The sequence below is a fragment of the Cygnus olor genome, chromosome Z (genome assembly GCF_009769625.2).
Source record: "Cygnus olor isolate bCygOlo1 chromosome Z, bCygOlo1.pri.v2, whole genome shotgun sequence".
Classification (NCBI taxonomy): Eukaryota; Metazoa; Chordata; class Aves; order Anseriformes; family Anatidae; genus Cygnus; species Cygnus olor.
Window position 1 is genome coordinate 66,672,621 of NC_049198.1, and position 72,089 is coordinate 66,744,709.

General features: G+C 40.7%; 1 long non-coding RNA gene across 1 annotated transcript; it reads left to right on the top strand.

Annotated features, from left to right (window-relative positions):
- The first annotated feature begins 22,923 nt into the window (after window positions 1-22,923).
- On the top strand, window positions 22,924-50,579 carry LOC121061639. Its single transcript, XR_005815191.1, has 3 exons — window positions 22,924-22,983; window positions 29,541-29,571; window positions 50,511-50,579. It is a non-coding gene; the product is annotated as an uncharacterized LOC121061639 (long non-coding RNA).
- The last annotated feature ends 21,510 nt before the right edge of the window (window positions 50,580-72,089 follow it).

Below are 72,089 nucleotides of genomic sequence, written 5' to 3' on the forward strand. Positions count from 1 at the left end.
ATTGGAGAGAAACAATAGATGACAAGAAAAGTACTGAGGTGGGGAGGCTCATACTTGAAATAGGAAAGGGAAGTACACTGTAGCCTGTTCTTCTGTATGTGCAAGGAACACTTCAAATATCAGATTGGGAACTTGCCAGACAGAGGAGGAATTGGATGTGCCTGGAGAAGTGTTTAGAAATCACAGATATGGTGATCACTGATGAATACCAGTGCCTTGGAAAATAAGCAAATTATAAATCAGAAGCCACAAGGACCTTTTATTCCTTCACCTAAGCTGAATTTTACATATCAACACAAGCTTACAAAAAGTTAAGTGTGTGATAGGCAAGAGATAGTAATTTCAAAATTCTCTAAACCATGAAGGCTTTAATGCTCCAGCTGAGATTGTTACCAGTGTTGGAAGCACAATTCTTGCATGAGAAAACAGGGTTGGATACCTGTCTAGCTACTATTTGGACTGGTTTTGAATAAAAATTAATACATACTTAGAACAATTATATAAGCTAGAAAGTGAAGGAAAGGAAAATACATTTAAAAGCAAACATTTTATTTTTTGAGAAGTTGAAAAACCCCACTCTACTCTCTGGGACCTTGTGATTCTTTCTGTTAGGAAAGATCCAAAGCTGGGTGAAGTTGACAGAAATACTCCTCATAACTTAGTTTATAGGACTCCAATGGGTAATATTTAACGCATGTCAGCACCGTACACAGTGGTAAGTTGACTCCTGTTTTTGGAGCAGCTAAAGTAAAACTGAAGGAAAAAGAAGATGTGTTTTTCTGGAAAAGCAGGAAACTAGTATTCTATGACTGGACATATCATGAAAGCATATGGATTGTACTTGTCTGCAAAATCTAAGACACATTGCTACTGACTTCATAAGGCTACCAAAATCTTTCTCCTAAACCTTCTGGCAAAGTGAACTCAGTATTACTTTTTCCAGTTACTTCAGCTAGATTTAGATTAAGCCCTGACTTTTAGTGATTTCCTGGAATTATCTTGTTTTATAAATACCAACTCCTCCCCCACCACCTTTGTTTTTAAGAAGAAAAGAGGGAGCACATTTTCTGCTGCTCAGACACAAAGCCCACTAGAATCAATGTGATTTTAGGTTTTCGGAAGTATATATCACGGAAATAGGTGTATGAACCATAAGTATGGTGGTTTATTTATTTATTTATTTGTTTGTTTGTTTGTTATATATTATTTATTTATTTATTTACTTTTTATTTATTTAGTACAGCTAAGAAACTTTTCCATCTCCTTGTTGACATTCACTTTCCTCCTGACTAAGGATCTTTAAAGAGCACCGTTGTTGTTTATCTGTAATGCCAAAGATGACATCAGGAATAAAATTTTAACAAGAGGCTTATATCCAAGCAACAGTAACTTGCAGATGTCAGGAGTTAGTCAGTAGCTTTATTTAGCTTTTACATATCTATTTGCAAGATGAACGCTAGCATGAATTAGTATTAGATATTCTGTTGTAGAAGATACAAATTTCATCTAAGAAAATTTTACCTTTATTCTTCTCTCACATCACAATACAAGAAAAATATTTTTATTCATTGAATACAAGATATAATATTTTAATTGTCTTTGTTTGAATGAAATCTGGAACTGTTGAGTTTTAAATTTTAAGAGGAGGATAGTAAATTTTATTATTGAAGCTTGCCTGGAAAAACTCTACACCATATTATATTCAGAAACTACTATTAGTCATACAATATTAATATTTTTACAGTGTTTAGATTTATCTTCACAAAGTTAGAAAATCAGTTGACACGGAGTGAACCACTAAAAAGGGAGTATCGCATAGTTGTAGGAATGACCTCCACAAAAGCACATGGCTTGGAAGATGACATTTTGTAGATGGCCAGTATGGTGTAGAGTCACCAGATTAGTGTTGAGAACAGGGCTTACACAGGTGATGAATCCTCTGGAGATGGTTGGTACAGAGGTGAGTTTCATTTCAGAGTGCAGAGAACTATAATTTGGTACAGAAATATCTGTTTGGAGTTGCAAGTTTCAGAGCTTTCCTGTACTCATCATGCATGCTTACTTGGGAACAGAATCATAGGATGTGGCTATTAGCAGATAGCAGAGCCAGTATCACAACACCACAGACATGACGTGCAGATCAGCAGGAATCTGGGAGTTCTCCTGTCCATCCCCCTGCCCCAATCAGGATCATTGATGGGGTCAGACCAGGTTGCTCAGAGCTTTATCTCATGGGCAAAGAAAACCCTTCAAAAGGAGGGAGACAGAACCACTTCCCTGTGCCTCATCCACTCTGCATGGCCATCCTCATGGCGGGAAAGCTTTCCCTTCTCTTCATTCTCTCTAGTCCTGCTCTGCTTACCACCCGTGAGGGTAGTGGCCCTTCTCCCCAGAGCTGCTCCCAGACCCATCAGCATTACTGCTGGGACTATGCCTGCACAGGTTGTTCCTGCTCCAAGGACCTGTGGGATCCCGTTACTTCTTCCTTCTCTGGTCACAGTTCCTCTTCAGTGTCTCTGCCCTTGCGTATATCAACTGGTCTCTCCACAGCGTGGGACTACCTACAAACCTGATGAGTGTGTGCATTGTTACCTCCCCAGGTCACTGATGAGAGGATCCTGCAGATGACTACTTGTTCCCAGCCATCATGCAAAGCATAAGCTATCAACCACCACCTTCTGTGTCCAACTATCCAACTTGTTTTTTCACCCATCTGGTTGTACATCTCTCCAGATGCACTCCACCCCTCCATACTATCCCAAGTTAGAAGAATATCCTGGGAGACAGTGTCAAAAACTGTGCTAAAGTCAAGGTACAGGACACCCACAGTTCTCTTGTCCACAAATCCAGTCATTTCACCATAGAAGACAACCATCTGGGACTGGCATGACTCATCCATGGTCAGTCCATGCTGCCTATTCCCTTCCACATTCTTCTCACTCATGCACCAGAGCTGTGCTTCAGGAGGACTCTTCCCATGATTTGCCCATCTGCTGAAAGGAGTCTAACCAGTCTGTAATTCTCCAGACCCACCCTAGTAAGCTATTATTATTATTATTTTATTTATTTTTTTTAATTTTTTTTTTTTTTTGTGATTGGTATAACTTTTGTCTTTCTCTAGTCTTCAGGAACCTCCCCTGATCACCAGATCACCACAACCTTCCAGTAATGCTAGAGAACAACCTTGTGAATACACCATCCAGTTCCTTCAACTCTCTCAGCTGCAACATGTTGGGTCCTGTTCCCCTTGACTTGAACCAGTACTGAAATTCTGTGATGTTTTCTGCTGTTCTGTCCCACTTGCATGGTGTGAATTCGCTTTCCTTGCTTTTCTCTTGCTCTGCCAGGTGCTGCCAGCCTGTGCAAGAAGTCCTCTATGTGCTTCTGCAGTGCTGTACTGCTTTTGCTAGGGCAAGACTGCAGCACATGGTGACCTCTTCTGCAAAGGTGGGATAGCACTGCCAGCTTCAGAGCTTGAATGATGGAGCTGTCTGTTATCGTAATGGCTTTCAGGGTCTTCTGGATTTTAAATTATTGGTAATGACATCACGTTAACTTCTAGTTTAATATCTTTTGAAATTCGTGCTCAGAACAGTATGAAATAAATAACTTGATCATATAAAGTTTTCTCATTCCACTCAGACAGGAAGTAAAGGGTATTTAATACATGGCTACTTTCTGTCCATATACATATATTTTTCAATCATGTTTTTCATTCAACATTAGTCTATTCAAATGTTTATATTAAAATAAAAGTAGAATTAGGATGGATAGACCTCCCTTTAGTCATCAAGAATTGATCCAATGACTAATGTGAATGTTTATGTAGTATTTGAATTTGCTTCCTTGGGATTCTATGCCACGTTGTCAGAAAAAATGCAACCTAAAACAAATTAGGAAGTCAATGTAATTTCAGAATTAATAATTACAACTTGATTTGATAATTAAAACACAACCAGTGAAGAAAAAGAACTGTATCATGTGGCCACTTAAAACCATTTAAATTGCAGCATATAATATTCTGATCAAATAGCCTGCAAATGAGTAATAAACAAAGAATTTTCTCTGAAATTATTTGGTGAATAATTTTGAATTACTGATGCATTCAGAGATAACTGCAATAAGAGAAAGGAGGTTAACCTGACCAAATAAATTATCCCTTACAATTTATTTACTCACCTCTAATTAAAAGCAATAAACCTATTTCATGAATATTTAATCTCAGCAAAGATTGTACCAGTTCATTTATAGTATTTTGGAAAGGCTTACATCAAGAAAACACATGATCCAGTAGTTCTGATTATTTTTTCTTAAAGCATTAATATTATAGAACAAAATAGACTATCTTTACTATCTGGTTCTTACAATGAATTCTGGGAATACATTTGTATATATGAAGTGGGTTTATGCAGTAATGTCAAGTTGCAATAGCAGTATTGCAGGAGGATGTGAAAAACATGAATATAACTTGTTTAGTTCCTAATATGAGATGAAGCAGAGCACAAGTTCTATAAAGGAAGTCCAGGGACACTGGTTTGAGAGTTCCTTTATAGCTGTGTTTTAGATGGTGGAAAACTAATCAAAGTTTGCTTACTATTATAGCTAATAAGTAGCTGAACTGAAGAGCTATTGTGAACAATCTTGACAATTCTCAAGGAAGATAAACAGCTCAATGTCTGGCTTTGCTGCTTTTGACATATTTCTAACATTTCACTGTGTTTCCGGTACCACTGACTAAATGCAAGTCAGTCTCTTTCATGAAATCTAACAGCTCTATGCCCTTTTCTGCTCCAGAATTCAAAAAATGATTCTACAGTCACCATCCAGTCTGTTCTGCTTATAGATGAACCTATTGCACATCGTAACGAGGTTTAATTTAGCATAATAACCTGCCAGACTGAATAATATTCATGTTATTTTGACCCTGCTTTTCAGCAATGAAATTAAATATTGGCCAGACTAAGGATGCAGATAAACAAAATCAAGCAAAAAGTAAGTAAACTTTAAGAAAAATAATTGTAAGTTTTTTTGTTTGTTTGTTTGTTTGTTTGTATACTGAAAGTTACTGCTCTGTGGACAGGAAGACATCAGAAGCCTTGGCCAAGAAAATTAATTAAATTATTGCTGCAGTGTTCTAGACCTGAGCTTCAGTAATAACATAAGAAAGCTGCAGAACTGATGCTGGAGTGGTGAAGGTGAAGAAAAACTAAAACCCAATGGTAAGACACTTGGAAAGTGGTCTCTGGTTCTGGAGGGATGCTACAAAGCACTAGAAAGGACATGGGAGAGGTATGCAGCAGACCTACAGGGGAAGGCTCTGTGCACACCGTACATGTGCTTTGGAGTGTCGTAAATGCCATGTGCTGTCCCAGAAGGACTCATTAGTGGCCACTCAAGGCAAAAAGTATGTCTTGCTTCCTGCACAAGATGTGTTTAATGGCACTGAAATTGTTCGGTTAATTAAGAACTCTTCATGGCAGGAAGGCTGATGTTCCTCCTAATTTTCCTTGTAACATAGCAAATTATTGACTTTTGTTCACATTTAGAAATGAAGATCTCATTTGTACCTAGAGAAGAGTAAATGACATCCTGATAGTACTCCCTCCATTTTATACAATGGACTATGTTCTTATCTCACTTTGGTATAAATCTGCTCTAGTTTCATCGAATTAATGGATTTTTCCTATACTTACACCAGAGTAATTAATGTAACCCTGTCAGAGAAAAGGCCAGAGGCCAGCTATGATAATATTCATGTAGTTTCTCTAGGTATAATGAAACAGTATAGTGGGCGCTTTTGAAGAAGGTTTATTCTGATTTCCCCTGTGGCAATAAGAGATGGAAATTTATCCATATTCTATTTTCCTGTTGTAATGTAAACACAATGAACTCCCATTAAATGTTCTCCAGTTAGAAATAAATAAGTACAAAATCTCCATATAATAAGTAAGTACAAGATTTCTGTAGTGACAGAAAATGTTCTTCCACCTTCACACTCCACCCATTCACCTCTTGCCCTTTTCCTTTCCAGAACCCTGCATGGTTGTGACACTTTGATGCTGGCTACTGTGGGAGATATATCTGACAGCATTATTGACAGGCCTGGCTGCAAGTACTGAAGATGCCAGGATGTTTTCAGAACTGGTGAAACACGCTTCATTGGACAAAGGGGCTTCACTGAAGCTAGAATTCCAGGCTGTCCTGCTCCCCTGGCATAGGTGAGTAGGATCCAAAACGTGTCATCATCAGTCCAGGGTAATCCTTCAGTGCTGGAAGAAGATCGGTTCTTGTTCTGAACTCTGTAGATTTGTGACAACTGGCAAAATTGTATGCAGAAAATGAAGGGGAATTCCTCATCATTCCCAGCTGTTCTGTGTATCTGTACATTTGGAACTGGTTTTCTGTAACTTCTTCAGTCTTATATTAATGAATTTTTCAGAGTCCCTAAGAAGTGATTTCTGAAACTTACAGTCATGGTTATTTAGGAGAAATCTAGCTTTCTTTGAATGTGCTTGACAAAACTGCTGAGTGCTCTTCAGATTGTTAAAGATAGTAGCTCAATACAAAGAAAAATGGGCAAATATGAAAACCAAAGCAATGTCTATTCACTTACATATGAAATTCCAGGAAGAGTCTTCTTGTTGGCTTTTTCAAAATACAGAATACCAGTCTGGCTGACATGGCTTAAAGGTTAGATCTTGTCATTATCTGTATTTCCTTTTATGAATTAATTTTAAAAGCATATTTTCTTATTCCAGTAGTTGTTAAAGGACTCTCTTGGACCAAAATTGAGCCTGGATTTTCTACAGATCTACTTTTTTTTTTTTTTTTTTTTATAGGTATTTTAGTTTTGAGTATGTAGAAAGATCACTTGTATTTTATTATCACATGCAGGAAGCTGAGCCCTCAGTATTGACAATCTTAAATACAAACAGAACTCTTTTATAAAGCAAGGACATTCACAGGACTGCAATAAAAGAAAATGCTCTCTTCATTTCTATTCTTCTAAACAGTCCAGCAACTACAGCTTACACATGACCTAGTCAGTGCAGAAAAGAAAACTGTTAAGAGTGACCAGGCTATACTGTCAGGAAAACAGGCTTTTGTAGTGACATTTTGGTTTTATTTTCTTTAAATCAGAGAAAGAGCTGAAGTACGACTGCTCAACTAAACTATAGTTCTTCTACACATAATGTTTCTTGAGACACTGAACAGATAAATGAGACTCATATAAGGCAAATCAAACAGAATAGCTGTAATAGGCCTCAATATGGTTTCTTCTGTTCATAGTTACCAAATAACTTCCTGATGCAAGTTAAGATGGAGGAGAATAGCAAAAAAAAAACCACAACTAGAACTTGTTTAGAACTTGTCATGATCACCCTAAGGAGAGTAACTTTTCAGCTTTCCAGGCCCTTTGTGTGTACTGACATCAAAACTGTTTGTCATCTTCTTGTAAAATCTGAAGTTTACACACACACGTGCCCCCTCCCCCAAAAAAGAAAACCCACAACATGACTTTGTCTATTTTTCTCATTCTCAGAAAGTCACCTAATGTTAATTGGAGTAAGTAAGTTTATTGATTACAACCATGGGTACTGTATTTAATATTTACACAATACCCTGAATATGGGAGATACTATGGGGATATAATTTAAAAAGTGAAATAATGACGTTTAATTCCCATAGTTTAAATACCAGCAGAGGGATCACAGCAAAAGGAAAGTTACTGTGGCATATTAAATAATGAGCAAATGAATCATTTTCCCCTTCACAAGCAGATTCAAATCAAACTTTTGAAATACATATTGTTCATAATATGCTTAATTAGTGTAATTAATATTGCAATTGATTTAAGTTCTTTGTTATTCACCTCTCTCCTAGGCAAAACTATGACAAAGATGAGGCAGTAGTATACATGCTTGACTGTGAGCCTGTATAGATAGAGATGTCTGCACTTTGTGGGCACTGTGAAGCTGCCAGTAATCTCCAGCTTCCTCAGTAGTGGAGACCTCTGCAGCTCACCTGGAGCCATGCCAGTCCCCCAGGGCTGCAGTGACCATGCTGTCCCCTTGCAGTTGCTTTTCTGAGTCTTCAGACAGTGGTGGATAACCCCAGGGAGCTGGTGTCCCACAAGTGACCTGGCCTGAGCCGAGACCTAGGACCTACACTTGCATTTTCCATGAGGAAAATTTCAAGTCTGAGGGTAGGCTTATAAACTGTGCCATTCCCAGACGTGCCCTGAGATTAGTCCTGGTGTTTGTTTCAACCTGTGTTGATAAATGCTGCTGGTTTAGTCTCCATATAATATACCAGGGAGTGAGTTTAGAGTGTGTCAGTTCACAAAGGATATGCTTGCTTTCTGCAGCCTTTTCTACAGACCGATAACTCATGCTAATGGAGGTCCTTCTTCTAATTCCAGAGATGATTTGCTTATTTCCTTTGTTTGTCCTGGGCAAAAGGGAAGCTATCAGTAAGACAACACATCACCCACCTGTGCTAGGAAAATCCCATAGCCTTCTCGCTTGAGGCCTGAGAAGCTGTATCTCAGTTCTGCTTATGGACTACTGGACACTTTGAAGAAATCGCTTTGTCCTTCTGAAAAACTACAGTGCTAATGCTTTCTTCGATTATTATCTTGGTGCTTGGTGAGTACAGATAAAACATTTTGTAAGAGTTGGGAGGGTACCGTTCTAGTAAAATATTTCCATAATTACTTTAATTTTACTGGAAAATACTTGAGAAAAGGCATTAAAGTGGAAACAGAAGAGTTAATACTAGGAAAATATTTGTTTCCTTTTCTTACTTTTGTAATAGAGGGTGCTTTTTATGTTGCAGCTTATTAGACTGCAACATAGCTCTGGCTGTATCTTCTCCTGAGGTGTCTCTTGATAAAGAATACAAAATCTATTTTACATATTTGTTTATCACATAAGAACATATATAAAGTTGGATCTTCATTTGATCATATATGATTTCACAATGACAGAACATTCTTTTCTCTTCTGTGATAAATTAATTTAATTAATACAGCCTGGCAACAAGAGGCATCAAAGTATTCCATCTTCTGCCCTCCTCTCACAATGAATATTTAGTCATTGAAAAAATCCTGAAGCAAGTAAGTACATTTGCTTTCGTACAAAAGGCTGAAGCCTCCATTTCCACGCCCTTAGACCTGACCTAAAAATGCAAAGTTAGGCAATGAAGTCTCTCTCTTTCATCAAGGATGCTATTTTCTGCCTCTTCAACTGGAACATGCCATTATCATCTTAAGTGTTTAGAAAATTAATTGCTGCTATCTTCAATTAATATCCACGTAGAAAGGGATGAGTAAGAATTTTCTTATTTTTCTTATAAATGAAAATCTACTATATTTTGACAGAAGAAGTCACTGGGACCTTCTGGTTTTGCCTACAGTGATCACAGTGCAGCTAGCTGAGGTAACAACAACATCTAAAGCAGAACTCTGTAAGTTCAAAACCCAGTAAAGGAGCCAGATAAGTAAATATTTCAACAGTTACCCTCTACTGAGCCCCTCTTAGCTGCAGTCACACTCTGATCTACAAGTGCAGGAAATGGGACATTCCCACAATGTAACATTTAGGACTACCAACCCAAACCCATCAAAATATATTATCCTTTAACTGAGGGTTGCAAACATTTAAGCTGACATATATTATCAACTCTTCTTGAAAAGAGTAAAATATAACAAATAAAAATGAAAACCAATAAAATCTTAAACCATCCATTGTATGATAATGACAAAATATTTGCTTCAAGCTCTTACATAGACGTTAAAATCAGCAATGGACCAGAAACATTCTAAAGCAGTCATACATATCTGTTAACTGCACACAGTTAAAAATAACCAGATTTCCAAAGACTTAATAAAATACTGTGTTGAAAATATTTTTATTTCTTTAAGCTTTAAATTATAATAATTTTGAAAGAAATCTTTGTGGTGCTTTCACATTGCAAGGTAACTTAGCTCCACTATGCCACTCTCTCATTGCTGCTCCTCAACAGAACAGGAGAAAATATGATGAAAAAAACCTCGTAGGTTAAGATAAGGACAGGGAGATCACACAGCAATTACTGTCATTGGCAAAACAGACTCAGCATAAGGCAAATTAATGTAAATTATTACTTACTAATAACAGACTAGAGTAGTGAGAAACAAAGCAAACTACAAACACCTTCCATCCATCCACCCTCTTCTACCTCCTTCTCCCTAGCAGTGCAGGGGAATGGGGAATGAGGGCTGAGGTCAGTCCCTGACGCTTTGTCTCTGCCGCTCCTTCTTGGTCCCTCTCTGCCCCTGCTCCATGTGGGGTCGCCATCCTTCCCGAACTGAGCCTGCAGGGGCTGCCCACAGGCAGCAGCTCTTCAAGAACTGCTTCCACATGGCTCCGTACGGGGTCCATCCATCAGGAGCAAACTGCTCACTGCTCCAGTACGGGTCCCCCACGGGTGGCAGCTCCCCCTAGACCCCCTGTTCCTGCGTGGGTTCCTCTCCATGGGCTGCAGCTCCGGCCCGGGGCCTGCTCCTGCGGGGGCTCTCCATGGGCCACAGCCTCCTCCAGGCCACATTCACCTCCTCCATTGGGGGCTCCTCCACAGGCTGCAGCATGGAGATCTGCTCTATGTGGGCCCCAAAAGTGGCTGTGTAAGCCCCGTACAACTCTATACCTGGGTATTTGCATATGGCTGCAGTTTTCAAAATGTATTTATATTTTCTGCTTGGTTCTATTTTGGCAAATCTTCATTCATTTTCTGAATTATCTTAAAAGGATTTGTATTTGGTGTAAAAGCTTTATACAAGAATCTGGGCATCAAGCCTGAGATATCGTCAGGGGCCACTCTTTTTCTCCCATCTCTCATAGACATTTTAGACTCTAAGTGCAACTGTAAATTGGAAGTGACTTTAATATATATTTTACACAAAGTTGTAGCAGATCCTGTGCCAAATGAAACACCACATCCTGCCAACATTTAAGTACATCCAGCCAATTGCTGAAGTTAAGCTTGTTTCCCCAGGCCTTTGCACCACTGTGGCCAAAGTCTTGTTTGAACTTTTTTTTTTTTTTTTTTTTTTATCTTTGGATTTATCTATCTTATCTTTTTATCTTTGGAGTTATCTATAATTCTACATACACTTTGTTTCACTCTCAACCTTTGTTGAAGCACAACCTCATCTGCGAATCTCTACCTATTTTGTTTGGTTTATTTCTGAATTGCATAAGCAGAAGAGCCCTATCTTCATTCACTGAAGATAAATGCCAAAAACCTAGCATGAAATGACCAGGGTAAATACTGTCTACTTGCTGCATAGAGATAAATGAAAAAAGTAACTTCATGAAGTTTTCCCGTACATGTTTAAGCCCTTCATATGAAACAAAGTACCTTACTGTCTCTTCCAAAACTAGTCAGTAAGATCTTTTTAAAATGCTGTATGCCTACCACTTTGACCTTTGATTCCATCACTATTCCACTAAAATTTATGTAATTAAAACAAACACACAACACAACTTGGTCTACTAACACAAGCAATTTTGTCATTTCCATGGCAACAGGAGGAGAAAAGGAGAAATAAACCCAAGAGAAACAAGAAGGATGAAGGGGAAGGAGGAAAAGAATGAGGAGATGAGGAGAGTGAGGGAGAGGGAATTAGATAACTCCATTATGACTTACTTTATAAAGTTGTAGCATGAAAAACACACACTTTTTTTTTTTTTTTTAGACAACAATTCACAGCATCCCTTAATGATGTTAATTAAGTCTTTTCATACTTTATCTAGTCAATCAACAAATATCTCTGTTCTCAAATCCATGTATTTTTGCAATAATTCCTCATTTTTCCAGCAATTCATCTCTCATGTCCAAGAATCAACTCAACCGTACTCTGGAAAATGTAGACCAGGAAGAGGTAAAGATGTTGAATGGGAATGGAATAGATGCTATACAAAAATCCATGGAGGTATGTGGAACAGATCTTATATTCTGTTTTTGCTTTTCTTAGTAGATGTGTGTAGCAGCTGCATGCTTCATTCACCAATTCACTCATAAAACCTCTCCATTAACCTCGCACAGATTATAACAGAGATGATTTGACTCTGTAGCTTGACTACAGAAGCATTAGGAAGAAACTCAGCACATAAAAATATTTAATAAGCACTTTCTCTGTTTGCAAAAATTAGTTTTTCTACTGTAATTTATCAGGTTTCATTGCTCAAATATTTTTTAATAGAAGCAAGCAATGCTTTCTAAAATAATTTATACATAATGTTTGTTAGCCCAAGACTAACAATACTCACTTTGCAAGGGACATATTGCAAATGCATTACTTAAGGAACAAACAGTACTGGTGGTTATTAGAAGATTCAAAATATGTGTTTGGGACTCGGTGGGTCAGGTTGGCAGTTGGACATGATGATCTTGAAGGTCTTTTCCAACATAAATGGCTCTATGATTCCATGATTCTATTCTTTTCTTTGTCATGATTCTCTCTGTTACCCCTCTTAATATCAGTAGAATACAAAATAGCTGTTCTTGCATGTGGGTATTCTTGACTGTAGTTGATTAAAAAAACCCCACAACTTTCCTGATGAATATAAGGCAAGCTATTTGAAGTTTAAGGCATGCAATGAACACTGTAATAGCCTCATTAGATTGGACTAGCAATGCTTCAATGACCAATACAGAAACCAGACAAAACAGTTCTGAGAGGAATTAAGAAAAAGAGTAGTGACTATTATAAGATAAGTGAAATCTTGCAATCCTGAGTAGTTCAACACAGTACCCAAGTCTCTGAAGTCAAAAATATTTTGACTAGTCTTGAGTTATATTGCCCAAGGTGTGGGCAGTTCTGCTAATGGTACCAAAAGATAAAGAAGGAAAAAAACACAACAACATAGAAATAAAAAAAGAGTAATATCATACATGTGGCAAAAAGGAGTTGATTATGTGTTTGTTCCCTCTTCACCCCTGACTTCTGGGCCTGACAAATGCAGCCCCATGACTTGTGAAAACATTGCATTAGACTAGTCATTCCTTAAGGAAAACTAGACCTTTTATCACTAGATAGAAGCACAAATGGTGAAGCAGAGACTTTCAGCTGGGAAATCAAAAGCAATCACTGCTTCATTTCAGTCATTCTCTGGTACTTTCACTGTTTGTTGTTGTTGTTGTTGTCATTTGTTGTTGTTGTTTGTTTAAAATCTGTATGGGTTTTCTTTTTAACTTTAATTTTATTTATATTTATATTTTACTTTTAGACTAAATTATCCCACCCTCACACCATTTTAGATAAGGAAGATTTTTTTAGATAAGCACGGGATTTGATATAATTGATATAAATTACCCTTTTCCCCCACCAAAACGAAGAAACAAAGAAACAAAACAAAATAAAACAAAACAAAAAAACACCAAAAACATTATTTACAAATATAATTCAAACACAGGATGATCTAAGTGAGGTCTATCTTGTAATATGAGGCCTATGAATGTGCACAAGGTTTTGTTTTTTGCACGGAAAGAAATCAAGGAACTGAAACTTATGTCTCTATTTGGTATGTCAGAAAGGGAAGAAATCAACACAAAAAAAAGTATGAACTTTTTTTTTTTTTTTTTGGAACTGAGTATGCATATTCAGATATCCATACCAGACACATAGAAATATTACAAATCTTACTGCAACAATAATCTGTGCATGAAGAGTACTGATATCCCTTTGGAGTTTCGTATTAAAATTTCATTGTGTTCCTTTATTTCAATGGTTCCTTTAATTCCCGCCTGGTAAATTCCTTCTCCTTCTTAGGTAGGTTTTCAGTCCTGCAAGACATCACCTCTGTTGCTGGCATAACAAGAGAGCTTTGCAATGTGGCTAAGCACAAACTCTTAAAAATGAAACATAAAGATGATAGCAAAGGGCATAGTCCCAGACATTCTTGCTGGTTTCAGTAATTAGAATTAAGGAAAAGACGAACACAGGAGAGAACATTAGAAAGTAACAGAAGCTTAGGTCAGTAAAAAAGCACATTAAAAACATTAAAACATTAAAAGCACAAGACAGCTGTCAAGTTGGCACATAAGATTAGAAGATAAAGTCCACAAAGGCTGTTAACACGTTTTAAAGAAAAGGAGGGAGAGAATGGAATGTCAAAATTCCCAGGATAGATGCCATTTTCATTGCAGATGAGATCACAGAGGGGAGGAGCAAGTCATGATGAGCCTGAAATGGTATAGTGAAAACATTTCCTCTGTCAAGATGATGCAAACATCTTATAGTTAGATTCAATCTTTACGACAAAAGATACCCATGATTTTATCAGTTCATTAAAGAGGAAGAAATAGAACAGACTACTAAGACCTATCAAAACATGCACCATAATTCTGCCTCCTCCCTCCCCCCCCCCGAAAAAAAAACACCCCACAACCACATTTCCCTTTGAATACGCTTGTGCAGTACTCCTATTTGGATGCTGAAAAGCATAGGTTATCAATAAACCTGTGACACTTAAAAACATAAAGTTTAAAACATAAAACCAAAAAATCAAAATCATGTTTAAAATCAAAGAAAAAAAATCAGAATTCCTCTATCGCCACACTTGTGTATGTATAGCTTTAGGCATCTAGAAGGAATTCAATCCATTCTTCATTTAGAAGTTGACATCTGTTTGGCTGTGACCGTATGTGCCATAATTTCATAAATGTCAACATATACCTACCAGTGCATTGAAATAAAATGCTAAACACAGTCATGGCTCACATCAGGAAAACAAACAAACAAACAAACAAAAAAAACACTATTTTTAGTTTGTTTATGAAAAATAAAAGGAGAAAGAGAAAAAATAAAAAGAAATTGGAAAAGAGAAAGGAAAAGAAAAAAAAAGAAAAGAAAAGAGAGAGAGAGAAAGGAAAGAGATTGCATTAGGTTTACATGGCAAAGTTATGGTAGTGAGGGGGTTGTAGCCTCTGTGAGCAGAGCCCAGCAGCTGCCCCATGTCAGAGCAGAGCCACATCCAGCTGCGCTGCTGGCCAGAGCAGAGCCATGAGCTACGCTGGGTGAGCCTCTGGGAGAGCAGAGTTAAGGAAGGGAAAGAAGTGCTGGGCAACAGCAACTGGGAGAGGGGGGTGAGAGCCAGCCCTGCAGCCCCCAAGGGCAGCGCAGCAGGAGGGCAGGAGGTGCTCCAGGCACCCAACAGCAGTTCCCCTGCGGCCTGTGGAGAGGCCCCTGTGGAGCAGGCTGTCACCCTGCAGCCCATGGGTCCCACATGGAGCAGATCTCCATGCTGCAGCCCGTGGAGGAGCCCCCAATGGAGGAGGTGAATGTGGCATGGAGGAGGCTGCAGCCCATGGAGAGCCCCCGCAGGGAGCAGGCCCCGGGCCGGAGCTGCAGCCTGTGGAGAGGAGCCCACGCAGGAGCAGGGGGTCTGGGGGGAGCTGCCACCCGTGGGGGACCCATACTGGAGCAGTGAGCAGTTTGCTCCTGATGGATGGACCCCGTGGTACGGAGCCATGTGGGAGCAGTTCTTGAAGAGCTGCTGCCTGTGGGCAGCCCCCGCAGGCTCAGTTCGGGAAGGACGGCATCCCGTGGGAGGGACCCCACGTGGAGCAGGGGCAGAGAGTGACCGTGAAGGAGCAGCGGAGACGAAGCATTGGGGACTGACCGCAGCCCCTATTCCCTGTTCCCCTGCACTGCTTGGGGGGAGGAGGTAGAAGAGGATGGATGGGGGGAAGGTGTTTGTAGTTTGCTTTTAGTTTCTCACTTCTCGTGTCTGCTAGTGATAGGCAATAAATTATATTAATTTCCCTTATGCTGAGTCTGTTTTGCCCATGATGGAAATTTGGGTGTAATCTTCCTGTCCTTTCTTCCCTTAAGAGTTTGTTTTGTTTTGTTTTGTTTTTCATGATATATTTTTTCTCCCTGTTCTGTTGAGCAGCAGAAGTTAAAGAACGTTGTGTTGTATCTTAGCTAAACTCAGTTAGCCATCAAGAAAGGATGGGCATACTCTGAAAATACAATGAATGAAAAAAATTATGTCCTATTCAAGAAGCTGACATAAGGTTATTTCACTGTTCTTAGATCTGGAAATATAGATATTGCACTGAGCAGATGACATTGCATTACTGTGTAATACTGGCTAAATGAAAATGAGATTAAACCAATAAGCACTATATCCCTTTCAAATTGTTGTTATGTATCTTCCTTTTGAAGAATGATGGTGTGCTAATCACACACAATGTTCTCAAACACTTTCACCATCTGAAGCACATATATGTGGGAGAACCTTCTATTTTTCCTCAGAAGGAGATTGACACTGGAATATTAATTGGCTTTATTAAAACTATGTATCATTTTCTGAATTATTTCTCTCTGGTTCAAGTCTTCATATTTTGAATATTCCAGTGCAGCAATCTTAAAAATGCAACATATTTCACTAGGCTATGCATGTCAGGCTCCAGCCTCTGAGACCAGCCGTCTTTAGGCTCTGTAATGCTGTTTTCCTGAGTTTAGCTTCTTCATGAAATGTTTCCATTCAACCATCTAGAATCTGTTCCAGAAACTCTTTCCTTCATTTACCTGTGGACCAGTAAATTACTGCCTATTTCAATCTTCATTGTTTCAGCCTCTTCCAGTTTGAGTTTCATTTTGAAACTGTATTTCAAGAGAACATTTGGGTATAAATTAATGAATTATGAGCAGTATTTGAGATGTGCATACTAGTCATCTGTTCCTGTTGAGCTTGCATAAATATCCAGCTTCGTCTTTCAAATGCATCGCCTATCCACTGTCTTCAACAGAGCTCTGCAAAAATCTAATGCCCTCACGAACATTTTATTTTATTTTATTTTATTTTATTTTATTTTATTTTATTTTATTTTATTTTATTTTATTTTATGATTTTATTTTTTGTGGCTTCCTTGTTTTTATTTGGATGGGAAAATTTCTGTGCGCACATAAGGGCTTGATTTCTTAAAAGCCTGTCTGAAAAGTATGAAATGATATTATCAGTTAAACACTCCTATTGGATTCAACTGAAGCTGAGTTGGACCAAAGCAGCACACCTTAGCAACATAACAATTCATGTGTTTCGTTGTCATGTGTTCTTTGGCACTGCTGAGCATTCCATCCCCTAATTTCTGTGGTATTTAATTTAGAATTAATATACATTATTGTTGTGGTTTAGCCCGGCTGGCAGTCAAACACCACACAGCCGTTCGCTCACCCTCCCCCCTCCCTCTCCGGGATGGGGGAGAGAAACGGGAAAGTGAAGTCTGTGAGTTGAGATAAAGACAGTTTATTAAGACAGGGAAAAGAATAACAACAACAATAATAATAATAATAATAGTATTAATAGTAATAATGTGTACGAAATAAGTGATGCACAATGCAATTGCTCACCACCCGTTGACCGATGCCCAGCCTATCCCCGAGCAGCCGGCCCCCCCCTCCACCCCGGCTAGCCACCCCTATATATTGTTCAGCATGACGTCAGATGGTATGGAATACCCCTTTGGCCAGTTTGGGTCAGCTGTCCTGGGTCAGTCCCCTCCCAGCTCCTGCTGCATCCCTAGCCTGCTCGCTAGCAGGACAGAGAGAGGCTGAAAAGTCCTTGGCTTGGTGTAAGCACTGCTCTACAACAATTAAAACATCAGCATGTTATCAGCGCTCTTCTCATTCTAATCCAAAACATAGCACCCTGCCAGCTACTAGAAGGAAAATTAACTCTGTCCTAACTGAAACCAGGACAATTATTATCGCGTATCTTTCTGCTGGTATCATAGGAAAAAATATTTCAGAATCTCATAAGCTTTGTCCTGGTAGACTTGACTTCGTCTTGTTTTTAGTTCAAGTAATATCTCTCCTTTCTACTCCTTCCACACACAAAACTTTTTCAGGTAGGTTGAAAGAAAATGTAACTAGAGAGTTCCAGAATGTGCCCTAGTTATTCAACAAAGAATGAGACTCAGGTGTACTATTGAACATAATACACTCCAAACAGTGAGTCCAACCCATAGAAACCTGATCAGAAAGAAACACCTAAACTGTGCCTCTAGGGAGGCACTGCATACACAATTCCTTTTTATTTTTCACATAGAATTTTCAGTAGGAGGAAGTGCTTTGTTGTTGTTGTTATCTTTAATTGAAGAAGGGAAAATTAAAACATCGCGCCCCTCCCCCCTAGTCTTACTCAGAAGCTGTGGTATGGTGTGTCTCCACTTGCATCAGATAAGAGTATGAGGAACTCAGACTACACCTTCCCTAAGGTATCACTATGACATTGTAAAATTGATGCTGGGGGGAAGGCTGATCCGGCTTTTTTTTTTTTTTTTAAATCTGATCAAAATATGTTTCAATGAGAGCTGAAAAAAAAATCCACAGGAAGGAAGCACCGTTTTGGAAATAATATGTTTAAAAATGCATAATAATTCATAATTTGTATTGCAAGCAAATGGCAAGGGATGGCAGAAAACAATAACAACAACAACAACATTCCTTGCCTATTAACAGAATTGTTCCTTTCATTGCTAATGCATTGTGTATGTCATATAAGAGGTGTTCATTCTAGTCCTGATGAAACATTTTCCTGTATTGTACGCTTATTTCTCTCACTCTGATAATATATCATAAAATAGTCCCCAGCTTGTGATAGCATTTAATCCTCACAGATTACCAGCTGGCCAACCAATATGCTTTCTGTGAGTACAGTTTTGGACTAGTCATATCTCCTCCTTTCTCCCTTTCTTTATTTAGTGCTCCTTTCAGGTTATTATTAGTGCTCATCATTTAGATGTTTTCTATATATATGTTTAGTTTTAGTCCTGGTGATAGTGCTTCCTTCCCTCAACTCCCCTTGCATCTTCTGTTTTTAACTTCAATACATACATTTTGTCTCTTGCTAGGCCTATAACGCTGATTGCAGGAGGGGGCTAATCTTCATTGGCAATCTAGGTTGCAGTGTGTTTTAAATATTGATATACTGTAGTTAAACATTCCCTTGGCATTTGTTGTCTCATTTACAGATCTGAAAAGACAGAATTTATGGCCAGAATTGTATTTAGTTTCCATTTTATTTTTCTCTTGTACTTAATTGATTTAAATGAGGAAGTAAAAAGGTTAAATTCTGGCTCTCCAGTGTTAGTACCCTCCACTATGGGTCCAAGGTGGCCCGATGACCTACTGCATGTAATTTCCTAGTTGTAGAATATACAGAAATGTGTGAGGATTTTTGTGTTTGAAGAAAGAACTTTATCATGCAGCTTGAGGCATACACAGGTTGAGCTGTACTAAAGTTTTGTTTGTTTGTTTGTTAGTCAGCACAATTGGGGATGTAAAGGAACAGACAGGCCAACAAATACAAGAAAACACAGTTGAACGGTGGAGATTTCTATGACCTTGGGGTGAAGTGTTGGTGATAGCATCAGATATACATTTAAATAAAGCAAATGCTCTTGGGATTCCCTGTCCAGCCGTTGTGAAACAAATAACTCAAGGAGGCAATATGTGCATGTTTTCTTTTCTCTTTGTTGTTGTACACATTGCACTAAGGCAGCTCATTAACATTTTGTTTAAAAGGGAAATTACAAAGTGATGCTAACTGGGGTTAGAGGTCAGCAAGAGTACAGAGGCACAACAGTGAGGGTGAGAAAATGATTAAATTAAAAAGGGATTTTGGAATCCTTCTTTGGCAAATGTTTTCCAAATGCTGTGAAAGTGATGTGAAGGTGGTGTGAAGATATTAACACATTCAAGTGGAGAACGTGATGGATGGTCTGCTGAAGAAGGCAAAGTAGATCTTAAAAGAGCATCTTTTTTTTTTTTTTTTGCTTTTGTTGCATTTCATCCTGGTGAAGCATGGAATTGTCTTCCTGCTCAGCTTAAATTTCCATCCATCCTCATAGGGAACAACTAACCCAGTAGAGTCTGTCTGTTAGCTTCAGCAGAAGGAGGCATGTTCTAGTTAAAGTCTGCAAGAGACTGCATATTGAGTCAGAAACGATATCCATCCTGCTCACTGCCTGCTGCTTTTCCATCTTCGTGGATAAATGTGTGCTTCTGCCCTCCTCCTGTAGCATCTTAGCTACATATGGTTATACCTCAGGACTACTGTATCTGTTTTAACTAAGCACGGTTTCCAGGCTGCTTCTGAGTAAACCAGGCGTTAGGACAGCAGTCAGCTTCCAAAAATTAAGACCTTTTTCCACCTGTCTGGTAGCATTCCTTTTGTTACCATGACTTAAATAACGGTGTGATGAGAAGGTCTTGTCATAGGATGTTCAGAGTAAGTGAATTGCATCTATAAGATGAAACCAGCTCAGATGAGTTCTGATAAAATGGGAGACAGTTTGTTATAGTTTTCCATAGAACTTGCCATCATGGCTACTAAAGATTTGGGATTTGGGAATGGCTTTAGAAGTCTATGTTCTTTGCCTTATTTATTGCATTGCCATTTGAACATAGGTAGATTGAATATATTCTCATTTAGGGTATCTGCTTTTCACTTCTATTAAATCTCTTACACAAGATTTTCAGAGTGCATGAGACAGTGCAGTGACAGGTTAAAATAAAAGCTACATTAACTTATTGTTTTTAATGCCTTAAGACTATTTGTAGCACCTTTTAACAATCAGAAGCAAGTGTTGGGACATTATGGTAAATTGGGAAACTCCTTTTTAATTGAATTATGTTTCCTTACTGTTAATAGTTACACTGTTTAGATATAGATACCATTTTGATCGGCTCTTTTAGATGCAGAAAAAAAACCAAAACACCACAAAAGAATGCAAAACAACTGTTGTTCCCTACAGGCTTCAGGCAGGTATAACTTGGGAAGGGAGGAGTTGGGGAAAACAAACAAAACAAAATAAAACAAATAAACAAAAAAACAAGGAAAACCTTCCAAGATTCCTATTTCCCTATTTCTGCATGGAAAGCAAGCTTCTCAAAGATCTGAGATGCTGAAAAAAACTCCAGCAAAGACAAGTTAGACAGCAGAAAGCTAGCAATATGATAGAGGAGTTATGCTCAGATAATAAATCATCTCTGTACTCCTAAGCATAACACCCCCACATGTGTAATTTACGTATATATTAAATTAATGTATCTCTAAAACACGTACAAACTATCCCTCTGTATACTCAGTCTATTATCATTTTCAAAGCACTTGTCACAGCCGTGTCTAAGCTTTGTATAGAATTAAAACACCACCATAAATATTTCAAAAATGGTAATTAATTGTCCTTCTTACAGCAGATAAAATGATAAGCTCCTGTTTCTGAGAAAAATGATGGCTGCGCTCCTGCTCTCATTTTAGTAAAAGACTGTTGTCTTATAAACCTGTTTTATTGCCTTCACTCTGGTCCTCTGGGAAAGCTTGAGTGATGAAGTAGGTCTTACAACATAATCTAAAGATTTCAAGGTGATGGCTTTTCTTAGATCTAATTTTGGATGATATTTCAGAATCTCAGGCATACACTTAGTTGTTAAGTGTACCGCACTTGTTAATCACAGCAGTAACAACTACAGATGAAAGCTTTGAATCCATGCCACTGCATTGCATTGCATTGCCACAACTACAGACCTTCAATCTGGGTGGAATAAAACAAAAAATATTTTTCTGGAAAGTCCTTTCTATGTTCCCTGAATGGTTCCTTTCCCAATGTGGAGATAGCTTGCTTATAAAAGCTTGTTTCTTTCCCAGTTTACTAGAAAACCAGCCATAACTATCACCTAAACATATGTGAAATACTGCTTCTCAGAAGACAACACTTTCTAAAAAAAAAATCAGAACTATTAATTTAAGTATCATGCTTCTTCTAATCCCAACCATAAATGCAGTCAGTCCTGTTTTCTTTCTTCATTCAGTCTTTGGGTGGGATTTTGCCACACATCATCTGCGTTCTTCATTAGTTTTCCTTTACTAAGGATGGCTCAGCAGAAGACTGTTCTGTATACAGAAAAAAGTCTGATCTTCTCTACCTCACTGTTTTCAGTTTCACACTCTCCTAATGTGCCACATGTATCTAATCAAGTAATCCTTCAGAAAAAAACACTTCAGTGGTGATGATTTAATGTGGCTGAGGCAATAATATTACCTGGTAATAATAGGTTTGTGTATCCCTAGCAAAAATACTCACAGCCTCTAGCATTATGCCAAAATTGCAATAAGCTATTAAACCACTACATTACAGAGTAACTGAAGGTTTAGGATTGTGAGTACTTAGTACTATGAATACTGCTTCCAATCATGCACAGTCTTTCCAGTTTCAGTAGTCACCCATTAAGAGGAAACTTCAGTCTGAACAACATTTGCCAGAGAGGCAGGTATTCCCTAAAAGTGAATAGTTATTAAGAGAAATAAAGCTATAGGCCTTTCTGTAAGAATTGATACTAAATCACTACTGTAATTTTGATGTGTTACCTTATTTTTAATAGCAGGTATTATGCCAGCTCTAGAATGCAGCATGCGTTATTACTTATTCCAAATAACATTGTCTGTAATATTAATCCATGCAAATTGTGTCTGATGTAAAGTCCGTGCTGCTGGATTTCACGATAGGTTTGTCTCTGAGCTAACCAACTTCTTGTCTGCTCATGCCATTTGGACTCTTCATTTTACCACACTCTGGAACCTCCAGATCCTGGTTTTAGATCTTATGGGCTCTTGCTGGCTTTCATGAGGTTATTCAGATTACAGATGAACAAACACACGTACATTTATCCCTCCAAGGAGCAACTGACACATTGTAGTACACATAGGCAGTTAACATCTACAGGCAGGAGAGTATGAATCCTTCATTCTGGAGAAGAGAAGGGTCCTGGGACACGCTGTAGTGACAGGACAAGGAGTAATGGCTTTAAACTAAAAAAGGGTAAATTTAGATTAGATACTAGAAAGAAGTTCTGAGGATGGTGAGGCACTGGACCAGGTTGCCCAGAGAAGGTGTGGATGCCCCATTCCTGGAAGTGTTCAAAGCCAGGTTCATAGAATCATAGAATCACAGAATGTCTATGGTTGGAAGGGAGCTTAAAGATCATTTAGCTAGAGCATCCCATCATGAGATCAGGTTGCCCAGGGCTTCATCCCACCTGGTCTTGAACACATTCAGGGATGGGGCATCCACAACCACTCTGGGCAACCTGTTTCAGTGCCTCACCACCCTCCAAGTGAAGAGTTTCCTCCAAACCTATAATGTAAATCTCCCATCCTTTAGTTCAAAAAAATTCCCCCTTGTCCTGTCATCATCTGACTGAGCAAAAAGTTGCTCTCCATCTTTTTTATAAGTCCCTTTTAAGTACTGAAGAGCTTCATTAAGTTCACCCTACAGCCTTCTCTTCTGTAGGCTGAACAGCCCCACCTCTCTCAGCCTTTCTTCATAGGAGAGGTGCTCCAACCATCTGATCATCTTTATGGCCCACCTCTGGACCATCTCTAACAGGTTCACGTCTTTCTTGTGCTGGGGGCCCCAGACCTGGAGGCAGCACTCCAAATGGGGCCTCACAGGGGCAGAGTAGAGGGGGATAATCCCCTCCCTCTACCTGCTGGCCACCCATCTTTTGATGCAGCTCAGGATGCAGTTGGTGTTCTGGGCTGCAAGTGTGCCCTGCTGGCTCAATGTCAAGCTTTTTGTCCAACAGAACCCCCAGGTCTTTCTCTGCAGGGCTGCTCGCAAGGAGTTCTTTTCCCGCTCCGTACTGCTGTCTGGAACTACCCTGACCCAGGTGGAGCACCTTGCACTTTGACTTGCTGAACCTCATTAGGTTCACACAGGTCCACTTCTCAAGCTTGTTCAGGTCCCTCTGGATGGCACCCCTTCCTTCTGATGTATTGACTGCACCACACAGCTTGGTGTCATCTGCAAACTTTCTGAGGGTGTGCTTGATCCCATTGTCTATGCTGTTGGTAAAGATATTAAACATCACTGGTCCCATGCCAGACCCCTGAGAGTCACCACTTGTCACCGGCCTCCACCTGGACAAGAGAGCCATTGACCACCACTCTCTGGGTGCGGCCTTCAAGCCAACTCCTCATCCACTGAAAGGTCCACCCATCAAATCCATATCTCTCCAATTTGGAGACCAGGATGTCATGTGGGACTGTTTCAAATGCCTTACGGAAGTACAGGTAGATGATATCGGTCAGTCTTCCCTTGTCAACTGATGCAGTCACTCCGTTATAGAAGGCCACCAGATTGATCAGGCACGATTTGCCCCTGGTGAAGCCATGCTGGCTGTTCCAGATAACCCCTTTGTCTTGTATGTGCCTTGACATTGCTTCCAGGAGGATTTTTCCATGATCTTGCCAGACATAGGCATGAGGCTCACTGCTCTGGTGTTCCCCAGGTCCTCCTTTCTACTCTTTTTAAAAATGGTAGTGATGTTTCCCTTTTTTCAGTCACCAATGTCTTCACCTGACTGCCAGGACTTTTCAAATCTGTTGGAGAGAGGCTTGGCAACTCCATCAGCCAATTTCTTGGACCCGGGGATGCATGTCATCAAGCCCCATAGACTTGTTCAGTTCCATCAGGTGGTCTCAAGCCTGCTCTTTGCTTACAGTGGGAGGAACTTTGTTTCCCCAGACCTCATCTTCATGTTGAGGGAAACACGAGACATAGGAAGCCTGACTGTCAGTGAAGGCTGAGGCAAAGAAGTTGTTGAGTACCTCAGCCCTCTCCAGGTCTGTTGTTACCTGTTTTTCCTTCTCGTTTAACAGAGGGGTTACACTCTCCTTGGCCTTTGTTTTCTAGCCAATGTACCTATAGAATCCCTTCTTGTTATTTTTGGCACCCCTCACCAAGCTCAGTTCCGTCTGTGCCTTGGCATTTCTGATCCCATCCCTGCACATCTGGACAGCATCACTGTACTCTTCCCAGGCCACATGTCCCTGTTCCCACTGCCTGTGCATTTCCTTCTTGCACCTCAGTTTGATCAGCAGGTCCTTGCTCAGCCACCCCGATTTTCTGCCCTCCGTGCCTGCTTTCTTACACAGGGGAATGGAGAGTTCTTGTGCTTGAAGGAAAACATCCTTAAGGAGTTGCCAGCTCTGTTCAGCTCCTTTGTCCCTAAGGACAGCATTCCAGAAGATCTCATCCAGTAAGTCTTTAAAAAGCTTGAAGTTCACTCTTTGTAAGTTCAATAAAGTGGAACAAAGAGAGAGTTGCACCAAAGATGTGGCAACAGCAGCTACTACAGAGATTCAGATTTAAGGGAGATACAGGGAACAATCAGCCAAATCTCAGAGGTAATGAGGCTGAGACTGGGAGGTGGTGATCAGTGGCACAAAGTGTAGTTGGAGGCCAGTAACTAGCAGTGTGCCCCAGGAGTCAATACATCCTCTTCAACATTTTCATTAATAATCTTGGTGAAGGGACAGAGGTTACCCTCAGCAACTTTGCTGATGACTCAAAAGTTGGAGTTGTGGCTCACAAACTAGAGGGTCCTGCTGCCATTCCCAGGGTCCTCACCAGGCTGGAGAAATGGACTGACAGGAACATCTTGAAGTTCAACAAGGGAGAGTGCCAAATTCTGCATTTGGGGAAGAATGAATTCAGGCAACAGGACATGCTGAAGGACACCCAGCTGGAAAGTAGCTTGGCAGAGAATGCCTTGGGGTCCTGTTGCACACCGAGTTGAACATGAGCCAGAGACGTGTCCATGCTGATAGGAAAGCTAACAGTATTATTGACCACATTAGGCAAAGTATGACTAGCAGGTAAAAGGAAGCGATCCTTGCGCTCTCCTCAGTGCTGGTAAGCCTGCCCCTGGAGTGCTGGGTCCAGTTCTGGGCTTCCCAGTACAGGAGAGATATGGACATACTGTCCAACAAAGCGCCACAAAGATAATGAAGGAATCCCTCCTCTGAGGAAAGGCTGAGAGAGCTGGGAGTGTTCACCCTAACGAGGAGAAGACTTGGGAATCATGGCAGTGTACATAAATACCTGAAAGGAGGATGGAAACTGGATGGAACCAGGCTCTTCTCAGTGGTGTCCAGTGACAGGAAAAGAGGCAACAGGCATAAACTGAAACATGGGTCCTTCCCTCTAAATATCATGAAATACTTCTCCACTGTGATAGTGACTGAGCACTGGAACACATTGCCCAGAGAGGTCTCCCTCTCTGGAGGTAGTCAAAAGCCATCTGGACATGGTGCTGAGCTCGTGGGAACTGGCTCTAGATTTGAGCTGGGGACTTGGACCACATGACCTTCGAACCTCAACCATTCTGTGGTCTGCGAATTTTTCTCCATTTAGAATATATTGGAAAGCATATTGATAAACCTTTTCTAGTCTGGAGGTCTTCTGCCTGTTTGTGGAGAGCTCACTAAAGGAAGAGAAGTCAATGTACTTCTACTTCACAGCTCTTGCCAGCTTTCAGTTTGGTCAACCCTGTCTTGGAAATACTTGTGCATGTATCAGCTCTATCTTTTGTACACTCAACATGTATTCACAGAGTGGGACATCCAGTTCCCAAGCTTAAGTGAAGAAGAGGACAGTCCCAATATGACCAGCTTGCATTTAGTGGTTTTCTATTAATTATAAGATAAACAGGAAATCTCTTCTTAAATTAACTTGTAGGAATTATTATTGTGTATTTTGTATGCATTTCTGATTTCCACAGCCTTATCTTGCTTACCGATGTCAATGAAAGAAAAAATGAACAGATTTAAATTCAAGCATCTTAAGCATCTTGGTTATGTGTAGTATTTTTGGCAGATCTGAAAGCTGCTGATGCTGTCAGCACTTCACAGATACTTCCAGAAGCCTTTTTTTTTTTTTTTTTTTGTCATAGAGACATGATACTGCATTTTATGTCAAGGTGATGATAAACATAAGAGGCTGGGTTATGATTAAAAATTACTTTAAACCTTACTGAACTATGCTTTTTGGAAAACTCTTGCTCAACTCGTTTCACTGTTTTTATTTCATTTCCAGTGTCTGTCTGACTGTTCTTTGACTCCTCCAATAACTCATTGACCAGTTTCAATAAAAGTTGACAGTGAGGTACACATCTCAAAGATAAAAAGATTTTTTTATGTGAAAATAGCTGGCAAAACTGTGGGGAGAGAATTGCAAGAGCCCCTGAAGTCTCTCCAATACCAGGAAAAAAGGCAATATGAATTCACACAGTTTAAATACAGGAAAAATTACACAGGAGAGAATCCATAAACACAGATAAAGCCTCAGTCAGAGCCAGTAATTATGAAACAGAAGTCTGTAGAAAAAAAAAAATTGAAGAAAGTTTTCCTTTAAAATATACCTTTTTATATTTTAAGTGCAGAAATGAACATGTTTATACCAAACTCAAGCATTCCAGGTGCTCAAAGCAAGCATTTATTTTATTTTATTTTTTTTATTTTCATAAAAGATCAGAGGTAGTTTTTTTCAGAAACAAAAATTGTTATTGAATTTTTCAGAATATCCAAAAATTGAAAAAAGATTATTTTCTATCCAGTGTGATCCTTTTAAATCAACATGGTTAAACATTTAAAAAAAAATAAAGTTGAATTGTCACTTACTGCATGATTACTTACCTTCAAAGTATACTTCTTCAAAGTCTATTAGGAAGTAAATTACATGTTCTGCTTACCTTGGAAAGAAATATGTGCTAACAAAGACTTGTGTCACTTTTTCCTACCCTTAAAATGCAAATAAGAACTGTTTTATATATACATATATTATTTCTTTTTTTTTTTTTTTGCGGGGGAGGTAGAGGACGGTGGTGGGAGTGAGACATGCTGAAATAAGACCAGTATTTCAAAAGCCAGAATTACATGCAGATCCAGGACTAAGAAAAATAAACGGAACAAAAGAGACAGGAAGACCTAGCAGCTTCCAGGTTTTCAGAGGTATGAGAATGGACTGCACATGACTTTGTGTTGGTTTATTCAATTGAAACGTAAGTATTTGTTCCAAGTTTGATGTTTTGGGGCAGATTCCATGTGGTAAAATGTATTGTTATGATTTTATTTTTGGTGTTGCAGAGAAGCTTTATTTTAACATTGCTTCACTTTTGGAACAGCAGTCAATAACCCAGAAGCCTGTGTCCACTCAGCCTACATAGCACTGGCAGGACAATCTCATCTGAACAACTGAACTGTCATGTCTAATAAATGCCTCCACACAGAAGGCCATGTACAAGTCAGACACAGCATCCTTTTGTTGTTGTTGTTTTGTTTTGTTTTCCTTTTTTTTTCTTTTTCATCATAAATCAGGGTTTTGTTTACACATTGAAAATAATAGCATAAAAGAGTAATGTACAAGTCTAATACTCTTGCACCCTGCCAGTCCCAGTGAACTGAAGCAGATTTTTTTTTTAAAGTAATTTTACATTACTTCATTACTGTGGCAGAAAGATTTAGTCAAAATCATGTGGGATTTCTTTTTAAATATTAGTATTACTTTGTCAAGTCTGTTCTTCTGCTAAATTTTTATGTTATCTTCCTCAGGCAATAAATATTAATGCTGTTTTAAACCATGATAAGAAAATCAATCCATGAGTTATTTTTTCAAGTGTTGCTTCCCAGGAGCTATTCAAAAAGTTAAAAGCTTTTTCTAGTACCTTTCTTTCTGGTGTGATTGACTAGAGAGATTAACAATTAACCAGATTGTTCAAGGCAAAACTCTGCAAGTGATGTCTTATTTATATATGTCCAGAAATATTTGATATACTGTTTGACCACAAGCATATTAAATTGCAAGCATCATGAACAATTTAATTCAAAACTTCACTCATCTATAAAACTAAATCTTGCTACTTGTTATTTATAAACATTTCTCCTTCCTGAAGTTTTCTTTTTTATTTTTTCCTGAAAACAATAATCATATTGCTGTACTACTGAATGATATTGCTAATTAATTCAACTGATAATAGCTTTAAAAATGCTCTTAGTCCATGCTACAAGGATGATAATTCTGATTCTCTAACATATCCACCTTCAAAGACCATCAGCATCATGATCAGAAAATTGACCTGAAAGGTAGATGATGATGGTCATGCCACACTGTCCACAGCTGGTCTCTGGTGCTCTGACTGCCAGGTAATCCTTGCAAGACATGCTCATTATGGCGTCTCTGAACCTTCTCCTAAGATAAGAAAGTATGGGTGCCATCACAATACAGTATTTGTGCAAATGCTTTTCTAAGGAGGTGATCCAAGACATCCAGCATGGCTTCACTAAGGGCAGATTGTGCCTGACAAATCTGGTGGCCTTCTACAATGGAGTGACAGCATTGGTGGATAGGGGAAGAGAAACAGACATAATCTAACTGGACTTGTGCAAAATATTTGAAATTTTCCTGCACAATATCCTTGTCTCTAAATTGGATGCATGGTTTTGATAGATGGACCACTCAGTGGATAAGGAATTGGCTGGATGGTTGCACTCAAAGAGTTGCAGTCAATGGTTCGATACTTTTAAACTAAAAGGGAGTAGATTTCTATTAAACATAAGGAAGAAATTGTTTTCAATGAGGGTGGTGAGGCACTGGAACAGGCTACCCAGAGGATTTGTGGATAACCTGGAAGTGTTTAAGGCAAGGTTGGATGGGGCTTTGAGCAACCTGGTCAAGGTGTTCTCTATGGCAGGGAGAGTGGAATTAGATGACCTTTAAGGTCCCATCCAACCCAAACCATTCTATGAATCTTTGATTCTATTAGCCAATATGTTCTTTGAGGTGAGCTGGATAACTCCTTTAGATTAGGCAAGGAGTCCATTGCCAAACTACTTCTGCACAGTAATGTGGGAATATATGGCAAATATCAGTCTCCTAAAAGACAATGTTGAGAAACACTTTGTATTAATTTCTGTAACAGATTTTTGAATCTTTAGTAATCATAAAATCTATTCGGATTTAAAGGCCATAGTATTTTATTGTAGCATTTGCATGCAATGTTATAAAAAAAAAAAAAAAAAAAAGGAACTAAAATGTAGGTACCTTCCCCTTGTGAAAATGTTACTATTTCCAGATTGTTGTAGATGAGGAAATTTTCACTGTATTGTAGGAGTTGTACAGCTCTATTTTTGTACTTTGGAAATATACATACAATAGTTGTGTTAAATACTCTTCCTTCTCAGTGGTACTGAGATCAAAAGCATCAGTCTCTGTAGAGGAATTTATATCCTTTTCCTGAGTATCACAGTGCTGACATGTTGGAACTGGCGTTGGTGGTATGACTCTGTATTCTTCAACCCTGTGATTCCTATCCTGTTTAATCAAGAACTTAATGTAAAGTTTTTCGAGCTCTGCTACCTTTCCATATCTTGCATTAATGAAATGATGACTGGCTTTTATATTAAATTAAATTCCAGATTCACATAGCCTTTACTATGTTATTCGTCCATGGAAATTGTTTGGTCATTTACTGAACTTGATTGAAAACAAATAGTAAGATAACTCTCCAAAACAAAATTTACACAGTACATAAACTGTTTCCCAGTTAATGTTTCATACATTAAAATGACACCTTCTTGTATAAAGATCTTGTAATAAATCAGAATTTTTTGTATTATTATTATTGGAATGTATGTTCTAAAATGTGCTCTGTACATTGCAATTTTTTTTTATTCTGATGCATACAAGTGAGAATTTTGGCCTTTTTTTTTTCATTTGATTCCGCTATAATTATTCTTTCTTCCCTTTGCCCTTCAGACAAAGATCTGAATAGTCTTGGAAAAGAAATCACAGGAAGTGTTATGATCTGAATTTATTTATGCTTTTTTTTTTTTTTCTAATATAAGCCGTGAAATCCTTTCAATATGTTTTCACTGTATCTATAATTCAAACTTTGATTGTTTGCATGCAGTTCTTTTTAAAAACACTGTGGCTGGCATAGGAGCTAGAATCAAATCCCTGAGATGATCCTTTTAGAAATAAAATACATATATAACATCTTTTGTTAGCGTGGAAATGTTTTTCTGAGAATAAATTATCAAAATGTGGAGTCATCTTTGTCCACGAGAAGCTTTTAGGACCAGGAGGAGCAGCTAAGAAAGAAAGAGATACAGAAAGGAAATCATAATTTATTTTGTGGTTGTAAGTGGTTCTGGAAATCTGTAGTAGCAGGAGTGATGGTAAAAGTATGCATGTGTGGTCAAAATCTTCACTCCATATAAACTTTGCTGAGGTGTAGTAGAAATATTTTGCTAACCCACCTGTAGTTATTTTGTCCTATACAGGTTCCCATACTCCAAGAAGCTCCCCACAAAAAACAATCCTTAAGGTGGCTTTGTGCCCAGAATTGTGTGTTGTGAGCCTTCATGAATCCAGAGGGATTACTATATTCATAAGAATGTTACCATCTTGTTGGTTTAATTTAAACATATTATTGATGTAACATAACTTTAATTAATTAAGTCACTGGCTTTGAGTCAACATATGTTTGAACTGTCTGCCCACTCCCTACAGACCCATGAATAGAAAGCATGTGGATTTACAATTACAGATAAGGAGCTGGGGGCTGAGAAGTTGAATTACTCTTGAATACTTAAAATATGTCAGTTTTGGCATTCTGATTACAGTGGGAATGTTTTTTTGTGCTCCTGAATCTGGAAATAAGCTGAATTGTAATTGCATAAGAATTTAATTTTTAGGAGAGGTAAGCAAGATAAACAAACTTCATCATTCTTCCTTGTTAATAGATTAACTGGCATATGAGGGCTTTTATATTGCTTTTGTTTTGTTTATATATATATATTTTGAGATGGAGCAACAATAGGTACTGAAAAGTTAGCTTCATATTCATTAGTAGGCCAACTGCGATTTATCAGATGAGCTGTGTCATGTTCCATCTCTAGCTCTTGTTTTTACAAAGGATATTTTAGAAATCACTTCCTAGGCTGCTGTTCATGCAGGAATATTTCTGTTATTTTTCTCAGAGCCTCCAGTGGTGTTTTTCAGTCACAACCTGTTAGCAAAGGAGTTTGAGACAGAATTTTCTTACCAATGTATAACTTGGAAGGCATATGAGAATTTCTTTTGGAATAGCTTTATAATCTAAATTTTCTTATCTGGGTTTTTTGAACTGTTTCATCTTCATGGACATTTAGCATTTAGCAATGGACAACTTAGCCTTGCCATTTTTGTAATGTTGTTGTTTCATCCAGACATGCAACTTGGAGTGGTTCAGCACAATCAAGATCACAGAATCATATAATCATTTAGGTTGGAAAAAAACAGTCAGGATCTAACTGTCGGCTTGATCTACTGAGTCTCATCACTAAATGGTGTCCTTTACTGCCATGCCCACTTATCTCTTAAATACCTGCAGACCCTGGGTAGCCCATTCCAATGTTTGGCCACCCTCTCCATAAACAGATTCTTCCTAATGTCCAATCTAAATGTCCCCTGGTACAACTTGAGACACTTTGCTCATGTCCTATCACTTGCCACCCGAGAAATGAAACTGACACCCTCCTTGCTCATTTCAGGTTGTTTCAGAGAGCAAAGAAGTCTCTCCTCAGCCTCCTCTTCCCCACACGAAACAACACCAGTTCCCTCAGCCACTCCGGTCAAGTCTTTTCACCCCTTCACCAGCTTCATTTCTCTTCTCTGCACCCACTTGAGCAACTCAATATCCTTCTCTTATTTGACATGCAGACTCACCAGTGTTGCATATAAGGGGACAATCACTTCCCTAGTCCTGCTGGCCACACTCTTTCTGATGCAGGCCATGATGCTGTTGGCCTTCTTGGCCACCTGGGCACACAGCTGGCTCACGTTCAGCTATCTGTTGACCAGCACCCCAAGGTTCTTTTCTGCTGGGCAACTTTCCAGCTACTCTTCACCAAGCCTGTGTCAATGCATGGAGTTGTTATGAAAAAAGTGCAGGACTCAGCACTGAGCTTTGTTAAATGCTATCTAGCCTACCAAGATCCATCCACAAAGCCTTCCTACACTCAAGTAGATTGACAGTCCCACCTAACTTGGTGTCATCTGCAAGCTTACTGAGGGCGCACTCAGCACACTCATCATGATCATTGATAAAAATTTAAAACAAATCTGGCCCCAGTATTGAGTCCTAAAGAATGCCACTGGTGACCAGTCAACTAGATCGAGATACATTCACTACGACTCTTTGAGCCCAGCCTACTGCACAATTCATCACTTGGTGAACCATGCACCCACACAATCCATGAGCTGCCAGTTTCTCCAGAAGAATAATGTGGGAGATGGTGTCAAATCCTTTACTAAAATCAATGTAAACAACATCCACATCCTTACCCTTACCAATTTATCAGGTCACCTTGTCATAGAAGGAGATCAGGTTAGTCAGGCAGAATCTGCCCTTCATAAACCCATGCTGGCAGCTTCTAACCATTTGAACATCATGTATATGCCATGTGATGGTGCTAAAGATGATCTGCTTCATAACTTTCCCTGGTATCAAGCTCAGATTGACAGGCCTGTAATTCTCTGGATCATCCTTTCCGCCCTTTTGGTAGATTGGAGTCACGTTATTTAAAGTTCAGTCAACTGGGACCTCCCTGGTTAGCCAGAACTGCTGAAGTTCCACCAGCTCCTTCAGTACCCTTGGATGAATCCTATCCAAACTCCTCGATTTATGAACATTCAAAAGTTGTAGAAGGTCACATACACTTTCCCATTGGAGTACAGGGACTTCGTACTGCTCCCTGTCACCGTCGTCCAACTCAGTGGGCTGGGTACCCCAAGAAAATTAGTATTAGCCTTACTAATAAATATGTTCCTAGTCAAGCCTAGAATCTAATTTTGACTGCTGTCTGTGGACCTCATCTTTTTGCCCTCGCTTTGTGCCATCTGCTGTAAAGGTTGGGCTTTTCTCTTCCAATGCTTGAGCAGGCTTATATCTTTACTACAGAAAATTATTCCAGTGCCTGAAGACAGATATTTGCTTACACTTTTCCACTAAGATGCAAAGAGATGCATTTATAATGTACAACCCAAACTTAACACAAAATAATTTTTAATACATTTGGTAGGAAAAACACGGAGTGACTTTTCAGAATGATAACTCTCCCATACATTTTCTTTTTACTGTCTCTCACTCACCCAGCCTTCATGTGCTGAATAGTGGCTATAAGTAGAAAGGATCCTGCATTCCTCCTGGACAACAGTCGGGAGAATGGCCGTGCTAGGGTGCATTTTTGTTCCCTTTCTGTAGCAGAAAACTAAACCATCCATATGTACAAAAACTATGTTAGTGCAGTGCTTCAGGTATATGGCTTGTAGTCTGCAGTTCATTTTACCTTGTGACCTATCTTGAGCTTCTGTTAAGCCAGTAGTATTGTATGTGACACTACACTAAATATTGTCTCCCTCAGATACACCATGTGGAGACACATAAAGAGGTACAGGAAACTGCTAGATACTAATACACTGTTAAGTAATACATGTTAATGTTTGCTGCTCTTAACCATACTGTAAAAGTGGTCTACATTTTAAAAATGCCAAACAACTGTATAAATTCACACTGTCCAAATTTCATCATGAAATCACATTTTTGAGAGTAGAATTCAATAGAACAAACATAGAATCATAGATTCTATGCCAAGCCAAGCCAACAATAAATATCCAAATGTGACTTGTCCATGGCAACTACTGCATACAGTATAACAAGTAAGAAACAAAGGTATGTAGTCTTCAAAGAAGAATAATAAATAAATTAAACTGTTTTATTACTTGTTCTTTTAGCTTCTTTTTCACTATATATATATATATTTATAACACCTGTATTCTAGTAGAATTCTAGATTGGCCGTAATTTAGGTATTGAACCCCAAGTAAAAATTACCACTTTTGAATAAGTCAAAACAGGTTCTGCTGTTCTCAGAGGTGTTAATTTCATTATTTATTTACTTATTTTCAGCAGTCTTACTCAACCTTTAAACTTCCTTGAAAGGTGAATGACAGACCAATGAGGTGAACATTAGAAGCTCATAAAACCAAATTTCCATTTGAATATTTTTAACTACACAGATATCACACAACATACCTGTTTGATTTGTCCCTTTAGATTTTGGTGATGAATACTGCAATATCACTATGCTGATGATAAAGCAATCCATTTAATTTTTGTACCCTACGCTCTTTTTGATGGCCACAGGTTAGCAATGTACTTAAACTTTCCCTTGACATTAAGTACCAGTTTAATTACCTTACTGCGTCAGAGATTAAAATGAAGTATTAACTCTTGTTTCTGGACCAGATATGACATTTTAGAAACAGTTATGCTCATAAATATACCCTTCATCATCAGAATATTCCTATTTTATTATAGCACTTTAAATGTGTCCTTACATCTCAGCAGTTGGCTGTTCCCATTTAAAGTTGTAGAATCTCTTTAATATTTTTCTGAATTGAGTGAATTGAGCTATTACCGCTAAATTTCCTTTTTTTTTTTTTTCTCTCTCTTTTTAAGTGGGTGCTAGTGTCTCTGATTTGCTATAGAGTGATTCACTTTTAACTCTTGTATTGCTGATCTTAAACAAATAAATAAATAATTGAGTTAAGCATGATTAATTTCAAGTCACAGTCTTTCATTTGCAAATCAACCCATATTCTCGTATCCACTTTAAGACTGCTTTTTCACATGGAAATCAACCTCTGCTTTGTTCAAGAAAAAAAATAATGACAACATAAGAACATTTCTTGACAATCTCAAGCAATAATTGCATTATTATTTCCTTCCTCTGAAGGAAATCCTAGAAAAATATAGAAATAAAAAATATTTAAAGAATATGATACAGTCAATCAAAAAGTGAAAAATCCTTCATTATTTCTCTTAGACTGACTTAACTCTTATGTTTATTTTACAAATTAGTTTTGGTAAAAGAAAAACAAAAATTTCCAACTTATACCTATTAGGGTAGTCTTCTTCGTCTTCTTCTTCTTCATCATCATCTTCATCTTTTTTTTTTTTTTTTATAAATGTCATTTTGCCTGGCCTCCTGAATGATCACATATGCAATTTTCAAGTTCAGAACTAGAAAGAGAGAAGACTCCTTTTAATTACTGTGTACCATACACTCAGGTCCCTTCTACTTTGATGATAAAATAATGCACTGGAAATCACTGTACATCAAATTACTTTGTATGTACTGGAAAACAAGTAATAAGACCATATATTTTGATTTTCGCCAAGGTGATCAGCTGTTGGCAGGTGCGGACCATGGCAGAGCTGGGTACTGTGGCCTACCAGGGCCTTCCTGAAGTGGGGAAGCCCCAGGAGAGCACAGAGACTGCCAGGGATCTGCATCTGATGCAAGAGCAGATGAAGAGTGTGGGCAAGGCCAGCAGTAACAGCAGCCACTGCCCACTGCCCCATAAGCAGCCCCTGGGGAGTGCCATGAACAGTGCAGACAAATGGCCTGGCACGGCAGTTGGTGCAGAAGGGGACCCAGGAGGGAGGGTGCCCCATGAGGGAGGGCCGTTCTACTCACCAAGTAGGAGGCACCAAGTACACCTTGACCCTGCACCCAGACCTGTGCAGGCCATGGGTGCTTGTCTTACCTGATCCTCAAGGCAGAATGGTGGGCACTCATCTGAAGGCTCACACCAAAGTATTTAGGGGACCCACAGCTCAGGGCCAAACAGCTTGAAACTCTGTTACTGTTACTAACAGAAGGGAGGGGGGCCAGTGGTACAGGAGAGTGGAAGTTGACAACAACAAGGACCAACAGGAGGAAGATCAGCAGGAGGAAGAGTCATCCCTCAGAGCCTGAGGTGCCCTTACAGAAGTTCTTTACCCCTTTGCTGTCTGGAAAGGAAAGACCCATTGCAGGGGGGGTGGAGCTGAGTAAGACAGCTCGGTCTGCTCCCTGTGGAACAAGCAGTGCATCTAAGAAAAGGTGACAGGTGGTAGTAGTAGGAGACAGTCTTCTGAGAGGTATGGAGGCACCCATCTGACAACTGGATCGTCTCTCGAGAAAAGTCTGCTACTTACCGGGGGTTCATATCAGGGATGTCACCAAGAGGCTGCCAAGACTCATACAGCCTAAGAAGTATTATCCATTGTGCTGTTCCACGTGGGCATCAGTGATGAGTCAGGAGCAGTCTGAGGAGTATGAAAAGGGATTACAGAGCTCTGGGAGCAGCAGTAAGGGACTCAGGAGTGCAGGTGTTTTTTTCATCAGGCCTGCTGGTCAAAGGGAAGGAGATTGAAAGGGCCAGTCACATCCGGCAAGTCAACAGATGGTTACAGGGGTTTTCATTAGGGACCCAAATCATTTCATACTAGGAGTAGCTTAGGCTCAGTAGCACTTTGTTACTGCTGCTTGGCCTGTACTTAACCTCAGAGGCAACCTCACAATTTGTATTTAGTCAAATACAAGAAAAAATGTTCAAAAACAAATCCTTGCTGGTGATACCATCTCCTTTTCAGGCTTTCAGTTTAGTTTGGCTTAGCAGAACAAAATTACTGACAGATGTCTAAGGTAATGCTTTAGAAAAAGTGCCAAAATACCTTATCTGGTAGTGTACATTTGGCCAAGTATCCCCCAGTGCACTTGATACTTGCACCATTGTCAGAATGACAGTTCATTTACATCACTTCCATATTAGCAGTGCCATTAAAGCTCCAATTATCCAACACACACACTTTTAAAATTCTCAGTGGATAAGCTACTCAACTTTACATTTATTACACAATTCTCATCCCAATTTAAAAATGTTTCAACCCAACAGATTAAGTAATCCAGGACTACATTGTATTATTATCTAATTAACAAAAAATGTTCTTCTAAGTCAAATTCAAGGGTATAGCCTTTTCTCTTTTCCTCTTTTCACCTGGGAGCGTTGAGCCAGCTATGATGTCTGGGGGCCAAGTTCCTTTAAATTTGCTGCATTTCCTTTACCAGAAAGTTAGAGATGATCAGAGGTTCCTCCCAGCTATGCTGATAGGAATATGAAATATTCTGAGCACATTTTAAATATTGTGCAGTTGCTGACATATGTGTAAATGAGCATAAAGTATTCCCAATTTGGAGAGACAGTGTTTCATATAAATGTTTCACAGATATATAAAACTATCCAGCAGACGAGGCTCTGGCTGCTAAAAGCTAGCTTTTGCTTACTTTCAAGGCTGTGTTTAACTCCATTGTTTACTATAAAGCAAAAAAGAGCTTTGCATGCTCTTCCCTCTCCTTAATGCTGATGTGAAAGTGTCTGCAAAACTAATATATGACCTGATGCTTTGGAGAATCAAATAATTAGCGAGAGCAAACTGCTTGTCCATGGTAGGAAAAAACACCTTGAAAATAACAGGAGGATCCTATCTGCCCATTCCTGTCATATAATGCCAGGGATCAAACTGATCCACTAATAGCACAGCATGTCTGTCTGCTCATGTTTGGACAGTAAGCCTGTGCAAGGCAATTAATACACCCCAGCTTGGATGAAGGCATTATGGACAGCTGGAATTCACAGCAAAGTAAGTGCTCGTGCTCGTGTTTAGTTCACTGAGGCCACAGCTCTGAATTTCATCTGAGTAAAATGACAGAAATCCTTTGAAGAGTTGTGGCTGTGCCTACCAGAGAAGCTGATCTCTAGGCCTTCTTCCTGATCTCCATCCCTTAGTTTTATCCTCCCTGTAAGCCTTTACATATATTCTGCCTCTCTGGGAAATGCTGAATTTAAAAGGCCAAGGAAAGCTCACCTGAGTGGCAGAAACAGGGACGTTTTAGATTGTTTGCTTCACAGCTACCAGCAATGACTTGTTTAAACGAACACACCTGTAAACAAAGGAGAACATACACCTGTACCTTAACAAAAGTGGAAATTTGGACAAACTGCTTCAAGATTGGATGTAATCTGAACCTGCCTGAATGAGTGAGTGCATGAAGGTTATTGTTTTAATACAAAAGAACTGCCTAGATCTTGTCTTTTTTTTTTTTTTTTTTTTTTCAGAAGACACCCAGGCACATGCTTAGTCTGAAACATTTGAGTAATCCTGCTGAAAACAATTGAACTACTCACATTCTAAGCAGTTTGTTTAAGCTTCCATTTAATATACTCTTTTTTTTCTTTTATTTTTTCTTTTTTTCTTTTTCTTTTTTTTTTTTCCAAAGAGTAGAACAAGCAGGAAAGCATAATCATAAATGTGAAAACATGCTTCAGCTTGTATAATCCTAAATATCATAATGTTATGCCCAAAAGATTTAATTAGATCCTACAGCAAGAGTACTATTTAGCAAAAAATCAGCAACCAAAATAACATGTGCGTATTATTACTAATGTGCTGTAGAGGATTATGGAAAACTGCAAGTCTCTGAATTACAGGAAGAACGGAAAGAAAATCTTTGTTAATAAATTTTAACTGAGAAAACTGGAATTAATTTATTTTACATTGAAAATATCTCCACTACTTTACTTTCCAGAAGAATTCTGTAGACAATGAAGACAGAATAGGTTTTTACAGAATCAAAGAACTATTGATTAGTTGAGGTTTGACCTCTGGATATGACCGTAAGGTCAATCCCGTGCTCAAAACATGTCTAATTACATCACATTACTCAGGGCTTTATCCAGTCATGTCTTTGAACATCTCCAAGGATGAAGTCCCACAAACTCTTTGGTCAGCTTGCTCCATAAATTGACCACCTTCATGGTGGAAAATGTTTTCCTTATATTCCTAGAATTTCTTATGTTCCAACTTCATACCTGTTGCCTATCTCCCCGTCACTGTGCACATCTGAGAGAAGTGGGACATTAAACCAAATCTTTATGAAACTAAGTCCCTGATATCTCTGCTTTTGAGCCTTTCTTTTCCAAAACATAGCTGTTATTGGGAGCAATGTTGAATTCTATTTTATTTTTTTTAATGCCATTGGTGGTTGGAGAGCAATTGCTTTTTTTTTTTTTTTTTTTTTTTTTTTTTAATTGGGTAGAAGGGATTTATAGTGGACTCACAGTAACACTGTGTGAAGTATTTTAGCTACATTAGGTATTAATTTTTCCGATATACGTTTGCATACAGACCTATGCAGAAACTGAAATACTACAACTTGTCTCTATGTAAGTAACCAAATATAACAGCGTTATAAATTTTTGCATAATTTCTGAACAAGTCAATGTTGATCTTGTCATGTTATTATCCATAAACTTCCAAATGGATGGTAGAGCGCCTGTGACTTTTTATTTTTGCAAGAAAAAGGCAGAAGTTTATGGACAGTGTTTGATTCATATTTCTCAGGATTTCTGTGACTACTGCTGAGCCTTAGTTAAGCTGAAATGCCTAATAAACTTCATACGTCATTTATCAGGTAACTATGTCCTGACCTCAGAAAGGGAGTTCCAGTGATCTACAGTCTAATGGGCCTTTCTGTTATCTCACCTTTTTGCTTCAGTAGCTCCCCTGTTCAAATGACTGATGTCAGATGCCTTAGTATGCTAACCAAAAAGTAAAAAACAGTGACCTTAACTTTCTGCTGTAACCCATTGCTATTAAAGAAGAGCTCAGAATCCTTCATTAATGATTTTGGTACTGCAAAGCTCATTAGTTAAATGTAGATTTGTAAAACCAAGACCATAACTAGAGACTGTGTGAACTGTTGTGCTAATTATGAGATGAAAAAAAACCTCTGATTTTAGATAAAGAGACTGAATTTTTTCTTAGCCTTACTGAGGGAAAAAAAAATAATAATAAAGAACACAGTTATAGTTTCATAATGTATTTCGATTGTCATGGCATCTGTATGCCTGTAATATGAATCTCTTATTGTGAAAATGCTGTTATTTGTAGGAGTACAGCAATCTGGGTCTGTTCTTGAATAAACACTTCATATCTGTCCCTCATTGTGGTATACGCTTGAAATTAAGCTTATGGGTCCTAAGATGGGATTCATTGCAGGTGAAAGGTGTGAGAAGGAGCAATGACAAATATTTTTCTTTGTTAAAAATGTCTTTCTTGAAGAAGGGAAGCTTTATTGAAAGACTCTAAATGCCATTCTTGCTGTTAAGCTACATAAAGGTGAATATTTCATTCCTCCAGGCCTCCTGTGATGCATTTCAAAAGAATTAACTTCAGTATTCCCCTTTTTTTTCTTTCTGTCTCTCTCTTTTTTTTTTTTCCTAACCCAGAGAAAGTGCATTAGTTGCAGAAGTCTCTCTGAAACAAATGCAAGAGATGGCTCGTTTCAACGTGGTAAATTTTTGCTACCACACTTAATGGACAGTCACTGTAACTGTAATTTAAAATATGCAGAAGATAAAGCAACTCATTTATTTAGAATGTTAACAGCTTTCTCATGGAACAACACATATTGGTGTGTTTACTGCAAAGGTTTTTTTTTTTTTTTTTTTCCTTAACAAATGCTGTAGATGTCGCCTATGTTGCCAAGGCTTCCCACTTTGTTTCCCCTTACTGTCAATCCTGTCTTATGTTAAGTGCAAGGGCCAGTTAGAGGATCAGTGACAGATTTTACCCTCATGTGCTGTGACTGATAATAACTTCTAATTTCATATATTGCATTTAACAGAAAAAAAGTATTCAGTGATGCTGTCTTGCTGGTACTTATTGTTTCTGTACTGTGTACCAGCATGTTTATTGAAAATGCATGAGAGGAAAATCTTCTACCTTATCTTTTTAAGACTCCATAGTCTACTAGCAAGCATTTTCTCAGCTGGAGTGCCATATAAGAATAATCAAGACAACATCCTTCAGTTTTATTGACAGATTACATCCTTTCTGTTTTTATAGTGGACTGACATGCTGATGAGAGAACATTTTCCGTATAGGGGAAGCTCGCCTGCAGAAAGACAAGTGAGGTGTTTTAAAAAAAAACTATGCGGAAATAACTATTAGGACCTGGGTTGTCAGCTATCTACAGCTAAAAATGTGAAGAGATTATTAGAAATGCGAAAGAGCACAAACATAGAGAGGAGAAACACATGGTCTAAAAGAGTGTCCACAGTTTTGTAGGGATCACAAGCTTTTTGAAAGGACATACATGGCTCACCAGCAACCAGCTTGCATACACATACTTGTTTTACAGTCTCAACAAGTTTTCAACAATAAAGCATTAATTGCTTATGACTTAAGTTATGGAAAGATGAATACATATATACATATTGTAGTGCTGTTAGGATGTGAGTTGGATTGAAAAAAAATCAATGAAGATTAAAGGTACAATAAACTTTGTACATGTGTTGACTTCACCTGCCTTAGCTTTCATTTACCTATTTTTCAGTTTTCATTGTTCCTGGGCATCATTTAGTAACTCTGTCCACTGTTCTAAACACATGAAAAATAACTTTTTAAATATTTTTCATTTAAATGTGGGTCAGCACTCCCCCGTCCCCCACAAGAAGGAAAATACTTTAGAAACTTCTTTTTCAAGAAAAGTAATCAGTTTTTAAAACCAAAAGAAAATGCTACATGTAGTCATTTGACACTTCACCTTTGAAAAGATGTCAAGAAAATAAAATCAGAGAATCATATGCAAATGCATTTTATGTTAATGTAATAAATTAAAACTTCATCCAGCTTTACCCGTAATGGTTCTCATTTTTCCTCCCCTCCCCTCCCCTCCACTTCTGTTTAGCCAATGTAGTTAAATGAGTACAATTCATGATATTTTTATTTCTCTGGAACAGAAGTGACCAAACATGAGGCTTCTCGTAAATTAAACAGCTGCACTATTTTTCCATTTTCAAGCCAACTCCATCCAGTGGATTATCGGAATGAATGCATGCAATGGAGTCTGATTCTCAAATACCATGTTCCCTGATGTCTGCAAGGTCACAGTTGGCCAACTGAAAACCTGTGCTGCCTAGTTATGCTAATTTATATTTGTAAACTCAGTGGTTTTCCTAGTTGTTGTCACTGATGCCCATTTCACAGCTGCAACAAAGAACCATATAAGAGAATGAATTAACAACAGGTGTGGAAAGGAAACCAAAAAGACATCAGCTCTAATTTCCTAGCCATGGTCTCACAGAGGCTATGCATCACTCTCTAGGAACCAGCTTGGTGTAGGTACATGGATATAGATCATACATCTGTTGTGCAAATATGCTGGAGGGACTCCCAGGTAGCATGGGTATGTGTAAAATAAGCCCATCTGCTTGTTGTATGGTAAATCATTCCTCAGTAAATTCTGTGCTCTTTGTGCTGGTGCTCGGACAGTGCTGTTTACTAGGGGCAACAATTGATGCCATTGTCCACAGCATGGTATTCTTTACTCATAGTTAGTTGTGAGTCCTGAACAACCTGCAGTGCATTCAGAGGTGGACAAAGCACTTTTGTGCTAAGTGATGATAAATTATTCATCTTAAATGCAGGGACACAGCCTACCTTAGTGCACAATCTGCATACCCCACTTAACATTTTTAAATTACATAGTAAATAGCACTATTGCAGTTACATCTGTGCATTACTACACTAAGATGAAAAAAAAACAAAAAGTTATTTCAAGCTGACAATGTTTAATTTCATTGAAGTAACTATAACAATGTTTTTTTTTTTGTTTGTTTGTTTTTTTCCTTTTCTTCTTTGAAAAAAAGCTTCTGGGCCAAATACTAAATACAGTACAATAAGAGAACATTTATATGTTTTTAAGAATGTATACTGAATATGTCTGATAGTCCAGATGATAAAGGTTTTTTTGCCCATGGGTGTATCGACAAGGTATTAAAACAGTTAGGTGGTTTCGAGTCTTTGTTCCTTTGTGTCTTTCTCCTAAGAAACACGAGGAAAGTCTAACTTTTTTTCATTATTGCATTTCTATCTCTTCTTTGTTTGTTGTTTTGTTTTGTTTGTTTGTTGGTATTATCTGAAAGTCAAATCTGGATTCTTATAGGGAGGTGATGGCTGCCATTTTCCTTGTGGAACTTCTTTTTAAGTTTCTATCCCTGCGTGACCTCCTAGGATGCAGAAGGGATACCTGCCTCACTTTTACCTTATGGAATTTCTGGGAATCTGCAAACGAGATGTCAGTGTTCTGTACCAAATTACTTTACCTCTCTTTCCTTTGTACAGAGTGAAATCGATTTTGAAAGTGAGTAGGGGGCAATAGAAGAAGGTAATAAAAGCACAAATTTACGGTAAAGTAAATTAATGTTGTCTTGGCCACGTAGGCACAACCAACATAACCAATTAATTCACCTGTGAGCCACAATGTCTGCAGTTAAATTACCTCTTAAGTTTTGGATTGATTATTCCTGAGATGCTTCTCCTTATACATTTGAATATGTATCACATTTCTCAGCCTTTATGTTCACATGAGATTTGTATTATATTCAAAGCAAAAATTAATATCTGTCTATCTACTTTTAGTTCACTTTCAAGAAACACTTAGATATCTAATAAAACATCACTAAAACCAAAATTGTGTATGACACAGATGGGCTATAGGTTAATTGGAGCTTTTGTTTGTTGTGGACTGAAAACTGTCTTGAGCAAATACTGATTTTTAAGTTCTAACAGAATTAAAGCTAGTGAATAAATCTCACACATTGTCTTCTACTTTTCTTTTTTGGAGCTGGAACGGGTTGAAGAGTAAATCAAATGACAAAATTTGGTATTTTATTAGAGTAAGTTAAGATATTGATTGGATTTGTAGCTGCTAGCATTTGTGGATGTAAAGCTATAATATCAAAGGGTTTTAGGTCTCCATCCACGTTGATCAGAAGGTAGTAAGAATTGCAGTTTGACAGGTTAGTGCTGTGGTTAAGAATTTTTTCTTGCTCTTGCTATAGAAATGACATAATAATTAAAAGAAATGAGCCTTAACTTTTCCTCCTCTCTATTTAGTGATTAAGTCTCCAAGAAAATCACTTAAGTGATGAACCAGATCCCTGGCTGGCTCGTAGTTCATCTGCCATCCGAGGGTCTATTGCTACAGAAAAAAAAAAAAAAAAAAAAAAAAGGATTAATTTTTCTTTATCAAAAATATTCTAATCTCAGTAAAAATTTTACTAGCAGATTAAAAAACAAACAAACAAACAAAACAACAATGTACCAACAGTCTAATGTTCGGGTTATTGACAGCTCTTGGCAAAAGACCATTTGCAAGTGCTAATGAAAAAGAAGATCATTATTGTATAGCGAGAAGCATGCAAATGTAATTCCAGAGGTTTAAAGTTATTGTAATGAAATTGCCAGGATAATAGATGATGAGAGAGAGGTTATGACTCTCATTTCTCATGGCACAGTGGTATATATGTATTCCCATAGTGTGCTTGTGGTGTAAAACTAGTAGCTTCCTCTGAGATTAATCTGGGAAGCTAGCTAAGACGTAATAGAGTCTCAGTCAAAGGCTTTGGTTAGACTACAATGGGGTCATTTTCCATGAAAGAGTCACATCACGGAATCACAAAATGGCTGAGGCTGGAAGGGACCTCTGGAGATCATCTGGTACACCCATTCTGCTCAAGCAGGGACACCACAGGCAAGTTGCCCAGAACCATGTCCAGATGGCTTTTGAGTATCTCCACAGTGGAAGACTCCACAGCCTCTCTGGGAAACCCATGCCAGTGTGACCCTCGCAGTGAGGATGTGTTTCCTGATGTTCAGCGGGAACATCATGTGCTTCAGTTGATGCCCACTGCTTCTTAACCTCTCACTGTGCAAAACTGGAAAGAGCCTGGCTTCATCATCTTTGCACCCTCGCTTCAAGTCTGTGTACATGTCGATAAGATGTCCCCTGAGCCTTCTTCTCCTTAGCGTGAACACTCCCAGCTCTCTAAGACTTTCCTCATATGAGAGACGCTCATGTCCCTTTACCATCTTCATGGCTCTTCATTGGACTCTCTGAGGTATGTCCATGTCTCTCTTGTACTGAGGAGCCCAGAGGTGGACCCAGAACTCCAGGTGTGGCCTCCTTAGTGCTAAGCAGAGGGCAAGGATCACCTCAACTGACCTGCTGGCAATACCTTCCCTAATGCAGCCAGAATACCATTAGCCTTGTTTGCATCATGGACACATTGCTGGCTCGTGTTCAACTTGGTGTCCACCAGGACTCCCAGGATGTTCTCAGCCAAGCTGCTTTACAGCTGGGTGGCCCCCAGTCTGTACTGACATCTGGGATTGTTTCTCCCCTGGTGAAGCGCTTGATTCTTCTCCTTTTTGAACTACACATGGTTCCTATCAGCCCATTTTTACAGCCCGTCCAGAACCACTGGATGATAAGACAGCCTTCTGGAGTATTTACCATTCCTTTCATTTCTATGTCACTACTAGTTACTGGCCTCCAAAGAGATGTCCTGTATCTGATCCCCACTCTCTTAGCATGATTGTTCAACCAATATTCAAGCCACTTAATGGTAAATCAAGGTGAAAAAAAACTAAAGAGAAAAGAAAAATCTAAACACCAGTCTAACCCATCAGTCTTTGTAACATCAGGGGCAAAGAGCTACAGGCCTTATTGGGTCAGATGGCCCATGGTGACATCACTGAGTGATGGGCTGTGAATGAATCAATCCATGTCAAGCAATGTCATGTATTTTGATACTCTATTTCTGTGACAATCACTGAAATTCAGATTCCACACCAAATTATTCATACAGCCGTAGAGAAGAATACTTGTTTTTTTTGCTACAGTGGAGGCATTGGTTACCCATTATTATTCTTTCAACGTCATATTGGTTTATGCAATTCCCCCTTCAAGCTCCTCATTCTTCTTCCCCAGTTCTCCAAAGCACACTTAAACAGGCTGGGTACCCATAATCAAAGTCAGGTTTGAGACATGACTGTTCCTTTATTTATCTAAAGAAAAATACTTTCACAACAACAACAAAATTACTAAAATAAAGTGTTGTGCAAATCCCAGTCCACTAGGTTAGGTAGGAAATGAGGTCAGGTAAGTACCACCTAAATTTAAAAGAGCTAAACTTCTACTCCCAAATCTTTATGAGCTCTTCAGTGATAATTTCTGTCTGCCCAGAACAGGACGAATAAGACAACAGGGCCGTTTCTCCTGTCCTGTGACAGCACTGCCAAGAGCAGCTGTCCAGGAGCTCTCAGAACAGGAGATCTGAGGGGGAGAAGCTCAAGCTCCACCCTCTTCCAGAGACCCCGCGCTCACCTCCCCTGGACCACGCCACTGCCCTATAGGCATCAGACAGGGACAGCAGGCCCCGGTCAGCCCCACATCAGAGCTGGTACCTAGCACCATGGGTGCCTGCAGGGGCAGATGGCCCATGGTGACATCACAGAGCGATGGGCTGTGACCTCGCAGCCCTCGCTGCTTATCTTGGGGCGCCAGCAGAGGCCACGTCAGCCTAGCTCGTGGCTGGACTCCTGCTGAGTGTGTGCGCGAGGCTTGGAGCATCGAGCAAGGCTTTGGTGGGGCCGTGCTGTGAGGCCGCCGGCAGCTGCTCTCAGTGCCCGTCCCCACAGTCATTGCCCGTGTTTCCCCGGCCCTGCCTGTCTCAGGCAGCCGGGGCCCCGCGGGACGCGCTCGCAGCAGCGCAGGTGAGCTGTGCGGGGACATGTGCCCCATGGCAGCCCACGGGGGCACGGGACGGCCCAGCCGTGGTGTTGGGGGGGTTTCTGCTGAGGTGCCAGGGGGGCATTGCCTCTGCTCACCCTGGCACAGTGAGTGACCTTGGCCTCTCTCCCTTGTGTAGATTCAGACAGCCTTTGGCAGCTGCAGCTCTTCCCAGCCCACTGTAGAGCCTGGTGGTCATGGATGTGCCATCGGACTGGACCTGCCCAGCCTGTGGGGACAGTCGGGACGATGTTGCCTATCTGATCCCCTGTCTCCACCAGCTGTGCTATGGCTGTGCCCTGCGGCGGGCAAGGAAGAATCCAAGGTGCCCCTTCTGCAGGGAGACAATCAAGACTGTCAAATACTCGGTGAGGTCGGACAACGATTTCTTGGAGTGTGCTGTCCCAGAGCCTGCAGAGCACTTCGCTGACAGCCAGCAGGATGAACAGGAGGCAGTGGAGCCAGTGCCCAGGGCTCCTGAGCTCAGCTTCCCACCTGAGGTCTGGGCAGCCTTCTTCCGCGAGCACCCAGAAAACGTCGAGCCCCTGCTTGCGTGGCTGCAGCAGGAGCTGGAGACAATCTCCGGCTCCGAGTGGTGGGAGGTGGCTGCAGGTCTGAGCACGGTGATCGGCTTCCTGTGCGTCTACGGGCTCGACAAGGAGGGCTTGGTGCGGGCGCTGCAGCCTTGCCTCAAAAACCGGACACTGCCTTTCGTGGTGCGGCTCATCATTGCCGCTGTGGAGCTGTGCAGCACAGAGATCCGCCGGCAGCATGACCGCCAGGACGCCCATGCTGCAGGGGGCCAGGAGGACAGCCCCGCGGCCGCCCACAGCCACGCCACCTCTCCAGGGGAGACTCGTTCCCCTGCCACCATGGAAGAGGAGGAGGCACCTGAGGAGCCAGCGCAGGCAGCAGCAGGTCCCTCTGCCCAGGGCAGGGACTGCTTGCCTGGGGGGCGCCGGCGTGCCCCGAAGAGGAGGGCCAGCAGCAGCCTTCAGGACTCTCCCCAGCCCCGCAAGAGGCCGCCCCGACGGCGGCACTAGGCGGGCACCCCACGGCTGGCAGCATCACATCTGAAAATAAAGAAATGTTACTGAAAGAGTCTCTCTCTTATTGACAGTGCAGACGTTGCTGCTGTCCATACCCATGTTGGTTTCACAGAATGACAGAATCACAGAATTGTAGGGGTTGGAAGGGACCTCGAGATGTCATCGGGTCCAACTCCCCTGCCAAAGCAGGTTCCTCCCTGGGCTGTCTGTTCCAGTGCTCCGTCACCCTCACCATGAAGAAATTCTTTCTCATATTCGTGTGGAAATTCCTGTGCTCCATTTTGTGGCCATTGCGCCTCATCCTGTCCCCACAAACCACTCAAAAGAGGTTGGCCAAATCCCTCTGTCTCCCACACTTCAGGTATTTATAAACATTGATAAGATCCCCCAACGTCTTCTTTTCTGAAGGCTGAACAGGCCCAGGTCTCTCAGTCTTTCCTCACAGGGGAGATGCTCCAGGCCCCCTATCATCTTTGTGGCCCTCCACTGGACTCTCTCCAGGAGATGCCTGCCCTTTTTGTACCGGGGAGCCCAGAACTGGACACAGTTCTCCAGGTGAGGCCTGACCAGGGCAGAGTAGAGGGGGAGGATCACCTTCCTTGACCTGCTGGTCATGCTCCTTTTAATGCACGCCAGGATCCCATTGGCCTTCTTGGCCACCAGAGCACACTTCTGGCTCATGGTCAACCTGTCGTCCACCAGGACCCCCAGGTCCTTCTTTGCAGAGCTCCTCTCCAGCAGGTCATCCCCCAGCCTGTACTGATACATACGGTTGTTCCTTCCCAGGTGCAGGACTCTACACTTGCTCTTGTTAAACCTCATTTGGTTACTTCTGCCCGGCTCTCCAGCCTGTCCAGGTCTCGCTGAATGGCAGCACAGCCTTCTGGTGTGTCAGCCACTCCTCCCAGCTTTGTATCACCGGTGTACTTGCTGAGGGCAGACACTATTCCCTCATCAAGGTCGTCGATGAAGATGTTGAACAGGACCAGACGCAGCACCGACCCCTGGGGAACACCGCTTGTCACAGGTCTCCAGCCGCACTCTGCACCACCGACCACCACCCTCTGAGCTCGGCCAGTCAGCCAGTTGTCAACCCCCCTTACTGTCCACTCGTCTATCCCACACTTTCTCAGCTTTGCTAGCAGGATGTCATGGGAGACAGTATCAAAAGCCTTCCTAAAGTCAAGGTAGATGACATCCACTGCTCTCCCCGCATCTACTCAGCTGGTGATGTCATCATAGAAGGCAACGAGGTTGGTCGAGCACGATTTCCCCTTGGTGAATCCATGCTGACTATTCCTCATAACCTTCTTCTCTTCCAATTGCTTGGAGATGGCATCCAGAACAAGCGGTTCCAACACCTTTCCAGGGACAGAGGTGAGACTGACCAGCCTGTAGTTTCCCTTCTCAGCGTCCCCCGTTACCGGGAAACCCACCTCGTTCAGCAGGGGACCCTCATTATCCCTAGTCTTCCTTTTACTGTTTACAAGCCACTCCATTTTCTCTCACTCTCTCTCTTAGAGAAAATAAAGAAATGTTACTGAAAATGTCTCTCTATTATTGGCATTGCAGACATTGCTGCTGTCCATACCCACGTTGATTTCTCCCTCTTCTTGTTATGATCATGTCCAGAGAAGTGCTATGAAGCTGGTGAAGCATCTGGAGCACAAGTCTTATGAGGTACATCTGCAACTCTTACATGGTTTGTTGGTTAGTTTCCTGGTTCACTTGGGGAGTCTGCAGTGACTGGCTGCTGTGAGGCACTGCAAGAGCTTGCCCGGAGACATTGTTCATGACCCATCCCTAGAAGTATTCAAGTCCCTTCCAATCCCAACCGAAGAACTGGAAACCTGTGTGCAGTCACAAGGCCATATTCTCATTGCAACCACAGAGACATGGTGATAGCTCACATGACTGGAATGCTGTCGAGGAAGGTGTGGAAAAAATGCCTGAGGCGACTTAGAAATTAAGCGTATATTCACATTTTTAAGGAAAGGTACAGCATTGAAGAAGTATTCAAGGCCAGCTTGGAAGAGGCTTTGAGCAACATGATGTAGTGGAAGGTGTCCCTGTCCATGGCAGGGGCATTGGAATTAGATGATCTTTAAAGTCCCTTCCAATCCCAACCGTTCTCTGATTTTGGGATTGCATGATTCTATGATTCTATGATGTGTGCCTTGTCCATGGTCTTCTTCATCATGGGCTGGAGGAGAATATTTGCTCTGGCACCTGGAATACCACCTCCCCCTCCTTCTCTTGCTCCTCTGGGCAAGCTGTTCCTCAGCCATGGTCTTTGCACAGCAGCAGGCTGAGGGGATCTGAGGATGAGGAGCTGCTGCGTCAGCATCCTACCCCTCCCGGCAAAGGGCTGCACAGATGGCCAACATCTAAGATTGGAGGCCTAGGGAACTTCTATGGAATGCAGCTACACTCCACACTAGAAGCTTCTTCAATGCTGTACCTTTCCTTAAAAATGTGAATATACGCTTAATTTCTAAGTCGCCTCAGGCATTTTTTCCACACCTTCCTCGACAGCATTCCAGTCATGTGAGCTATCACCATGTCTCTGTGGTTGCAATGAGAATATGGCCTTGTGACTGCACACAGGTTTCCAGTTCTTCGGTTGGGATTGGAAGGGACTTGAATACTTCTAGGGATGGGTCATGAACAATGTCTCCGGGCAAGCTCTTGCAGTGCCTCACAGCAGCCAGTCACTGCAGACTCCCCAAGTGAACCAGGAAACTAACCAACAAACCATGTAAGAGTTGCAGATGTACCTCATAAGACTTGTGCTCCAGATGCTTCACCAGCTTCATAGCACTTCTCTGGACATGATCATAACAAGAAGAGGGAGAAATCAACGTGGGTATGGACAGCAGCAATGTCTGCAATGCCAATAATAGAGAGACATTTTCAGTAACATTTCTTTATTTTCTCTAAGAGAGAGAGTGAGAGAAAATGGAGTGGCTTGTAAACAGTAAAAGGAAGACTAGGGATAATGAGGGTCCCCTGCTGAACGAGGTGGGTTTCCCGGTAACGGGGGACGCTGAGAAGGGAAACTACAGGCTGGTCAGTCTCACCTCTGTCCCTGGAAAGGTGTTGGAACCGCTTGTTCTGGATGCCATCTCCAAGCAATTGGAAGAGAAGAAGGTTATGAGGAATAGTCAGCATGGATTCACCAAGGGGAAATCGTGCTCGACCAACCTCGTTGCCTCTATGATGACATCACCAGCTGAGTAGATGCGGGGAGAGCAGTGGATGTCATCTACCTTGACTTTAGGAAGGCTTTTGATACTGTCTCCCATGACATCCTGCTAGCAAAGCTGAGAAAGTGTGGGATAGACGAGTGGACAGTAAGGGGGGGTTGACAACTGGCTGACTGGCCGAGCTCAGAGGGTGGTGGTCGGTGGTGCAGAGTGCGGCTGGAGACCTGTGACAAGCGGTGTTCCCCAGGGGTCGGTGCTGCGTCTGGTCCTGTTCAACATCTTCATCGACGACCTTGATGAGGGAATAGTGTCTGCCCTCAGCAAGTACACCGGTGATACAAAGCTGGGAGGAGTGGCTGACACACCAGAAGGCTGTGCTGCCATTCAGCGAGACCTGGACAGGCTGGAGAGCCGGGCAGAAGTAACCAAATGAGGTTTAACAAGAGCAAGTGTAGAGTCCTGCACCTGGGAAGGAACAACCGTATGTATCAGTACAGGCTGGGGGATGACCTGCTGGAGAGGAGCTCTGCAAAGAAGGACCTGGGGGTCCTGGTGGACGACAGGTTGACCATGAGCCAGAAGTGTGCTCTGGTGGCCAAGAAGGCCAATGGGATCCTGGCGTGCATTAAAAGGAGCATGACCAGCAGGTCAAGGAAGGTGATCCTCCCCCTCTACTCTGCCCTGGTCAGGCCTCACCTGGAGAACTGTGTCCAGTTCTGGGCTCCCCGGTACAAAAAGGGCAGGCATCTCCTGGAGAGAGTCCAGTGGAGGGCCACAAAGATGATAGGGGGCCTGGAGCATCTCCCCTGTGAGGAAAGACTGAGAGACCTGGGCCTGTTCAGCCTTCAGAAAAGAAGACGTTGGGGGGATCTTATCAATGTTTATAAATACCTGAAGTGTGGGAGACAGAGGGATTTGGCCAACCTCTTTTGAGTGGTTTGTGGGGACAGGATGAGGCGCAATGGCCACAAAATGGAGCACAGGAATTTCCACACGAATATGAGAAAGAATTTCTTCATGGTGAGGGTGACGGAGCACTGGAACAGACAGCCCAGGGAGGAACCTGCTTTGGCAGGGGAGTTGGACCCGATGACATCTCGAGGTCCCTTCCAACCCCTACAATTCTGTGATTCTGTCATTCTGTGAAACCAACATGGGTATGGACAGCAGCAACGTCTGCACTGTCAATAAGAGAGAGACTCTTTCAGTAACATTTCTTTATTTTCAGATGTGATGCTGCCAGCCGTGGGGTGCCCGCCTAGTGCCGCCGTCGGGGCGGCCTCTTGCGGGGCTGGGGAGAGTCCTGAAGGCTGCTGCTGGCCCTCCTCTTCGGGGCACGCCGGCGCCCCCCAGGCAAGCAGTCCCTGCCCTGGGCAGAGGGACCTGCTGCTGCCTGCGCTGGCTCCTCAGGTGCCTCCTCCTCTTCCATGGTGGCAGGGGAACGAGTCTCCCCTGGAGAGGTGGCGTGGCTGTGGGCGGCCGCGGGGCTGTCCTCCTGGCCCCCTGCAGCATGGGCGTCCTGGCGGTCATGCTGCCGGCGGATCTCTGTGCTGCACAGCTCCACAGCGGCAATGATGAGCCGCACCACGAAAGGCAGTGTCCGGTTTTTGAGGCAAGGCTGCAGCGCCCGCACCAAGCCCTCCTCGTCGAGCCCGTAGACGCACAGGAAGCCGATCACCGTGCTCAGACCTGCAGCCACCTCCCACCACTCGGAGCCGGAGATTGTCTCCAGCTCCTGCTGCAGCCACGCAAGCAGGGGCTCGACGTTTTCTGGGTGCTCGTGGAAGAAGGCTGCCCAGACCTCAGGTGGGAAGCTGAGCTCAGGAGCCCTGGGCACTGGCTCCACTGCCTCCTGTTCATCCTGCTGGCTGTCAGCGAAGTGCTCTGCGGGCTCTGGGACAGCACACTCCAGGTAATCGTCGTCTGACCTCACCGAGTACTTTACGGTCTTGATTGTCTCCCTGCAGAAGGGGCACCTTGGATTCTTCCTTGCCCACCGCAGGGCACAGCCATAGCACAGCTGGTGGAGACAGGGGATCAGATAGGCAACATCGTCCCGACTGTCCCCACAGGCTGGGCAGGTCCAGTCCGATGGCACATCCATGACCACCAGGCTCTACAGTGGGCTGGGAAGAGCTGCAGCTGCCAAAGGCTGTCTGAATCTACACAAGGGAGAGAGGCCAAGGTCACTCACTGTGCCAGGGTGAGCAGAGGCAATGCCCCCCTGGCACCTCAGCAGAAACCCCCCCAACACCACGGCTGGGCCGTCCCGTGCCCCCGTGGGCTGCCATGGGGCACATGTCCCCGCACAGCTCACCTGCGCTGCTGCGAGCGCGTCCCGCGGGGCCCCGGCTGCCTGAGACAGGCAGGGCCGGGGAAACACGGGCAATGACTGTGGGGACGGGCACTGAGAGCAGCTGCCGGCGGCCTCACAGCACGGCCCCACCAAAGCCTTGCTCGATGCTCCAAGCCTCGCGCACACACTCAGCAGGAGTCCAGCCACGAGCTAGGCTGACGTGGCCTCTGCTGGCGCCCCAAGATAAGCAGCGAGGGCTGCGAGGTCACAGCCCATCGCTCTGTGATGTCACCATGGGCCATCTGCCCCTGCAGGCACCCATGGTGCTAGGTACCAGCTCTGATGTGGGGCTGACCGGGGCCTGCTGTCCCTGTCTGATGCCTATAGGGCAGTGGCGTGGTCCAGGGGAGGTGAGCGCGGGGTCTCTGGAAGAGGGTGGAGCTTGAGCTTCTCCCCCTCAGATCTCCTGTTCTGAGAGCTCCTGGACAGCTGCTCTTGGCAGTGCTGTCACAGGACAGGAGAAACGGCCCTGTTGTCTTATTCGTCCTGTTCTGGGCAGACAGAAATTATCACTGAAGAGCTCATAAAGATTTGGGAGTAGAAGTTTAGCTCTTTTAAATTTAGGTGGTACTTACCTGACCTCATTTCCTACCTAACCTAGTGGACTGGGATTTGCACAACACTTTATTTTAGTAATTTTGTTGTTGTTGTGAAAGTATTTTTCTTTAGATAAATAAAGGAACAGTCATGTCTCAAACCTGACTTTGATTATGGGTACCCAGCCTGTTTAAGTGTGCTTTGGAGAACTGGGGAAGAAGAATGAGGAGCTTGAAGGGGGAATTGCATAAACCAATATGACGTTGAAAGAATAATAATGGGTAACCAATGCCTCCACTGTAGCAAAAAAACAAGTATTCTTCTCTACGGCTGTATGAATAATTTGGTGTGGAATCTGAATTTCAGTGATTGTCACAGAAATAGAGTATCAAAATACATGACATTGCTTGACATGGATTGATTCATTCACAGCCCATCACTCAGTGATGTCACCATGGGCCATCTGACCCAATAAGGCCTGTAGCTCTTTGCCCCTGATGTTACAAAGACTGATGGGTTAGACTGGTGTTTAGATTTTTCTTTTCTCTTTAGTTTTTTTTCACCTTGATTTACCATTAAGTGGCTTGAATATTGGTTGAACAATCATGCTAAGAGAGTGGGGATCAGATACAGGACATCTCTTTGGAGGCCAGTAACTAGTAGTGACATAGAAATGAAAGGAATGGTAAATACTCCAGAAGGCTGTCTTATCATCCAGTGGTTCTGGACGGGCTGTAAAAATGGGCTGATAGGAACCATGTGTAGTTCAAAAAGGAGAAGAATCAAGCGCTTCACCAGGGGAGAAACAATCCCAGATGTCAGTACAGACTGGGGGCCACCCAGCTGTAAAGCAGCTTGGCTGAGAACATCCTGGGAGTCCTGGTGGACACCAAGTTGAACACGAGCCAGCAATGTGTCCATGATGCAAACAAGGCTAATGGTATTCTGGCTGCATTAGGGAAGGTATTGCCAGCAGGTCAGTTGAGGTGATCCTTGCCCTCTGCTTAGCACTAAGGAGGCCACACCTGGAGTTCTGGGTCCACCTCTGGGCCCCTCAGTACAAGAGAGACATGGACATACCTCAGAGAGTCCAATGAAGAGCCATGAAGATGGTAAAGGGACATGAGCGTCTCTCATATGAGGAAAGTCTTAGAGAGCTGGGAGTGTTCACGCTAAGGAGAAGAAGGCTCAGGGGACATCTTATCGACATGTACACAGACTTGAAGCGAGGGTGCAAAGATGATGGAGCCAGGCTCTTTCCAGTTTTGCACAGTGAGAGGTTAAGAAGCAGTGGGCATCAACTGAAGCACATGATGTTCCCGCTGAACATCAGGAAACACATCCTCACTGCGAGGGTCACACTGGCATGGGTTTCCCAGAGAGGCTGTGGAGTCTTCCACTGTGGAGATACTCAAAAGCCATCTGGACATGGTTCTGGGCAACTTGCCTGTGGTGTCCCTGCTTGAGCAGAATGGGTGTACCAGATGATCTCCAGAGGTCCCTTCCAGCCTCAGCCATTTTGTGATTCCGTGATGTGACTCTTTCATGGAAAATGACCCCATTGTAGTCTAACCAAAGCCTTTGACTGAGACCCTATTACGTCTTAGCTAGCTTCCCAGATTAATCTCAGAGGAAGCTACTAGTTTTACACCACAAGCATACTATGGGAATACATATATACCACTGTGCCATGAGAAATGAGAGTCATAATCCCTCTTTCATCATCTATAGAATATCAAAATACATGACATTGCTTGACATGGATTGATTCATTTACCTTTGAAATAAAATCTTACAATTTAGGGACAGGTAAAAGAAAACCAATGGAAATGAAGCATTAGAAGATAAAGCAGTCACATTTTAAATACTTTTTTAGAAAATAGAAATCAGATAAATCACATTGAAAGTTATAGTGTAAAGGGTCAAATTTTACTGTTCACAACAAAATCACTATGATCTTGCTTTGCCCCTTTATATACTTAAGTAAGTTTAATTTCTCATCTATTTACAAAGCCCCATTTTCAGGTGCCATTTATACACCAAATTCATGGATATTCAAGTGTAGCACTGAAATTTCTGACTTTCATTTTTGAAAAAGGTTTATTTGGGTCTCTGGCAAAATGATGGGCATACACAACCAAAAAAAATTAAGGAATATAAAAATGTATCTTGCAGCATTTTTCTGGCTCTTAAACAACAAAGCAAATTTATGCAGCTCTGCAAGGGAAACACTGGGGAATTAAACGGAAGCTCTGCGTTTTCAGTTTGTTTCTATTCCCTCTCTCCTAGATCCTTGCATACCCATCACCCCTCTAGACACAGTCCTCAGCTGGTTTTTCTTCAGCAGAAAATCTGACTTTTACAGAAGCACCACTGTGGGGAAACAGTATTTTTGTATTCTTCTGAACAAACAAGCTTTGGAATTCTGCTTTCATTTTAGGAACTTGTTCTCCATTTTGAAAGTGAACAGGCTTTGAGATTTAGTGGAGTTTGTGTATATATATATCTGTGGCTACATAACAACTCCAATTTCCTTCTTTCATCCAGTTCTATAAGCTTAAAAGAAATAAACTAAAAGAATGTGAGAGGAGAAAGTTAAATTACAACATTGCCATAAATATATTAATCTACAATAATAGTTTTCCAATTATATTAGGTCATCTATCATTTCTGTAGCAATCTTAAATAAAATCAATACAACTGGTTGTATATAACAGACTTGACACCATACACAGCAAAGGACTTAACAAAGATGGCACTGCTAATGAATTCTGGAAATGGGAACTAATGTAATATACCTACTCCTAAATCTATTAACAGCCGAGTAAGTGTCATAATAACTTCTCAATATGCAGAGAGACTTTATTGGCTTCTGCTGATACATGTGTGGCTGCAGACAGGAAAAGGGCTCACCAGAGGAGTATTTCTCATCATTTACCCACGAAGGACACTAGAAGTATGAGGAAAAGGAAGTGCAATGAAGAAAGTGAATTAAGAAAATTAACATCCACCTCATATCTATCTATCTAATAGTTGTTCGCCTTCTACAGATTTCAAGATCCGGTACATGTGTCTACATAGTCAGCCCTGTCCATTTCTGTGCTGCAAGAATAGAAGCATCAATGAATCAAACAATTCATTTGGCACAGACAGCTATAGGTTTAGTGGTATTTTGCAAGCTGGATTGTGAGTGACTACTAAGCATAAGACACATTGATTCCGGCTTTAAGCAGCGGGTCAGGTTTTACACTGTTGTATGTTTTGGGTTCACTATTCCGGTAATGTCATTAGTTGTCTATGTGTGGACAGAAAATGGTAGAAAGAATGTAGGAAGAAATAACCAATAGTATCCAATGAATTGGATCTGTCAGGGTGCTGAGTGTGAAACACACCCCATGATTTGTATTTTACATTGTCACCTGGAGATAAAACAGTAGGAAAATAGTAGGATGAGAAATTTACATTATGTACAAAAGAGAGAAATGTTCTACTACCTAAATAAAACACAATTTCAGAAGAAATACAGAAAGTAAGATCCTAAATATTGTCACCAAACAGAACTAGACTGAAGCTAAACTTTTAAATCTTCACATTAAATGTAAGTATTACTTCTGAATGTGTGATTCTCTGCTCCATTTTGCCAGATTCTTTGTTTGTACAGGGACTACGCTTAGCCTTTCTTTCTTTCTTTCTTTCTTCCTTTCTTTCTTTTTCTTTCTTTCTCTCTCTCTTTCTCTCTTTCTTTCTTTCTTTCTTTCTTTCTTTCTTTCTTTCTTTCTTTCTTTCTATATTTCTCTCTATACTTTTTTTCTATTTGCTTTGAAAGGTTTTTTTTCTTCTTGACATTATAAATTTTCATTCAGTTACAACAACGCTGAATTTAACATTTTAAAACTGCCGAGGAGTTGATTGTGGGCTATTTTGTTGCTTGAAAAATAATTTGTACATTCAGTTCCTTAAGTTACAGATATTTTTTCCAATTTTGCAATCTTTTTTTTTAAATCTCTGAACTATTTTTTTCTCTTTTTCTGAAAACTAATGGTGCTTCATTGCTTATTAGCAGTTCTCAAAATACAGAATTATTTAGCAAACTTTTTTTTTTTTTTTCTCAGATAAATGTATTGAAATCATTGTGACAAAAGTATTTGTTAAAGGGACTGAAAAACTCAAATCCTGATGTACATGCTGCAACTTTTGAACCATATCTTTAAAGTACCATTCTAAAAACTTGCATGTTCCCAGGGGAAAATCATAAATTCAGATGATGTTGGTATATGCTACATGAATTTTACTTCATTTACCAATATAGAGCCATCTCAAAACAGAAATTGGCAAACAGCATGCCAACTATCTTATAATGCCAGTCTAAGAGAAGTCACCATTTTATAAAGAATAATTCAACTTCTTTGTTAAAAAGTGAGGCAGTTTAAACTCTTCTCTTCTTTGCATAACCTTCTGTGTAATTCGTTACACTTAACCTTTTTCTATTTCCTTCTTTCTATACATATGAAATATATCAAAATATTTCATATGAATAAAGTTTACAGGCAACTTGAGAAAAGTAAGAGCCATCCTTTGTATATTATATAGCTAACATGGGCTGTTCTCTTTACTACTTTAAATTTCTGAAATTTGTAACAAAGCTTTCCTTAAAAGCCAAAAGTGATTCTTCTGTTAGATTGTCCATTGATTAATGTGGAGAACACACATATTTTCACAGTGGTTATGATGAGAAACTAGTGTTTGATGACTACTACTTCTTTTCTGCTATGGCCTTGCTATGGACCTGCAGGCCTAAACCCTCTTCAGCCACAAAAATAAATAAATAAATACATACATTGCCTATTGAGAAAAAGAAAAAAAAAAAAGTGAAGGGGAAAATGTGTGTAATGCAGATACCTGAGGGTGACCTCGGTGGGTTGTTGCAAGGAATGGAAATTGGAAGCTGTGCAAGAACTTGTCTCTGCTTGGGTGACCTACGTGGTTTTTCAATCTGCTCATTTTTCAGCAAATTCACATGGAATCCTCAAATAGGAGGAACATGATGCCAGTAGAACTGAAGCATCTCATATTTGAACAAGCTCATGTTGAGCTGGCCTCAAGGTCTCTATGCAGTGCTTTGTTGTGCAGTGTGCACTATCCCACTGGCAGCCTGTACCATACGATGGCTGAAATCAAATTCCTTCAGACCTTCGAGGGTTTAACCAGGAATAGGTTACCCTACTGCTTTCTATCTATAAGCATTCAGTTCTATACAGAAGTTCTAAAATTAAAAATAACGTTTAAAAGCCATTTTTTCTTCTTCAAGTTAGATGTTTTGTTTGGTTTCATTAAACTGCAATTATTTCTTTATTTTTTTAAGCCCTGTACTACAGAGGAATTACTTGGAACAAATGCAGAAATCTCCAGAATGAAATAATTCAAGGTACACGGCAAAGTAAAAATATTCTGCTTTTCTATGTACTGCCTTTGTGTATTTAGTGTTCCTATCACAGAGGAACAGGAATCATACTGAAAGCAGAGGAAAATCATAGAATCATAGAATATCCTGAGTTGGAAGGGAGCCACAATGATCAACCAAGTCCACCTCCTGTCTCCACACAAGGCCACCCAAAAATTGGACCCTATATGTGAAAGTGTTGTCCAAATGCTTTTTGAACTCTGGCAGCTCGGTGCTGTACCAACTGCCCTGGGGAGCCTGTCCCAGTACCCGACCACCCTCTGGGTGCAGAACCTTTTCCTAACACCCAGCCTGACCCTCCTCTGTCCCAGCTTCATGCCGTTCCCTCGAGTTTTGTCACTGTCTCTAGAGAGCAGAGCTCAGTGCCTGACCCTGTACTACCCTTGTGAGGAAGCTGTAGGATGCCATGAGGTTTCCAGAATACATAATGTTGTGTATGCTTTCTGTATAAATGTGTATACACACAGACAGTATGGTGTTGGTACTACACTACTAGTCTCTCAGTCATTTTAGAAATAATGTATCTAAAGAGGGAAACCACAAGAGCTCCTTGCCAAAAGAATGTTGGCATAAAAGCTTTACACCAGATTGCCAGGAAATTATGGAAAACGTCTAAATTTTGTAAGGTGATCATTTGAACTGAAGAAGAGAATCATGGGCAAAAAGGGAGGTGATATTCTCTTTGTCAAGACAACACAGATAAAGCAAACACAAAAATAATACTGTAGGTCTAATTCAGAACCAGACCTGCTCCAACTTCTTAAAGTTGAGACACCAAAACATCAAAGTTTTCAGTGAATCATAGAATGGTTGGGGTTGGAAGGAACCTTAAAGATCATCTAGTTCCAACCCCCCTGCCATGGGCAGGGACACCTTCCACTAGATTAGGTTGCTCAAGGTATCATCAAGACTGGTCTTGAACCTTCCAGGAATGGGGAATCAACAACTTCTCCGGGCAAGCTCTTTCAGTGCCTCACCATCCTCAGAGTAAAAAATAAATAAATAAATAAAAAATTCTTCCTTATATCTAATCTAAATATACTTTCTTTTAGTTTGAAGACATTACCCCTTGACCTATCATTACAATCCCTGTTAAAGAGTGTAAGATAAATTATACTTCCTGATAAAACCTCCATCTTTCTTGAGGGATCCTCTTTAGGTACTGAAAAGCCTTAATAAGTTCTGCCCAAGCCTTCCCCTCTGTAGGTCCTTGTCTCTCAGCCTGTCTTCATAGCAGAGGTGTTCCAGCCCTCTGATCGTCTTTGTGCCTCTTCCCTGGACGTGCTCCAACAGGTCCATTTCTTATGCTGGGTGCTCCAGAACAGAACACAGTATGCTAGGTGGGGTTGCGTGAGAGTGGATGCCCTCTGCATTGCAGCCCGTCCCTCCAACATGTCAACCACATAACTAAGATTGGTGTAACCTGAAAACTTGCTGAGAGTGAGGAATGTACTGTGGTGATTTCACTCAGCTGGGCAGCTGAGCTCCAGCACAACTGCTCTCTCACTCTCCCTCATCAAAGGGAAAGGGGGAGAAAATATAATGAAAAGGCCACAAGTGTTGAGGTAAGAACAGGGAGATCACTCAACAATTATTATCATGGTAAAAACAGACTCAGCATAGGGAGAATAATGAAATTTCTTGCCTATCACTAGCAGAATAGAACAGTGAGAAACTAAAAGCAAACTAAAAACACCTTCCCTCTACCCACCCTCTTCCATCTCCTACCCCTGAGCGGTGCAGGGGAACACAGGGAATGGGGACTGTGGTCAGCCTATAGCACTTCATCTCCACCACTCCTTCACGGTCACTCTCTGCCCCTGCTCCACGTGGGGTCCCTCCCACGGGATGCCGTCCTTCCCGAACTGAGCCTGCGGGGGCTGCCCACAGGCAGCAGCTCTTCAAGAACTGCTCCCACATGGCTCCGTACCACGGGGTCCATCCATCAGGAGCAAACTGCTCACTGCTCCAGTATGGGTCCCCCACGGGTGGCAGCTCCCCCCAGACCCCCTGCTCCTGCGTGGGCTCCTCTCCACAGGCTGCAGCTCCGGCCCGGGGCCTGCTCCCTGCGGGGGCTCTCCATGGGCTGCAGCCTCCTCCATGCCACATTCACCTCCTCCATTGGGGGCTCCTCCACGGGCTGCAGCATGGAGATCTGCTCCATGTGGGACCCATGGGCTGCAGGGGGACAGCCTGCTCCACTGGGGCCTCTCCACAGGCTGCAGGGGAACTGCTATTGGGTGCCTGGAGCACCTCCTGCCCTCCTGCTGCGCTGCCCTTGCGGGCTGCAGGGCTGGCTCTCACCCCTCTCTCCCAGCTGCTGTTGCCCAGCACTTCTTTCCCTTCCTTAACTCTGCTCTCCCAGAGGCCCACCCAGCGTTGCTTATGGCTCGGCTCTGGTCAGTGGCAGCTCCCTTTTGGAGCAGCTGGAGCTGGCTGTGCTCTGACATGGGGCAGCTGCTGGGCTCTGCTGACAAAGGACCCTCCTGCAGCCCCCCCACGACCAAACCCTTGCCACACAAACCCAATACATAACATTATAGTAAACACTGACAACATCAGAATTCAATTATTTGAAAACTTAGGATTTTCTCTTGAAAACCTAGCTTTCTTAATAAAGTCAGGATGCTTCATACCAAGTAAAATTGGAAGTGTGGTAATCTCAATTAGGACTACAGCCAGTGGTATTTTATAAAGTAATATTTAGGGTTGGAAAGTCAGAAAAAAAAAAGAGTAAGAGGAAGAGAAAATCTTTCCAATAAATGATAAAATAGTCATTTCATTATGTAAAGTTTATGTGATAATATTAAATTTTATTGGTTTCTGAATGGTGTGATATGAAAAGTAACCCTCTTTTTTAACTTTCTTAATATTCCAATTAAATACTGTTATTTTTAATTAAATGACCATTTAAAGACATTGAGAATGGAAACAATAGATGAAGACTGAAAGAGTACACTGTCTTTGGATTTCAGGTTTTCAACCAAATTTTTCATAAGGAAACAGTAATAAGAATAAATATAACATGGTATTTCAACATCTGTGTTTCATGAATAAGCCTCTGGGAAGCTTTTCACTGACAGTCTCAAAGAAGTCGTGTAGAGTTTCCTTTTAGGTGCTTTATTGCTTTCTCACCTTTTCCCTCCAAAAAAAAATCAACTTTTTTCATATCTCCTGTATTCTGAGCTCCCCTGTCTTTTCAGTGAATCATCAAAACAGCTTCCCAACCAACAGAAAAGTATATCTGACATTCTATGAGTCAGACCTCTCCAAACAGGAGAGGCCTCTCTCTTACACAGGAGTAAACTGGAAGAAATAGTTGTGGGTCAGCATTTCTAGAAGATAGCTCACGTAATGGGGGAAAAGCTCAAATGCTAGTACTGACCTTGCCTTCTTAATTGGTCCCTCTGGAACTGGAAAAAGCAGTTGCTGGAGGAGTGTTAAAGAAAGAAATAACTACCATTTTCCATCATAAGTATTTCAGTTTTCTTAAAAAAGTAATTCATTACAATGGAGAAAAAATCATTAGTTATTTTTTATGCTTTTTATTATTATTTTTTCTTTTCTCTCAAAATTCTACAGATTCTCATGCTGTTCATGTGAAATGGTCTATTAAGGCAATGTAGTTGCATGCTACACTATAAAAGAGTAGGTAGGATGTAACTGCATGTTGTCTTACAAAGTAATGCTGTATCACTCAGAGTATATTTGGAGTAATCTACAGGGGCTTTTTTGACAGCGTGGTCTTGATAAAAAGATTATATTTCTTCTGGGAGAGTGATTCTATCTGTGAGTGAAGTTTCCAGTATGCCAGGGGAGTCTCAGAGATGACTTCATCACAGTAGCTGTGATCCAACTTTCTGGCAGCCTCTGAGACACAGGAAGGCTGCTGAACCATTTCTCCTGATATTTCCATTCTGACTTAACTTGTGCCTACTTGAGACCGCCTTCTAGTTTCATTCTTCAGGAGATGATAAATAAGACAGGAAAACTAGTGACAGCTGACATGGAGAAGGTTGAGGTACTCAGTAAATTTTTGCCCTAGTTTTCACTGGTAATCACTCTTCCCACATCTCTCAAAACCCTGAATTGTGACTGGGAGAATGAAGTCCTTGTTCAAGAAGATCAGTTCCAAGACTACCTGAGGAACTTGGACATACACAAGTCCTGACAAGGATCTGACAAGGACCTGGGGTCCTGAGGTATCTGGGAGGTATTGTTGCTAAGCCACTATCTGTCATATTTGAAAAGTCATGGCAGTCAGGTGAAGTCCCCAGTGACTGAACAAAATCACACCCATTTTAGAAAAGTTAAAAGGAGGACCCAAGAGAATTATTGGCCAGTCAGCCTCACCTAGGTGTCCAGTGAGATCATGGAACAGATCCTCCTAGAAGTTATGTCAAAACACATGGAAGACAGGGAGACCAGAGACAGCCAACGTGGCTTCTACAAGGGCAAACCATACCTGATTGATCTAGTGACCTTCTACGGTGGAGTGGCTGCATCGGTATACAAGGGAAGAAATACTGTTGTCATGTTTGGGCTTCTGTAAGGGCTTTGACCTAGTTCTCTGAAACATTCTTGCCTCTAAATTGGACAGATATAGAATTGATGGATGGACTTGATGGATAAGGAATTGACTGAATGACCTCAACCAAAGAGTTGTGGTCAATGGTCTACTGTCCAGGTGCATATCAGTGATGAGTAGTATTCCTCAGGGGTCTGTATTTGGGCTGGTAGTGTTCAATATTTCCACTGGTGACAAGGACAGTGGGACTGAGTGTACCCTAAGCCAATCTGTGTCTGACACGAAGCTGAATTGTGCAGTTGACACTAGAGTGAAGGGATGCTATCCAGAAGGACCTTGACAGGCTTGAGAGGTGGGCCCCCATGAACCTCATGAAGTTCAACAAGGCAAAGTGGAAGGTCCTGCACCCAGGTTGGGGCAATTCCAAATACCACTACAGGATGGGTGATAAATGGATAGAGAGCAGCCCTGCAGAGAAGAACTCAGGAATTCCTGTGAATGAAAAACTTAACATAAGCTAGCAACATGTGCTTGCATCCCTGAAAGCCAACTGTATCCTGGGTATCAAAAGAAGCACAGCCAGAAGGTTGAGGGAGGTGGTCTACTCTGCCCCCACTTGGAGTACTGCATCCAGCTCTGGAGACCCCAGCACAAGAAAGACATAGACCAGCTATGGTCCAGGGCTGGAACACCTTTTGTATGAAGAAAAGCTGAGACAGCTGGGCTTGTATACCATAAAGAAGGCAAGGATCCAGGGAGACCTTATTTTGGCCTTTCAATCTATAAAGGGGATTTATGAGGAAGATTGAGAAAGTCATGTTAGCTGGGCCTGTAATGACAGGTCAAGGGGCAATAATTTAATAATTTTAAACTGAAAGGGGGAAGATTTAGGTTGGATACAAGGTTTTTATTATTATTATTATTATTATTATTATTATTATTATTATTATTATTATTATTATTATTATATGATCAGAGGTGAAACATTGGAACAGGTTGCCCAGAGAAACTCTGGATACCCCATCAACAAAGTTGTTGAAAGTCAGGTTGGACAGGGCTTTGGGCCGTCTGATTTAGTAAGAGGTGCTCTTACTCCTTCCTCCCTGCTCTAGGCAGAAGCATTGGAACTAGATGATCATTGAGGCTCCATTCCAAACCAGACTATGCAATGATTCTATGACCCTTTGACACCCATAGGATGAAATCTTGGGGTGAAGTTGTACTGTGTCTGGCTGGGATGGAGTTAACTTTCCCTACATCCCTACAACAGCCCATACAGTGCTGTGTTCTGCACCTGGAACTAGAGCACCATTGGTATCACACCAGTGTTTTGTCTATTGCTGAGCAGTGCTGGCACAGCACCAGGACTCTCTTCACCCTGCCTCCCCTAAGAGCCATCAGGTCAGGGGTGGACAAGAGGTGGGAAGAGGACGTCACCAGGGCCCCTGACCTAAACCAACCAAAGGGATATTCTGTACTATATGATATCAAACTGAGCAGTACAAGATGGGAAGGTGGGGGGAGTAGGGGTGGGGGGAATCTCATTATGAAGAGTCTGTCCTCCCAAACAACTGCTAAGTGTATCGAGGCCCAGCTTCCTAGGACATGGCCAAACATTGCTCATTGATGGGAAGTAGAGAGTAATTTCTTTTCTCTCTCTGTGCTTCCACTTGGCCTTTGCTTCTTCTTGTTTTGTTGTTGTTGTTGTTATTTTTCCCCTCTTCCTTTTCCTGTTAATTAATTATATGATCCTTATCTCAACCCATGAGTTGTTATTTTCTTTCCAGCATACTTTCTTCACATCTTCTTCTTCTGAGGGGGAGTAAGAGCAGTTGTGGTGGAGTTCAGTTGCCCAGCAAGGTAAAACCACCACAGAATTATTGTTTTAAGTTCTGTATCAAGGACTATTTTAACTGTCGACAGACAACCTACTACAACCTACTCATCTGATTTTATAAAAGTGTATAAAGAGTAAAATTGGGAAATGCTGACTTTCCTCCAGACTTTTTGTCAACAGGGGAAACTAAACACTGACTTTTTAAAATTTGTGATGGCAGTAATAGTAGTTCTTATGTTGCTCTTGTTATTATTACTTTTTTTTTTTTTTAACCAAAGCCTTCACATTTATGCCATTATACTACAGATATAAAGAGTTTCTGAAATACTACTGGCTTGATACATTTGCAGTATTATGATCATGTGAACAAAGTGTTAGGCAGGGGCTTAGGAAATCCTAATGCCAAGGGGGATTTTATTAACGGATACAAAAATGTACATTCTTCTTCTTGACCCGTAATTTTCCTAACAAAATTTATACTACTGCTAATTACATTCTTTGTAAACAATTTTGCATCCATAAAGAAATTAGGAATGGAGGGTGAGAGGTTTTTTTTGGAAGACCTTGCTATTGGTATTTAAATAAATAAATAAGGCTGCTATGATATTAAGATTCGTTATGTGAAACTAATATGAAAGTTGTTTCAGCAGGTATATTTCTGTATGGTTACTGTTTTAGTCAACAGAAAAAAAAAAAAAATAATACCACTCTCCCTTTCACCCCTCAGAAATAGATTTGTTTGCCAAAACCTCAGTTACATTACAGTACATTACCTATACAGCTGTTATTCCTCTTGCCATTGCTTACATGAGTCGCAAAACCATATAGCTAAACTGACAAAGCACTATACCCCAGCTATTTCTCATTATAATTTTTAGAGCTCTATGACTTCCAAATGAGTATTAGCCAGTCTAGATTCTACGTACTTCAGACCACCCTAATTCATGTGCATTTTGTTGAAGACTCAGACTGTCTAAGATTACCTAAAAATCCCAACCGTAGCTTAATTCTCTTCTTTTGCTAGAATTCTGATTTACTTTTCTTTACCCTTTGCTGTGGGGAAAGATGTTTCTTAATTTACTGTGAAAAGAATTGGTTATACTTTCAGTCAAGCAGTTTTAAAATTTTATCGAGTTAGTGTTAACTACTGCAAAGGACAAAAAGTGCTCAGTATTTACCAATACTCTTTTTTTTTTTTTTTTTTTTTTTTTTTGTAATATTTTCAGTGCTTAAGATATGTCAGAAACCTCTTTTCCTATGTGAAAGGAGTTGGACAAGAAGATTCTTGTGGGTCCCTTCCAGCTCAGGATATTCTATGATTTTCTGAAATGTCCTGGAATCAGAAGGCATTTTATCCAATATTTTCCCTGGTTCTTGTATAGGGACCTGCCTGAACTCTTCTTTGAAACTCTGCATGTTTATCATAAAACTGAGATGATGACTTTTTCAATAGGCAAGATGAACAATACCAGTAATTTTGGTGTTGCCAGATTGATGAATGAAAGATAGAAGTGGTTTGCTTTAAAGATTATTGAATGATTATAGTCTGTACTACACATCTAGGGAGGCTGATACTAACAGCATTTATGACAAAAATTAGGATAATAAGAATTTATTGATTCACTTACACATTTTGTATACAATATCAAATTATTATTATTTGCCTTTTAAATTTATTTGTATTACATGGCTAGCTAGTAAGCTTGGATCCTCAGTTTGCACACAAGACAGCTCCTTGATGGTAAAATAATTCAACTTTAGACAAAAATATGTTATAATAGGAACGAACAGCTTTATACAAATACAAGCACAAGATCTGATGCAAAGCTGAAAATGGTACCCAGTGTTCTTTTCAAAAAAAAAAAAAAAAAAAAGCCACAAGCTGGTGATTTTTCTTATTTCTAATTGTAAGCTTTGTGACTGTTGTCACAAGCTCAGAGCTTTCACACCTTTCTTTTAATGACACTGGTGGAACAATAATGTTTAATTTTCTCTGCGAGTCTTTTCTTTCTATTCAACAGTTTCAGAGACTCATTTGTAAAGGGTTTTGACTATATTTGCAAGCAGATAGAGGTCCAGACACCTATGAGCACCATCACTATATATCTACCAGAGTAAGGCACTACTAAAGCATGATCCTCATTCTTCATTGACTTGAACCACATAAGTGATTCTGAAGTGAGCTCCTAACTTTTCTGTTAGAAAGAACCTAGAAAGATAGTGTGGATGTGCTATGCTCTCACACAACTTTGGAACTGCCTGGTGTTACTGGGCAACAATGATGGAGACATACGCAGCCCAGGGCAGCACTATAAAAAAGAGATTGTGGCATGGTGGTTGGTGTCTTCTGTGAACTTGTTTACCTCAGTGGTTTTATGCATTTAAATCGATATTGTTTTGAAATTGACATGCTGCTGTCTTACCTCTAAATCTTTCCGTTTTCTGTCCTGTGTGGTTCTATTGTGCAGACTTTCTCAGTGGTCCTCCTCACAATGTAAAAATTTCTCAGAAGTCTGAGATATGCTTATGTCTCTGGGCTGTACCAAAGATATGCTTCAGGTCACAGCCAGTTGCACTCTGAGGAGGATGGGGAGGTTAAAAAGTAAAATAAAAAGAGAACAGTATATAACCACTTAATAAACCGGTCCCATTAGAAGAATGGAAGATGCTGATTATTGTCTGCTTATCTGACACATTTCTTATACCTGAAAAACAAAATGAGGGCAAAACAAGAAGGAAAAATAGCAACTGGAATTTATAGAAAGATAGGTGACCCATGGTATCATTTACTATACTGAAAATATATCCTTCCTTGGTAAGACAGCTGCACATTTTCCCAAGGTACGATACTGACATCACTGGTATACATCAGTGAAATCTGAAAAACAAAGCCCTACCCCAGAAAAAGGAAGGAGTAAATCATTTAGTCTATTACAAGTAAAAGTTTCTCTTAGTCAACTTTCAAAATTGTTTTCATCATATCCAAGAAAGTATCTATATCCCGTTATTGAATATAATTTGTGGTTGCTCTTATTGTTTCTGGTACTGATGGGGTTAAGAATGAGTATTTCTGAAATTATAGCACTAACAAGAGCTCCTAATGTGGTCATTCTTTGTTCTTCAGCAAAACCACAAGCATGGAGGAATAGATTAGAACCTAATAGTGTTCCTCATAAGATGGCTATAGCAGAAGCGGCTATATGTGGCTATAGAATGGCTATAAGTGGCTATAGCAGAAGAAAACTGTAATTTGGCTGCTCTTATGAAGGAATGCAAGATCATTACATGGAAGTATAGGAAGGAAAAGACAGACTTGTATAGATTTCAGTCTCAATAGCATGCCTGGATGATTCCTTTCTGTTTCAGGATTACTGCTGGTATAACTGCAGTGTCAGCTGGCTTACAGATAATAGAAAAGGGATGAAATTGGACTCTTACACTACTGTCCTTCCCCCTTCCACTGGGAAAAAAAAAAAAAAGGAAAAAAAAAAGGAAAAAAAAAAGGAAAAAAAAAAAAGGAGATAAACATTTAAACTGTTACAGAAGTTTTCTGCTGTGCAGTGTCCAGTAAAAACTGTAAGCTGTAAGAGTTTAGAGCTTCAGGAGTACTTTCAAGCCTTGGTAAAATGAAAGAGAAAGCAGAGATGGAAATGGTTGGGTAACCCCTTGAACTGAGCTGTTACACTTGAGAGAATCTGCTCCAGGCACTTTAGGGCTTCAGTCATGAATTTCTATCTATCATGATAATGACTATAACTCACTGTTACATTCACTCAGCCTAGTTAAGTATTCTAAATATATGAACTAAATATATTATTACATATAATACAATTAAATCCATTGCAGCATAAGCTAAATGAAATTAGGATTATTTTTTTTCTTCTTACAAGTTCCTTTTTTTTTTTTTTTTTCAGAAGAAAGAAAAAATCACACATTTTGTAAATGTTAATGGAACAAGCTTTTTTTGTTTGTTTTTAGAAAGATAAAACATTAAAAAACATTAAAAACATAAAAAAAAACATTAAAAAACAGAACATAGCAGGCTAAACAAGCAAATGTTTTTCATATAAAAATTTTTATTCCTTTCAAGAGGTCTCTTGGTTGTAGTAAAGAATTTAAAGGTCAAAATCTTGACAACCCATTTTTGTAAAACTAGTTTTGACTGAAGTGAAACAGAGAAATTCACTTAAAATTAAAAGAAAATCTTATTTTTAAATGTAATTTTCTTTTTGCCCTGAATATCTGAATTTGTCAAAAATAATGAAAAATATGCCCAGTTCTAAACTTAATGTGATTTTTGAAGAAAACATTTTTAATGAGGCTGAGGACACTTGGCATGTCTAGTCTGGAGAAAATGAGACCAGTAGGTATCATGTTGCTTTCCACAGCTTCCTGAGGAGGGGGGGCAGCGAGGGAGGTGCTGGTCTCTGCATCCTGGTAAGTGATGACAGGACATGAGAGAACAGCACACAGCTGCACCAGGGGAGGGTCAGACAGGACATGAGGAAACATTTCTGTACTTTGAGGGTGATCAGACACTGGAACGGGCTTGCTAGGAGGTGATTGGTGCCCCAAGCCTGCCAGTGTTCATAAGACATTTGGATAATGCCCTCATTAATATGCTTTTATCTGACGGTTAGCCCTGAAGTGATCAGACAGTTGGATCTGACAATCCAAAGGTCTCTCCCAGATGAACTGCTACCCCTATTCTATTCTATTCTAGTCTAGTCTACTCTAGTCTAGTCTAGTCTAGTCTTTTCATTTCCTCTGAGATCTTATTTTGCCTACAAATAAAATAGTTAAATAATTTCTTCTCCTGTTTTTATTTATTTATTTACTAACAGTGTGGAATTTCTTGGAGGTGTAAAAAGCAGCAAGGAAAACACCATCAAGCTATATTAGCAAAAAAAAAAAAAAAAAAGTGCAATGTGTTTCTCAAAAGGCTGCACCAAAAGTTCATAAATCTAGTTGCTAGATGAGTTGATGGTAGATTTGTCTTTGTAGAGCTGTAATGTTTTTCCTCGTCATTGATTTCCCTCATGACATTGAGCAGATATTCTTCCTATTGCTGCTACTTTCTGTCTAGCATAGACTCTGAGGATGATGTCTGTAATAATATCTCTGACCTGAAATGAAAATGTGAAACAGGGAGGAAAGGTTGCCTAAAGAAAAAAAATGTTATGTTCATTGTAATCCCTGTGATAGCAATGTAATTGCTAAGGACTAGAGGTCAAACACAAGGAATTTTATGTGCATTAAGTAGATATTTACATTTATCTCTTCTTCTGTTATTTTAAATAAACCACTATACCTTGCTCAAGCAGAAGTGAAGAGACCTATTTAAACTGATGTCCTGTAACTATTTCTAAAAAGGATTTGGTGTAGATAACAGTAGCTTTCACAGAATGTATTTCTGCTAGCCTGTGAATTTCCTCATCTTAACCGGCTAATATCACGTTGAGGCCTACTAGGAAAATGTTTTTGATCATTTAGCACATAATATTTTTGTTGGAGTGGAGGCACCAAATGTGCTCTTAACCTTTCTAAAGAAAAGCTTGTCATGCAAGGATCTATTGCAATCACAGTATGAAGCAACTATCTTCAGAAACAAAGTATTTCTGCAGTTTTCAAAATGAACAAATGTCTCTGACATTATTGCTTTTCTCCTTTTTTTTTTTTTTTTTATTTTCTCCTTTTTATCTTTTATTTTT